This window comes from Doryrhamphus excisus, chromosome 15, assembly GCF_030265055.1.
Source record: "Doryrhamphus excisus isolate RoL2022-K1 chromosome 15, RoL_Dexc_1.0, whole genome shotgun sequence".
Taxonomy (NCBI): Eukaryota; Metazoa; Chordata; class Actinopteri; order Syngnathiformes; family Syngnathidae; genus Doryrhamphus; species Doryrhamphus excisus.
In genome coordinates, this window is record NC_080480.1 from 6,931,238 (window position 1) to 7,003,097 (window position 71,860).

General features: G+C 41.1%; 3 protein-coding genes across 9 annotated transcripts; 2 read left to right on the plus strand and 1 right to left on the minus strand.

Annotated features, from left to right (window-relative positions):
* Window positions 1–3,325: 3,325 nt before the first annotated feature.
* gcdhb (glutaryl-CoA dehydrogenase b) lies at window positions 3,326–8,171 on the minus strand. 2 transcript variants are annotated; one of them, XM_058048711.1, is made up of 12 exons: window positions 8,005–8,171; window positions 7,486–7,607; window positions 7,220–7,249; window positions 6,995–7,135; window positions 6,497–6,559; window positions 6,184–6,354; window positions 5,938–6,067; window positions 4,651–4,867; window positions 4,458–4,561; window positions 4,268–4,393; window positions 3,849–4,009; window positions 3,326–3,765 (listed from the first exon to the last, which is right to left on the minus strand). In XM_058048711.1, the coding sequence occupies exons 2-12, from the start codon at window positions 7,583–7,585 to the stop codon at window positions 3,692–3,694; spliced, it is 1,317 nt and encodes a 438-aa protein (XP_057904694.1). In that variant the 5' UTR covers window positions 7,586–7,607; window positions 8,005–8,171; the 3' UTR covers window positions 3,326–3,691. The 2 variants fall into 2 exon arrangements, 1 of the variants encoding a protein (XP_057904694.1); XR_009119524.1 differs by lacking the exon at window positions 3,326–3,765 and having other exon boundaries at window positions 3,874–4,009; window positions 4,145–4,393.
* Window positions 8,172–10,002: 1,831 nt separating this feature from the next.
* On the plus strand, window positions 10,003–31,863 carry LOC131102969 (choline transporter-like protein 2). Of its 4 annotated transcripts, none has more exons than XM_058048706.1 (22): window positions 10,003–10,193; window positions 18,631–18,679; window positions 18,752–18,825; window positions 18,910–18,988; window positions 21,578–21,662; window positions 21,785–21,898; window positions 21,978–22,041; window positions 22,368–22,491; window positions 22,766–22,849; window positions 22,936–23,048; window positions 24,348–24,479; window positions 24,714–24,813; window positions 25,036–25,128; window positions 25,249–25,333; window positions 25,423–25,685; window positions 25,755–25,849; window positions 26,822–26,925; window positions 27,013–27,086; window positions 27,166–27,236; window positions 27,354–27,442; window positions 28,634–28,718; window positions 29,109–31,274. In XM_058048706.1, the coding sequence occupies exons 1-22, from the start codon at window positions 10,166–10,168 to the stop codon at window positions 29,342–29,344; spliced, it is 2,241 nt and encodes a 746-aa protein (XP_057904689.1). In that variant the 5' UTR covers window positions 10,003–10,165; the 3' UTR covers window positions 29,345–31,274. The 4 variants fall into 4 exon arrangements, with proteins under 4 accessions (XP_057904689.1, XP_057904690.1, XP_057904687.1 ...); XM_058048707.1 differs by lacking the exon at window positions 29,109–31,274 and adding an exon at window positions 31,292–31,863 and having other exon boundaries at window positions 10,004–10,193; XM_058048704.1 differs by lacking the exon at window positions 10,003–10,193 and adding an exon at window positions 16,244–16,509.
* A 2,501-nt stretch (window positions 31,864–34,364) lies between these two features.
* LOC131102970 (ral guanine nucleotide dissociation stimulator-like 1) lies at window positions 34,365–47,533 on the plus strand. Of its 3 annotated transcripts, none has more exons than XM_058048708.1 (16): window positions 34,365–34,638; window positions 37,093–37,385; window positions 37,764–37,799; window positions 38,102–38,301; window positions 38,406–38,563; window positions 39,325–39,573; window positions 39,797–39,900; window positions 40,257–40,341; window positions 42,252–42,338; window positions 42,813–42,845; window positions 43,002–43,123; window positions 43,850–43,939; window positions 44,036–44,165; window positions 45,243–45,545; window positions 45,901–46,015; window positions 46,098–47,533. In XM_058048708.1, exons 1-16 carry the CDS (start codon window positions 34,615–34,617, stop codon window positions 46,235–46,237), a joined length of 2,169 nt encoding a protein of 722 aa, XP_057904691.1. In that variant the 5' UTR covers window positions 34,365–34,614; the 3' UTR covers window positions 46,238–47,533. The 3 variants fall into 3 exon arrangements, with proteins under 3 accessions (XP_057904691.1, XP_057904692.1, XP_057904693.1); XM_058048709.1 differs by lacking the exon at window positions 34,365–34,638 and adding an exon at window positions 35,407–35,649; XM_058048710.1 differs by lacking the exon at window positions 34,365–34,638 and adding an exon at window positions 36,056–36,169.
* The last annotated feature ends 24,327 nt before the right edge of the window (window positions 47,534–71,860 follow it).

Here is a 71,860-nt window from a genome sequence, read left to right on the forward strand (position 1 = left end):
TGTAACAGTAATATTTTAGCTTTTAAAATGAATATCAAATATTAGTCTTGTATAAGAGTATGTGATATAAATAGATGAACAAATATACATGACATTTATGTGCACGCTATCAGCATTTTCGTAGTGCCATCAAGTCATCTACATTAGCATTTTGACTTGACTAAAATGGCTAAAATGCTATCATGCTAACAGTTAGCAAGCTAAGTTGTCAAAGTATCACGGCAGTTGTAGTGTTTCTACATGATGTAATGTATTTGCATTTAGACACAAGTGAAGTAGCTAAAATGCTACGTTAGAATGCTAGCGCCTATCAAGATATACATTTTTGACATGAGTAAAATAGCAAACAGTTAAGTATTGAAAGTGTTAAGGTAGTTCTATAGTGTCCTTACATCATGCCATGTACGTATTTACATTCAGATGTGCATAAAATGGCTAAAATGCTAACTGTTGGCTAACTGTTTCTTCACCTCCTGTGTTTAAATGTTACCAAGGGAGAGAAAAGAACAGCAGCTTCACAACAAGCTGTCACTTCCTGTCCTCCACACTTGTGGAACACATTTAGTGCAACACACACATTTTATATATGCCTTAAATGGCTTTCAATCATTCATTCATTCATTTTCTACCGCTTATCCTCACAAAGGGTGCTGGAGCCTATCCCAGCTATCTTCGGGCAAGAGGCGGCGTACACTCTGGACTGGTCGCCAGCCAATCACAGGGCACATATAGACAAACAACCATTCACACTCACATTCATACCTATGGACAATTTGGAGTCGCCAATTAACCTAGCATGTTTTTGGAATGTGGGAGGAAACCGGAGTACCCGGAGAAAACCCATCCATACACGGGGAGAACATGCAAACTACACGCTGAGATGGCCGAGGGTGGAATCGAACTCGGGTCTCCTAGCTGTGTGGCCTGCGAACGAACCACTCATCCGCCTTCCAGCCCGTTTTTAACCGGAGTACCCGGAGAAACCCACACATGCAAAACTCCACACAGAGATGGCTGAGGGTGGAATCAAACTTGGTCTTTTAGCTGTGAGGCCTGTGCGCTAACCACTCCCGCGCCGTGCAGCCCACAACTATGTTTAAAAACGAAAACAAAGGAAATACTTAAAAGCACGCCACGGGGGTAACTAAAATTATACAATACATACACAGTGGAACCCGTGTTAGTGTCATGTTGCATGTTTTTGAAATGTGGCAGGAAGCCGGAGTCCCTGGAGGAAACCTACGCATGAACGGGGAGAACATGCAAACTCCACACAGAGATGGCAGAGGGTGGTCTTAAATGGCTTATTTTATCTTATTATATTTACTATATTAGGTAATATGAATGAAAAGGTGACTATAGGGGTGTTATTTTGTGTCAAGAGAGCTCTAATAATGTTAGAAACTGTCTTTAAAAGATTGTAAACTACAAACACTTGTTCAGTTACTTTGTGACTTATCACGGTTGGGTCCTGAACCAATTTACCGCCATAAACGAGGGATTACAGTGGAACAACTACAAATTAAACGGCATAAAAATTGTGGTTTAGCCTTAATGAGTAGATTGCCAACATCCGTTTTCTTTGGCGCTGATGATGATGTACGGTATGAAGTAAGTCCCAAATTAGGCTATCTGTCAGCATGATGAGGGGGATTTCCTCTTAGATTGGCAATTATGAATCCCATTGAGCTCATGATGCAGACTATCCCACTGAGCTTCTAATCCAGTATGATTCATTCTCTCATCCTAAGTATCCCAGTATTAATCTGCCACATCAGACCGGATGAGGAGAGAAAACGAGCACGGAGGCGAGAGATGACAGCTCTTTTTTTCTTTTCTTTTCCCCACTCACTTCACATGCTTTCACATCACAAGCGAGCCATCACGCCAACATCACCATCATCATCATCATCATCATCCCCATCTGAAAGGACACACGGTTGGGGCCACAATTAGTCACAGTGACTCGACTCACATCTACATACGCCCAAGAGATGAAAAGCCATAGGTCCAAAGGAGGGGGGGGGGGTGCAAAAGTAATTTCCTTATGTAAGAGCTGTGCAGGACATGCACAGCCAGGGATTTGCAGCTCTTTTAATTCCTTTCACTTGAAAGTTGCAAAGGCAGACATGCGATACAGATGGAGGGGATGGAGGTCTTTATGTGGAAGCCCCCCCCCCCCCCCCCCCCCCCCCCCACGGCCCTCACACCTTCATGTATTCACTGAACACATGTTGAAGGATTCACTACTGCCCAGTTACTTGTGTATGAACTTTGCTACTGAGATGAGGAATCATGCCTTATTATTCAAATCCATATAATCAGATTATTATAATCATGAGTACAGTATGGTGATCTATTTTTAGTACCTAAATACCCTAATGTAAAGGATTAGGTTGAGTACAGAAGACTTGAAATCATCAAATATTGGGAGGAAAAATGTCACTGTTAAAGCACGCTTTAATGTTACTAATAACACAACATTGTACATACATAAATCGGCTGCTCGGTGGAAGAGTGGTTAGCGCTGTGTTTGCGTTAATCCTGCGAATTTGAGGTCAACAGGTGTGGTGACTCTTCCCCCTCAGGATGCTCTGAACGTGGGCAACAACACTGGCGTGTGAGACCTCTGCACTTATGTAACCGCCATCTGCTGTCTGTATACATGTTACACATTCACCGCACCATGTGATCTCATGCTTTCCATGGGCTGCATTTTAATACCATTTGACACGTTTGGGCTGTGCGACTCGGTTACAATTTATTACACAATTCTCACATTTGTGCCAGTTGTGAGTGGAGACTCTAAATACATTGTCCATAGGTATGAATGTGAGTGTGAATGGTTGTTTGTCTATATGTGCCCTGTGATTGGCTGGCCACCAGTCCAGGGTGTACGCCGCCTCTCACCCGAAGACAGCTGGGGTAGGCTCCAGCATACCCTGGCATAGATGGATGGATCTCGTTAAATTACAACTATTTTCTCTTGAATATTTAGTTTTTACAGAATTCTTGTAAAAAAATGTTTCTTGTTTAATTTTATTAGTACTAAAAATGTTTCATCATAAGATTACATTATCCAAATATTACATTTTCTCGTTAGATTACAATTTTTTCTCTTAATAGTTTTGACTTGTGTCTTGTAAAATGACTGCAGATCTTTGCTTGGGTTTTTTGGGGTTCTTGTTAAATTATATTTTAAAAATGTGCTGTGGGCCAATTAAAAAAACCAAAAGCTGTGTTATGCAAATGGCCCACAGGTTGCACTTTGGACATCCTTGATCTAAACAGAACACAAACACCCCCAAAATACATTTGGAGTACATTAACTATTAAATGTTTTATTGAAAGCCCTGATGCAAAACGCTGACCTCTGGCAAACCATGCAAAATCATGATCATATTAGAGAAAGAACCAATAAAGTGCATGATGCATCATCCCAAACAGTTGAGACCATGTTATTATCTTTAGCTGAATTACCTTATCAGACATCAGTAACCGAATGTGATTGTTGACCTTGAGAGTTCTTCTTCAATATTTGTCTTGATACAAAATGAAACATCCAACACAAATCACTGCATTTTTGTGAAATTACAAAAATATCTCTAATTTTTTAAATAGGCATTACAAGCATATGTCGTATGAGATGGCAGACTCCAGCTTGATGGAAAACGGCACTAAGAATTTAGGTCTACTTGTCCACAGTGAAGGACTGCAGCCCGGTGATGGCTCTGCCCAGGATCAAAGCGTGGATATCATGGGTACCTGGGGGTGGGGGTAGATGGTACACATATGTAGAACATTTACGTGCATTAAATGAAATGCACCGATTTTGTGACGCTCCCCACCTTCATACGTGTTGACAGCCTCCAGGTTCATGACGTGTCGGATGATGTGGTACTCATCCGCGATGCCGTTTCCTCCCAGCATGTCCCGGGCCTGCCTGGCGATATCCAGGGCTTTACCGCAGCTGTTCCTCTTCAGCATGGAGATCATCTCCGGGGCCGCTCTGGTGACAAAACCGCAGTCAAACCAAACGCCTCCCTCGCTCAAAGTAGACTCAAAGCTGCACCACGTGGACTATATGTATTGAAATGCAAATGCTAATATACATGCAAAACAATATTTGATACTAATTAATAACCTGCAAGGATACTTTCTGTGGGGAAGTTTTGCGTGGACTTCCCAGCGTGCCTTGCGGGAAGCCTCTCTGACAGTATGATCATTATCAAAGGCATAATTGCTCATACAGTATGCGTGTTCTCACTTTTTCTCATCAATGAGTCTTCCCAGCTGCAGACAGGACTGCAGTCCGATTGTGATCTCCGTCAACATGTCGGCCATCTTTTTCTGCATCAGCTGATTCCTTGCAAGTGGCACTCCGAACTGGATCCTGGTTTCAAGAAGAAGAACTCGTAAGACTGCTTCAAATATACACATGCACAGACAGCTGTTACCTGTCCAGTGTGTACTGCCGAGCTGCATGGAAACAGAACTCTGCCGCACCTAGAGCGCCCCACGCTATGCCGTAACGAGCGTTGTTCAGGCAGCCAAATGGACCCTGGCAGTAAAGGCAGGAACTTCAAAAACATGCATACAAATGCAAGCGCACAAAAAGGACGCATGGTACCCTCCCAAACAACTCCTCACCCCAAGGCCGGACACATTAGGCAGCAGGTTCTCCTCTGGAACCTCCACCTCATCCATGAGGATCATGCCGGTGGCAGACGCTCTCAGGGAGAACTTTCCCTCAATCTTCGGAGTGGACAAACCTTTCATGCCACGCTCCAGAATGAAGCCGCGAATTTTCCCGTCGTCACACTTGGCCCATACCACCGCAATGTCCGCCAGCGGGGAGTTGGTGATCCTGCAAGGAGGAGGGGGGGCGCGCACTACAGCTTCAAGTATTCACTTAAGATAAATCTCCAGTATTTAAAATGTATTCATTATCATCACATATCGCTCAATCAGCAAACAAGATCAGGGTTCCATTTACCATTGTGTACATAGCTCCACCGTGTGGCTGTTTGACAACATTACACTACTATGCAATCCTTTCAAGACAAAAAAATATTTGACAAATATTTTTCTTTATTTTTCTCCAGCTGCTATGCCTCCTCTGGAAGACTTCTGGCCCACCTCATAGTTAAACATCTTTTTAGAAAACAGGTATGGTGTATTTTACCTTTTAATGTTGAATTTTGATTTGAAAGAGAGCTATTCATTTAACAATACATTTCTAATTGTGGTAGTTTTGGTATGTATCATACTGACAGGTATTTCTCATACTTAGGTTTTAAACACCTTTACAAAAGTCATTTTCTCCAGACAGAATGGAGATTTTCAAAAACAAAAGCTTGGTGTTTATGTTCGGACAGATACTAAGCTTTTTGTCTTGTGTCATGGGAAATGTGAGCTGTTATCTCATAGATTTAAACCTTTATTTATCAACGGAACATGAGGTATTGACTTGGATATTTAATTTCATGCAATAGCAGACGTGTATGGCAAATAATGAAGTATGGCCTGATTTTAAAAATAATTTACTCACTATTGTACAATGTTGTACTAATATCTCACTATATGGATGAACACACCAAGACAGTTGTGTGGTACGTGTGTTTGAGATGTGTTGTGATGCCATCTACTGTATGGAGTTGGAATAACAAGCTACAATGACAATATAATGCAAACAAGTAGCCCAAATCTATATGGTTATAAATGTATGAATGGGAAACAGTGCATTTAATTTTTATGGTTAAATGAATGCTTCTCTAACCGTGTCAATCACAACCAAGCATTATGCTCATAAAAGGCAGGATTGTCAACAATTGTACTGGATCTCACCTTATAAGATTAGTCATGTTGTGGGCATGTATTTGTCGATTATGGATGTATTTCAATGTCTACTTAGATCCACACACAGGTGGCACTCACCAGGTTTTGGAGCCTGTGAGGGAGTAGGTGCGACTGGACGGGTTGTACTTGGCTCTGGTCTCCATGCTGCTTGGGTCGCTGCCATGATTTGGCTCCGTCAGACCGAAACAACCCAGGATCTCGCCACGAGCTAAGGAAGTTGTATTCACCATAGAGGAGTTTAAAATAATGGCCACTAATGCAAAAGCGCATTCCCGAACATCAACAAGCAATACTTTATGGAGGAGCAGGGCTGTTTCTACTTACCCAGCTTGGGCAGGTACTTCTGTTTCTGCTCCTCGGTGCCGTAGGCATTGATGGGATGCATGACGAGTGACGACTGCACGCTCATGGCTGAACGATAGCCGCTGTCCACTCTTTCTACTTCCCTGGCAATCAAACCGTAGGCCACATAGCTCGTCCCGGCACAGCCGTACCCTTTCCAATAAACACAGGATGTTATTGTCAATGTTCAGCATAAGTAGTCAACCAATAGTGTTGATTTTATTTCAACAAAAAGGTAACGCCAGGCTAAATAAATGTGATGAAAAAGTAATGGTGGAGACATGATCACACTGACCTTTAATGGTTGGACCCAGGACCCCCATCTCCCCCATTTCCGACACAATTTCTCTGTGAAATACTGAAAAGCAAATAACACATGTTCTGTGACGCTTCAATAGCAAATGATTGCATTCTTGGTAGTTGATATAATATTCTATGCTAATGCCCACCACAAATAGATTTGGTGTGATGTGTTTGGCCTCAATCATGAACACATTATAATGGGACTGTCTGTGAATGGAGCTTGTCATTATAAAGGCATACTACATACATGAAGTGCAAGGAAAACATTCAAGCGGTGGGCCCCTGTATTGGCAAAATCAATATTTCCACATTAGGGACCTTTACTCTATTTTGATGCAATTAGTGGGAGTACCCTCCCACACTGATGTATCACACAGAAAAAGCATACTGTATGTATTGGGCAAAATTCCACATAAATGCAGTATTGATACCCATCCCTTGTAATATTTAATGAAATACACAACATTTAAGGACTAAGTGTGCCATTTACCTTCATTTCTGTTTGCTAAAACGATACGAGGCATCAGTTTGTCTTCGCAGTAGGTTCTGAAAGAGTCTCTGATCATGACCTCCTCCTCTGTTAGTAGGCCTTCCAGGTCTAGAGCATCACGCCAGTTGAACTGGACTTTAGCTGTTGGCATTTCAGATCAAAACATCACTCTTGAATTGTTAAAAAAAAACTTTTTCAATCTCAAAATCATGGTCAAAAACGTACGTGCTTTCGATTTCTCAGTCTTCTCTGCATCTGAGGAAATAAGAGAGAAACATATGACAAGCAAACCCTCTCTAGTTAAAACATATAAGCACATGATTCACATTTAATGCACAATTGTGGAGCCCTTCTGGCTCCCTCTCTGCAATTGCGTGGCTCTAAACCTGTTCTGCATAAAACTATAAGCGTGTGTTGTGAATTTCCACTGAAATTTAGCAGGGCATTTACTTGCATTTTATTGCGATTTATTCTTATCATTGATGTCTTACCCAATCTGGCAGCTGCTGCAGTGCCCTGAGCTCTACTTATTGAAAGGATGTTACATCTCTGAGGTTGAGCCAAGAGTCGACACATGTTCCTCAATGCCATGATGGAGATTCGTCTAGAAAGTCTGAACAAGAGGACAACATAAGTCAACTTGGTGACATAACCTTCACCGTGTGTTTACACCGGTAAGCTACTGTATACACAAACAATGGCTGTTAAAAGACAACATTTGCGTATAAACATTATATATAGTGTACATTTTATCATATCTTATCATATCTTTTATCAATCATACATGATTTTACACACTGGTATGCCGATTCTGAAATTATGTAACAAGACCATTCGACAACAAGCTAGGCTAACTCTGCTATGTCTAACTTATTAGCAAACAGCTAACAGCGTACAACCTGTATTATGGCTTTGTTAGAAAGACTGGGTGTATTTTGACACCCTTTTACTGCATTACATATGTTTAATTTATCTATTTCAGACAAAAGTTCTGGTTTTGTTTGAAGTACCTGTCTGTAGAAACGCTTGTCCTGGATCCCCTTCTCTGTTCTGGTTACGACAGCGAAGCCAGTGACGTCATTACGTACAGGACTGTCACAGCGTGCAGGCGTGGCGCGATAAAAACGCGTTTTACGCTTTGGTTTTACTTTTTACCTGGTATATAATACTTAACAGATAATTCAATATGTTTATTACATTCATTGCTGAGAAAAGTACATTTTATGGGTATCTCAGTGACTGCAGCTGATCGCGATTGGCTCATTAGCGGGGTGTGAACCTCGGCAGGAAGTGTACACCCACAAATGTACAGTATGTAAGCACAGTATGTGCTTCCTCAGTTATCACCACCCAATAACAGACTGTATTTATGTAGAATAAATGGTAACAGACAAATAGGCACATAATAATTATTACTTTGATTAGAAAATAAGGAATAATGAATAAACACAGCAGTAAAAAAAAGTGACCAAATTGCAATGCAACAGATCAAACTGACATGAACTTTGTAAATGAGTAATTAAATAAATACAGCATACGATATGTCGAAATTAGGAGATCAAATGCATAAATATGACATAGGTAAGTCATAATTTTGATATAAACTGCGCATGTGCTGCCTTTTCCACAAAGCCTTCTGCACATGCGCAGTCTGTCATTTTGACTTGGCTGCTTTCTCACATTTAGGGCTTTTTATCTTATAATTTCGACTTTTTATGATGTTTAAAATGTTTCTTTCAGTGGCAGGCTCTCTTAACAGACACAGTAGAATGCATTATTATTATTACTATTGTTATTATTATTATTATTATTAATCAAGCCGTTACTTAGTTTTACTCCATGTACTGACATGCAAAAACCTCTTAGTAGAGTGTTTTCTTTGTAGTGTGTGGGGTTTTTTTTGTTTTATGTTACAGAATGTACTCTTCAAACATCAAAGATGAGCACAGGGACAGACAACACCTTTAAGACCAAGGTTTCCGGGATTTGCTAAAATCTGCAGTGATGTAATGACCGGTGTGTGTGTGTGTGTGGCCTGCATCACAACATGCACCTTATACACAACACCTTTAGTACGCAAGGCTAATTGGCCCACTAAACTGTCAATAGGTATAAATGTGAGTGTGAATGGTTGTTTGAGCCTAAGGGAGACAGTGAACATGGCTGGATGTCTGGTGCAGTAGTTCATATTGGGATAACCATTATGTTACGAAACCATGTTAAGTATTAGGTCATAATACATCACAGTATCCAAGTAGCTACAAAGTGTGTTTCTCCATTTAGGTCAAGTAGGACAACTGAAGTCTGCCTCTGTGGGCTGGGAGTGCAGAAAAAGGCCCAACCAATGTTAGGCCTGCGGCTACATTACAAATGTATTATTTGTATTTATAATTAATGATGTTTGGGATTTCATTGTGGGACAAAAAAATGTATGCCATGTCATTACTTGATGGAGGCGGAAGTATATTATTATATATTATTTGGATTATTTGTTGATTTATCATATCTGATTCCAATAAAGTGTGTGTTTTTTGCGCAGCTCAATAGCTGTTAGACCATGTAATTTAATATGCTAATGACGGTGGGCGGGTCGCTCCAAATATTGATTGTATCAACACCAAGGGTAGTGTCAGACTGTCAGTATGGGATCGATACCAGCATGATTAGCATACATGCAACCCCTCCCTTTTCCTCACCGCAGTCGCTATCACGTCGGAAATTATTTTTTTTCTATATTTTCTTTAGCCATGCATTTACTGGATTACTAAATTATAAGTATTGCCATCTTTTGTAATTAAAAATGTTCGTGCCTGAGCATCAACTTTGTATTTTTGACGACTGCAATCTACAATACAGTAGCTCTTACCATTCGTGCTTCTGACACGTAACGGTACTCTTATGAAGAAGCAAAACATCATTTAGTCCCGCCTCTTGTCATTCATTCGTCGAACGTCGTATCAATCAGTGTCCGCCGCGTTTTTCATTCGTCAGCACTCTCAGCAGAGGAATGCCCCTTTAAACGGTAGTAGGGCTGTGAAGATTTTGGAGCGGACTTTTACCCCTGTGTTCACATGGACACAAGTCTTTCAAGATAAGACTTCTCAAGGCTGGAAATAGACTCAGTCGTCCCCCTGTTGAGCAGTTTTATGTTGGAAGAAACGGCCCGACATCATGGAGCCGGAGGAGAAACCAAAATACGGTAATGTACGAAGCTGTACATGTACTGATAGCCAAATACTGACCGACTACTACTGTATCTCAGCCACAATAAAAGACGCCGTTCTCCGCAAGAACGCGTTTCTAGCGGATTTTAATGTCCTGTGAAGGGCGTTGTATTAGCTAGCCGATACCACAACGAGTGGACCACTTTCACTTCTGCCACCCAGTGGATATGCATTGCTATATGGTTCATTAGCTTGGAAATTCAGCTGCCGTTTATTATATTGGCTATTGTTTACATGCAGTTCATAGACGCCATCTTTTTTCATATCGACACTTGAAATATTTTCATTGTTTACATTTTGTTATGTGAATATTCAGTATGTCGTTTGTGCATTGTGTCTAGTGTGATATTTCTTTGTTTACATTTTGCTATGTGAATATTCCAGTGTGTCCAGTATGACAATTCTTTGTTTACATTTTGTCATGTGAATATTCAGTATGTCGATTATGCAGTGTTCAGGACACAGGACACATTTTTGAATCCCAGAATTTCAAATTTAATAAGAAAAGTAATACATGTGTATATAAGGTAAGCAGTAAATTATTGAATTTGGTGTAATTTGGTGCTTCAAGGTCTTTTGAGTTGTCTTTTATTTCCTTGATGCTATATTTGTTCCTCCATGTCCTTGATAACAAGTACTTTCTTTGGTGCCACTCCCTAATGAATGTGTTTAAGTCCCTGCCTCACACTGAGCTGCAGGGACACAAAGTATGTCTGCATCGTGTACCCCTATGTCCCAATATATCCTGTGCTTGTCCAGTTGCCGCCACATTCCACACATGGGTATGGTAGGAGGCAATTGCATCTTTGGTCACGTTAAGCTTATTAGAAAATACCTTTTAAATTCATTTGTCAGCTATTCTTGTGTTCCAGGAGTGGGTGTTGTTTTATGTGTTTTAATTTCCCAACGTTGCAAACAAGACTACGACAGAAGAGCACGGTTTTTGGCTTGGAGAGAACATATCCCACAGGGGGTAGTTCATTGAGTACTATTCTTCCATGCAATGGTTTTATCGTTTGGTTTGTCAGGCGCTTCACCAGCACTTCAGCACACATTTCTATGACAAATAGGGACAGATTGACGTAATGACCAGTGGTGATTCATCTGCAAATTCCTGACACTGGTATGTTAAAATCCTTGAAAATCATGTGGTGTAACACCCTTTACAAGATAAGCCAGCTAAAAATGTGAATAGATACATTTTGTACATACTTATCACACCATTTGACATACAATACAATACAATGAGACTCCAATGAGAACGACTCCAGTGTTTCCAACAGGACCTCAATCTATCTATGGCACTGGGTTGACTAATACAAATATACAGTTGTCTTTATCGCCGTTAATTAGTGGTTCCAGACTCAAAACACTGCTTTTAAAATTATTAGAGCCCTCTTGACATGAAACAACATTTTACATTTGTATATCACAGTATAGGAGAGCTAATGAGAAAGTAAATTGCCATATTAGACTTTAAATGGCTTTACACTCATATGATCAAATAAAACTGTTGGTGTGTGTGTGTGTAAATGTTAACCTGAGTGGCAGCCGGACAGGAAGTGATGTCGGAGGTTCAGAGTTGAGTTTCAGCTTGGTATCTACAGTTGATATTATGATAATTACGTTGTTATTATGTGATGTGGTTATTATGTACGTATGTTATTACATGATGGTTGAGTGGTTAACATGTAGGCCACACAGTCAGGAGATTGGGTATGCCGGGTACTCCACTTTCCTCCCACATTCCAAAAACATGCATGTTAGGTTAATTCATCAACTCTAAATTGTCCATAGGTATGAATGTGAGTGTGAATGGTTGTCTATATGTGCCCTGTGATTGGCTGGCGACCAGTCCAGGGTGTAGCCTGCCTGTCGCCCGAAGACAGCTTACCCCCGCGACGCCAGTGAGGATAAGCGGCATAGAAAATGGATGGTTGGATGTTGTAATTTTTGTGCCTGTTGTGAGATAATGTTCATTTAGTCATTTATTTTCTATGAGGGTCGCAGGGGTGCTGGAGCCTATCCCAGCTGTCTTCAGGCGAGAGGCGGCGTACACCCCGGACTGGTGGCCAGCCAATCACAGGGCACATACAGACAAACAACCATTCACACTCACATTCATACCTATGGACAATTTGGAGTTGCCAATTAACCTAGCATGTTTTTGGAATGTGGGAGGAAAACGGAGTACCCGGAGAACATGCACGGTGAGACCATGCAAACTCCACACACAGATGGCCAAGGGTGGAATCGAACTCGGGTCTCCTAACTGTGTGGCCTGCGCGCTAACCACTTGTTCACCGTGTAGCCCCGTGAGATAATGTAAACACAATAAATGTCTTTTCTGGCAATCACCTCTCACCAAACACTGACACCTAGTGGCTAATGTAGAGTACTACATTGGCAATTAGAGTGCTTCTGTGGTGTATATGTATTTTTTCATGTTTTTTTTTTTACAACTGTAATTGAGTTATTCCAGTATTGACATTTAATGAAATTGATATATTTGACACTTGGAACATGATGTGGAATATCTCAATCCTTAAGAACATTTGCACAGGTCAGACTTGAAATAAAAACTCAGTTCTTGCATTGAAAAGTTACTCCTCAACACACTCCCTCCAATGTTGGAACAAAGCTGCAAGTTTCCATGGAAGAAAACTTGTCATTGCTTCCAAGCTGTGGGCTTCACACGATGGAGCAATTTCAGGCTGAGTTTTAACAACGCAGAGAAAAAAAGTACCTCCCTCATGACAGGATCTGAAGCAGCCATGCCCTGTCGCAGATGAGCTGTAATTAGAAGACATATTTAGAAGAGCGCTTTGAAACATGATTCACTCAAGTTTCTAGGTTTCTTCCTACTTCACATTCTGGCCCTTCTACATTGTTTTTTTTTTTACCCATAATTGTAGCCACCTGTTTTCCCTTTAATCCGTGGCAGTACGTACGTCTAATAACCCAGACACAATCACGTGAGTCTGCTAACTGAAACAAAGGGCTGACTCTGCAATGGTTATGTGCTATTGCTAGCTTGGTGATCAGGGTGGGAAATCATTAAAGTCATCACGGTGGTGAGTCTTTTGGGGGGAGGGATCTTAAACTTGGACTTAACTCTCCACACTTTGTAATAAGACACGTGGAACACTGGCATGGCATTCAACAGCTGCACCCTCAAGATGGTCAAAACCAAACGTGTCCAAACTTTTGTCCTCCAAGGGCCACACACTGAAAAATCAGGGGATTTTTTAAAGCAACTCATGATGATATGCTGAGACGTTATTCTCATCAAATTAGAACTGTTTTTCTTCAATTTGCTCACTAATAACCAGGGTCTATACATAGTCCTTTAGTTCTAACCAGGGTCTATACATAGTTCTTTAGTTCTAACCAGGATCTACACATATTCCTTTGGTTCTAACCAGGATCTATATACTTTTCTTTAGTTCTAACCAGGGTCTATACATATTTCTTTAGTTCTAACCAGGGTCTATATATACGTATTTATTTCTAACCAGGGTCTATACATATTTCTTTAGTTCTGACCAGGGTCTATACATACTTCTTTAGTTCTAACCAGGCTCTATAAATATTTCTTTAGTTCTAACCAGGGTCTACACATATTTCTTTGGTTCTAACCAGGATCTATATACATTTCCTTGGTTCTGACCAGGGTCTTTACATATTTATTTAGTTCTAACCAGGGTCTATATATATGTATTTAATTCTAACCAGGGTCTATACATATTTCTTTAGTTCTAACTAGGGTCTATACATCTTTCTTTAGTTCTAACCAGGGTCTATACATACTTCTTTAGTTCTAACCAGGGTCTATACATCTTTCTTTAGTTCTAACCAGGGTCTATACATACTTCTTTAGTTCTAACCAGGGTCTATACATTTTTTGTTTAGTTCTAACCAGGGTCTAAACTAATTTCTTTAGTTCTAACCAGGATCCACAGAACCTTAGCTTGCTGTCCAGCAGGACTCTAAAGGCATCAGGGAGTGGGCCACCTGGCATCTGCTACCCTGACCCCTTAAACCATGGCACCAATGTAACTCGCCTGGTCCAGGCCTCAAACTAGGGTCTGGTGAATGACAGTTGAGAGCATTAGCATCGAGCTACAAACCCACACTGTCAACTAGATATTGACGCCCCCCCTAAGGGGTGCCCAATGAAGACTGATTCACGGGTCCCTCAAGGGGGCACAGCAGAGCATCTTACTTGTGATGAGTCATTATAAGGGAATTGAGTTTGCCATCCCTACAGGCCGCACTGGCTTGTACAGGGATAGCATCTCCACATCTGGCTTTTGTCTTATCCTGATGCGTTGCGCCCTTCGCTGTCCAAGTCCCAATCTTTATGCTGCCCAGCAAACTGAAAGCTTTTTACAGATTAACCTCACTGGCGAGTACTTTTCTAAAACCTGTTCTAAGTAAGCATTATCTTAATAAGGTTGGAAATCTAATTCCACGCCCAGTGATCATATTATATAGTTGGAATTGGATTAGGTCCTGTGGGAGAGCTTTTACCAGATTAAAAAGCCACCACCCTGCATCACTGAAAACATCCTGTTATTTATTCTTATTAATTCATCACTCAAACCTTTCTTGGCATAGTGGATGGTCCCCTGTAATGATTGTTGTGCTTTTGGTGCAAAGCCAAATCCTGACCCGAACGTCTTTTTTCATGCGCAATACAAATGACGCGGATGGAAATGTGTCGCCACTGGTATAAATATTTGTTGCATTTCCTCTCCATTACAGCTTTGTTCATGCAGCGCATGTCTCTGACAGTAGACGCAACATCACACAGATTACTGTTTGCCTTTCATTTCACTTGTGCTAGCAGCCGTCAAGATGGAAATGTTGGCATAAAGCCATACCACCTTTGCATTTTGATTGCAGTTAGCACAGTTTATTCATGTTAGCTCGACGGTGTCCAAACTTTGCACTTAAATGAAAGGATGCTAGAATGCTTGTCATTTTTGCCGGGAGTTTTTTTCCCCCGATTTGTTTGTAAATATTTGTACTTTTTCTACTCTTAATATTATGACTTTTATTATGACTGTCATATTCTCACTTTCTCCTGACCTAATTATTTTTGTGGTTCACATAATATTATGACTTGAACTAACAAATAAAGATGAAATCAACCCAATGCTGCTAAAACTGTATTCCCCCCTCATATCATGTTTAATCTCATGAAATTGCGTGCATTTTTTCCAGTAAGAATTTGACATTCTCTTAAAATTACAGTTGTTTTTTTTTCCAAAATTAGAACATTTTTTGTCATATTGTGTCTTTAAAAACTATTTTTTATTTAATAGTCCAACTTTATTATTTTAACGTTATTGTAATATTTTAGTCAATCTTGTAAAATTTACTTTTTGGACTTTGGACTTTATTCTCATAAAATTACAGCTGTTTTTTTCAATTTTTTCAATTTTTTACAACTTTCATAACGTTGCTATGGTAAATCTTTTCATAATACTATGACTTTATTTCCATATTTTCACCCAATTATTATTATTATAACTTTATTTTCAACAAAATCTTTCAAAAAAATCTTTCTTGTTGTTACAACTATAGAATTATATATTTTTTTATATTATAATTATATTTTTCCACATTATACATTATTTTCATACAAGTACTTTTTATTAGATTTCATCTATTTATCATAATCTTGTGTAAAATGAGTACTGACTTTAGTCACGGGCCAACAAAAAAACAACTATGGGCTGCAAATGGCCCACAGGCCACACTTTGGACACCCTTGTTTGAGTTAAACCAATGGAAAGATGCAACGTCTTCTTTAGAAAACGCCAACAGAGGCCAGATATCCCCCCCTCTTGTTTTCAGAGAACACATGTTTCCAATAACAACAACATGACTTGACTTTATTTTCTTTTCACCCATTCTTTCACACAGCCACGCCTCTCGTGTGTCTCTATAGACAACAGGAAACCATTTTTTTTTCTGCAAGTGGGAGGAGACTGAGGGGGATACACAGGTGGAACACAGATTGGGAAGCGGCATTTGCTTCGGGATAAACAAGGTGGAGGCGGGGGGTGGAGCGTTGTTAGCAGGGACAGGTTAGACAGGTTTCTCCCCACATGATACCTACTTCTCGTCTGCTTTTGAAAAGCTACAGCAGCGCTAAGAGAGTGTCGAATACAGCGTTTTGTTTTTTTTTTGGAGGAAAAGGAAAAGAGTTCTCTGCACATTTCAGCATTAACCACAAAAATTCCAAGATGCCGGAGGAAGGCCAATATTATGGAAAGCATGGTAACTACCCTTCCTGTTTCACTTTTGTTGTGCCTCCAGACTAAATCTTACTGCCTTTTTTGGGGGAAATGTCTTGCCGGGGTTGAATTGTTTAGAGTGAAACTGGAGCAGTAGTGTTAGCTTTGTGGGAAAAGTTTGGGTGTGTGCTGCTGATTATGCAGGTGTGACCATGACGAGGAAACATTTGGCTGTTTTTATTTGAACGTGTGCCACTGAAAGAGCAAACTAGTGAAAAAGCAGCATTTTGAAACTGATTCAACCTGGCAAAATCTGCTGCCCATGAAGCGATACAATATGGCATCACAGCGTGGTATAACACACACAATGTTTCTAACAGGAAGCTATGATTTCTCTAAGAGGTACTTTGGTAAATGCTTGCTGGAGCATTATCTCCCTAAAAGCATCCATAATTGATATGCAAAGACGACACTGACTACTATATCACTTCCTGTAAAAACTGTAGAAAACAACTAAATCCAAATATGGACTATTTATATTCTCATGCCTAATCCTGTGCTAGTGAGACTCCTCAGTGTGCTATGAAAAGTTTTGGGTCAAATTAAGTTCAATTACTCCTTCATTTCATGAGATGAGGCTGAGAACCGAGCTTGTGACTTGTAATTTATACCACGTCACTAAGAGGGCTTTCCATCGTGATCAACAGCAGCGCTCATTGACTAGCTATTTAGTTTCCTGTGCAATAGTAGTGAACATCGGCGACTGAAGCGCCATCCGCGGTTAATATCCTTGTAAATGTTTCATGGAATAATTAGGGATGCACAAGGTTTTTTTTTTGTTCAAGCTGATACATCCTGCTTCTTAAGACTGATGCTGATACCGATAACCTTCTTCTTTCGCTTTTGGCTTTTCCCTTAAGGGGTCGCCACAGCAAATTGATCGCTTCCATCCAACCCTGTCTTCTTTCTCTGTCTCTCAGTCTGGCCTCTCTGACTTTATTTGCAAGGCCAAGGCTTGCAAATAAGAAGGCTAATATGTAATGTCCCTCTGATGTACTCGTTCCTGATCCTATCCATCCTGGTCACTCCCAATGTGAACCTCAGCATCCTCATCCCTGCTACCTCCAGTTCTGCTTCCTGTCTTTTCCTCAGTGGCACTGTCTATAGACCAAACATTATGACTGGTCTCACCACAGTTTTGTAGACATATACCAATAACCATTACTGTATTATTTTTATAACTGTACTTGAGTCAAATTGGCGACTTTAATTGTCAATAGGTATGAATGTGAGTGTGTTGTCTATATGTGCCCTGTGATTGGCCGGTGACCAGTCCAGGGTGTACCCCGCCTCTGGGATATAAGGATAAATGGATGGATGGTTGAGTCAAACAAATCTGTATTTGAGAAACCTTGTCATGACATCACTAATCTGCGTCTTTCTTTCCGCAATGAAATCCCAGTTCTATTGAGCCCTGGGGTTGTCCCTGTAAAAACGTTTGCACAGTTCATACAGCAAGGTGATGGGAACAGGCACCGGGTGTCGTAGACTGTTCCCTCCACAGAAACGGTGATAAGTCCCACAGGATCGAAGCCATGGTTGTTTACAAGTGAGCTCCCGAGTGGGGTGCCTTAACAAGCAAGCCTTACATCAGACAACAGACCTAGCGAACGCACCAGGGTTAGCTACTACAAGCCTTTTGCAGCACGCCACAGAAAAGGAGCGCTTGATTTTGATCAACTTACAGCCCAGAACGGGTCATCTTCGCCTCATTGCTTGGTTATCTGAGCTATTTTAATGTTACTAGAATAATCCACTACTAAATTAAACTACTACGCCTTCATGATGCCTTGTTGTCACCACTCGGCACCACTTTTACTTAACTTGCCTTCATCACATTGTGGAGTAATGCTATTGTCTGGGTGAATATAGCACAGGAAACGACAGCCGTGTAGCTTAAATGCACTCACTTTTTCCTCATGGTTTGGCTTGCATTGTACTGAGTCACCAGGGAGGAATTTGTTGGGTTGCCAGGCGTGTCGGCCTCTAGTGAGAATGGTAGGAAGGATGGTATATTTTCTTTTTGAAGAAGCCTTCTGTGTCCGTCATGTGGCTGAGACATAATAAAGATGTCTAAGATTAAATGAACCTTTTTGTTACACAGGCGAGCCCAGGAAGTATGATCCCACGTTCAAGGGCCCGATCCACAATAGGTGAGTGTTGATGGGACTTAGGAAGTATTATTGGGGACTGGAACTAAGTCTTGAAACATTTCATTTCTCCAGGGGCTGCACAGATATTGTGTGCTGCATCATCTTCGTTCTTGCCATACTGGCTTATATTGCAGTGGGAATACTTGGTAAGGTGACTTTTTTTTGTTTACATGTTAAAATGTTTTATATCTTCAATAACTTGATTTTTTTTTTTTTAATTCATGGTCCAGCTTGGTCGCAGGGTGACCCCAGAAAGGTGATCTATCCCACAGACAGCAAAGGCCAATTCTGTGGGCAAGGCGAACTTGAGTGAGTAATTGTTTTTTTCCCCCACTCTGCTGGTCTAAAGAACATTCATAGCAAGCCGACAACGGACAACATAATATAAACTATACAATACATTCATTCATTTTCTACCGCTTTTTCCTCATGAGGATCGCGGGGGCTGCTGGAGCCTATCCCAAATGTCTTTGGGCGAGAGGCGGGGTACACCCTGGACTGGTCGCCAGCCAATCACAGGGCACATATAGACAAACAACCATTCACACTCACATTCATACCTATGGACAATTTGGAGTCGCCAATTAACCTAGCATGTTTTTGGAATGTGGGAGGAAACCAGAGTACCCGGAGAAAACCCACGCAAACATGCAAACTCCACACAGGAGTGACCAAGGGTGGAATTGAACCCTGGTCTCCTAGCTGTGAGGTCTGCGCGCTAACCACTAGACTGCCGTGCCGCCCCTATACAATACATACAATACAATATTATATATTGAATACAATATATAGAAATTAGGGATGTCCGATACTGGCTTTTTTGATGAAAACCCATATGCCGATATTGTCCAACTAATTTCCGATACCAATATGTGTAAGATGACATATCTCCTGTGGTGGAATGAACACGCTTGTGTTGTTTACAGCATTTAACAAAAAAAAAATCTGATACCGATATCAACCGATATTGCATCCCTATGCTGATATCGGGCCAATAATGATCGGACATCCCTAATAGAAATACAATGAAAGTATGGTAAACCCTCATTGATTGTGATGAATTGACAATTGACCTGACAGACATAAGTGAATTTCAACCTAGCAAGATTCCACAGAAAAAAGTTTTTTTTAACATTTTAAGAGCCCTTTAGACATGAAATAAGACACGTTGTCATCTCTGCAACTGTATGGCTCAATATAGTAAATATAACAGAAAATTTTAAAGGAACTATTAATGCTTTTTTATGCTTTTCTGACCTATAAATGTAGTTATAATGTTGTATTCTCATGTTAAACGATGCCAACGTTTCCGATGATGGGGTCTGCGCATTTGGAAGTGAGCCCTGAAAGAAGTTTAGCTTGGTTTCGAGCCCCAACAGTAGCTCGTGTTAAGGATTATTGTCCCTGTTGTGAGATAATTCACAATATTCATAAAAGGCTGCTGTTCTCACCAACATTACAGTAACATCAGTCCATACCGAAGTGGTTTTGGTGTATACTTCCTGCTCTACTTTTCACCTGCAACAAGCAGCTGTGCTCAGAAAAGTCCCTGTGGCAACGGCAAAGTTTCATTTCCTCATTGCATCTTAAGACAAATCATCTTTCCACTACTCGATATGGTGCAAAAACAGAAGCAATGAATGTGGGTATCATTTATTTTTACATTCATTTGCATACACATTCATCTCAATTCACAATAGTTCTGCAGCTTTCCAATCACGTGGCTCAGGTGGAAGAGCGGTCGTTTCCCAACCTCAAGGCTACGGGTTCGATCCAATACATGTACACTGATGATAACTTATAACTAATAGTTGCAGTATCGACATTCTTATGCTAGTTCCATGAGCAACAGCATACACTTATAATGTTTGCTCTCCTTGGGATGGCTGTGTCTTCCAGCACAAAGACGTGTGCTCCAGTTTTCGGGTAAAACATTTTTGATGGCAAACGAACACACGAAATTGAAAGCGAGGTATCCGCTCTTCCGTCTGTGAATGACGTTGAGACTAGCAGTTAGCAAGGCGTCGTGTTAGTCCGCTAAATCAGTTTTTCATGCTAGCTGCTACAGTAATAATATCGCTGTAGCTTCATGTAAATGGGACACTGTTGCCGTTTTTTTTTGTGAGGGCTTTAGCGTCAAAATGTATTTCTCATGACGTCCGTTGTTAGCTAGCTCATATTAACTTGTTTTCTTGCACTAGAATGCACAGAAAAGGGAAAGAAATATGTGTTCATGTTTCACATAAGGATTGTGAATGATGGGCAAAATTTAAAAAAGTGCAGTTCCCTGTTTCTCATAATATTTCTCATATTATGACTTTTCGATCACATGGCATAGAGAAGAACATCACTATGATGTTTACCACTTGATTGATATACAGGGTAACCAGTCTTAACTAAATTAATTCTATTGTACATACTACATCCATGTACACACTGATGGTACTGCTGGCTTTGTTTACTCCACATTACGTACCGCTTCCGCACAGGCTATGGGATCTCTGAAGTGACACAAGACTGCCGTCATTGTAGCACTCGGAGCTAACTAGTTAGCCTTCACTTTATTGATTTTAAACCTAAGAATGTTTGAAACAGAGTGGAGAAGGGACAAAGCGAAAAAGTACCACTTCCACATGGATTGAGAGGGGAATTATTTGGACTCTTCATTCATGGTTGACTCTGTCTTTCAGTATTTTGACTAAAAGGCCTCTTGGCAGCACAATGGACACCCCTGATCTAGAGAGACGGTTATAGTAAATGTATGATTACAATTTATATTAAAAATGGCATGATTTAACAAGTAGCCATAATTTGATGAAACAAAGGATGGATTTTTTTTTTTTTGATTTTTTTCACTTTGTATTTGACTTCTGTGTGTGTTTTTTGTGCTTTCAAAAGGAGCAAGCCACTGCTGTTTTACTTCAACATCATGAAGTGCGCCAGCCCCATGGTTCTGCTGACGTTCCAGTGTCCAACCACCCAGGTGGAAGCATCACGCAACACATTTATCATCATAAACATGCTTCTGTTTCCTTTACAGTAAATCTGAGTTATTTCAGGCGCATAGACGCATTTCCTGTACTGATGCAACCCTCCCCCCCTTAGATATGTGTGGAGAAATGCCCCACGGAATTCAAGACGTTGACTCTTGTGACGGCTTCGGACTGGCCAATGTATAAACCCTTCTGCAAGGAAAGCGCGGATGTCCAAAATCTGCTGGTATTTGTCTTAATTTCTCTCAAACCCCACCACGTACATACGGCATATTAACTATTAAATGTATCTGTCTCATTTGAAGGCCAATAAGGTAGAGTTCCTCAAGTCAGGTGTGTGTCCTGGTGTTTTGATCCCCAGCACGCCTGGTGAGTTCAATCCCTCCATATTATCCAAGCTCTGTACTTTCTCTATGTGCAGTTTTGTATGTGTCGGAGGGGATAAAAATGGTTGTTATTCAAATTTGCCTTTTAAATCAGTAAGAAAAACAACTTTGGACTTTTTGGTTCTTGTGCTCCTGCCGGCCACCGTAGCCCCAGTCTAAGCCGACATGGGAGAAGAAGCAACCATCGGCACTTAATTTCATTATAACTTATATTCTTTCACATGTCACTTCCCCAAAAAGTTCCCATCTAAGACAATTCAGACCTTAAACATTGTACAAGAAAAGCCTCCTAATCATTTCTTTTTCTAGTCTTTCGTAGATGCCTCCCAGCTTTGAGCAAAAACAAAGGAGAGATAATGGTGGGGGAAGCAACTACTTTTCCCGATGAAAGCGGAAAACAGATAAATGCCAAAGAGCTTGTACCTGCAGTGAAGTAAGTACTGGTGGGGGCAATCCAGGAAATCACATTGCATGATAACATACATGTTATTGATTGTATCATTAACGTGTGTTGGCTTGAGCAAAGGGAGCAAGTCCTGTAATGAAATAGAGAAGCTTCTTAAGAACAGATCTGTACTGTAGGTGCCAAATACTTAGTGTATTTTACTCGATTTACAAAAAAAAATCCTATAATGTGAAGTGAATCTATGGTTAAAAATGACAGAAATTGAAATGAAGTGATGCCTCCATACTCTCCCCACAAACAGGAATGTGTCTCTAGCTCTTGAAGCTCGTCAGGTGGTCATGAAGATCTTCGAGGATTACACAAAGTCCTGGTACTGGATCCTGTTGTAAGCTGTCATTTTCCACACACTGATGGATTTCATAGAATAACTGGCTTTTGTCTTAATTGTTAACTGCCTTTTACTTTCTCCAGATGTTTAGTCATGGCGACGGTTCTCAGTCTGATCTTCATCATCATCCTACGCTTCCTCGCAGGGATCATGGTCTGGGTCATAATCGCCTTGGTGATACTTGTCCTTGGATACGGTAAGACTCGATCAATTTAAATGTCCTGGATTTACGCCGTAAATGGGAAATGAGACATTTGTATTCAGAACACCCATATAAGGAATAGTTTAACACACTAATACAATATTTAGAGGTCAGAAAAGTGGAAAAAAGTATAATAGGTCCCCTATAAATCAACCTACACTATGGAAGCCTGTTTCCGGCACTAGAAAAAAAATTATCCCAATGGTAAGTCGAAATTCTGAGATGGAAAGTCGAAATTCTGACATGGAAAGTCGAAATTATGAGATAAGAAAGTATAAATTATGAGATAAGAAAATGGAAATAATGACATAGCTTTGTAGAAGAGTCACAGCAGCAGCAAGAGTCACAGTTCTCCTCCTCCTGTTCAGGCATGGATTGTGAGTACATTGAGGAGTACTTTAAGTGTGGCTTTACAAGTGATGAAATACTTCATTTGCTGGTGAATTCACATGGAATTAAGCAAACGCACATTGGAAAGAATTTTGAGGCATCAAAATAATAAAAGGGATGTGGCTGTTCACAACTGTCTAGCCATTTTGCCAAGTGACGAAAGACGACTCTGAAAAAGACGGCAACTATGGCACATGTGCAGTTGGTATCTAGTAATTTCGGGCTGCACGGCAGTCTAGTGGTTAGCGCGCAGACCTCACAGCTCGGAGACCCGATTTCAATTCCCCCCTTGGCCATCTCTGTGTGGAGTTTGTTCGATTTCCTCCCACATTCCAAAAACATGCTAGGTTAATTGGTGACTCCAAATTGTCCCTAGGTATGAATGTGAGTGTGAATGGTTGTTTGTCTATATGTGCCCTGTGATTGGCTGGCGACCAGTCCAGGGTGTACCTCACCTCTCGCCCAAAGACAGCTGGGTTAGGCTCAAGCACCCTCGTGAGGACAAGCGGTAGAAAATGAATGAATGAAAGAATCTAGTAATTTCGACTTTCTATCTTGTAATTTGGACTTTCTTATCTCGTAATTTTGATTTACGATTGGGATAATTTTTTTACACTTGCGGAAACGGGCTTCCATACAAACACCTCATTTATCATAGTTAATTAGTTCCAGACCTAACCGCGACTAGTTAATTAGTCAGACCGCAAAGAAAGATTTAAATATCCTGGCCTAAAAGACTCAGTATGCACTTCAATCATGGTGAGCATTCACATAGATGCTAGGTGTTATGATGCTAGGTGCTATGGATCATTCCACACACCGCTTGTCACTCTGCAGTAGAATGTGAAATGATAATTGTGACTACCGCAATAGAAACATATGTGTTCATACATACATACATAGGTATCTTTCACTGCTACATGGAGTATGCAAGCCTGGAGGGAAAGGCCGGTGCTGATGTGACCCTTCAGGAGCTCGGCTTGCAGGCGGACTTCACCATATACCTTCAGCTCAGACAGACCTGGCTGGTCTTCAGTAAGTTGCACATGCAGCATACTGATGTTATGCACTGGTCCTCCAAGCAGTACAGTTTGGTTTGGTACCCTCTCATTTGGGTGTCAACTGCAGGTGTAGGGTACCCAAAGGCAAATTAGTGGATCCCCTCACTTACATCTTACATGTTACTGATGCTGAACTGAACTGTACTGTACTGCGAGGCATCAATATGTGCTTCAGATGTCCCCTCCTAATTCCACCTTCTCCTACTAGTGATCATCCTTGCCATCGTGGAGGTCATAATCATCCTACTGCTCATCTTCCTCAGGAAAAGGATCCTAATTGCCATAGCACTCATTAAAGAAGCCAGCAAGTTAGTAGCGTCCACATTTCAACTAATCAGTGTTTCCCACTCATGAATTTATTTGTGGGGCCCGCCACAAATACATTTGGACCACCACAGTCACATTTGGTGATACTTATTAAAAAAAAACATTGTTATAATACCACAGATAGATTGCAGTCCTGTGGGAAACACTGCTAATGCTACATTATATTTGACATGGGCTAAATATAAGTGTTGATGTGTTCCCAGGGCGATTGGACATGTGATGTGTTCGCTTTTCTACCCACTCTTCACTTTTCTGCTCCTGGCCGTGGTCATCGCCTACTGGGCAGTGACTGCCGTGTATCCTTTTCAAGAGAAGCGGTGACACAGTAGCGGAGTGGTCAGATCACCCACAGTCACTTTGGAATTTTTCAGACATGAACCACTGCCATCATTGTAGTCCTTGACATGGGTGTTCAGTTTCCTGTCTACCTCAAATGAGCCCGTCTACAAAGTATTCAACAAGACGGACTGCAAGCACTCAACAGAAACATGCAATCCAGATGTGAGTTGGAGATTCCACACGTTCATATTTTGGCTGTAAAATGTTGGAACATGTTTCACCTGACCTGACCTGACCTGTCGTGTCCACAGAACTACAGTACATCTGAGATGTTGAAGACCTGCCCTGACTCTGAGTGCCTTTTTGCCTACTACGGCGGAGACACTGTTTACCACAAATACCTGATCGGTCTGCAGTTCTACAACGTCTTCCTCTTCTTTTGGTGTGCCAACTTTGTCATAGCGCTGGGACAGATGACCTTGGCGGGGGCGTTTGCCTCCTACTACTGGGCTTTTGTCAAGCCGGACGACATGCCTTCCTTGCCGATCTTTTCGGCCCTCGGGAGATCTCTCAGGTGTGTATTTATTTTATTTTTTTCTATTTTTGCATTGTCCTAAACTACTTGTTTTTAATAACATTTTAGGTATCACACGGGAACTCTGGCTTTTGGCTCTCTGATCCTTTCAATTGTCCAGGTCATCAGGGTTCTGCTGGAGTATCTGGACCATAAACTCAAAGGTGGGTCACACTTGTTGGTTTATTGGCACACATAACAAAAGTACGTAAAAGTAAGTATTGAGGTCTTATTAAGCAGAGTCCAATACAGTAATCAATATCCACATCATTATACTACTGTACTACTATCAAATGTAACATTATTTTAATTGATTGAAAATAAGCTGGTTAGTGCACAGGCCACACAGCTAGGAAACTGGAGTTCGATTCCACCCGCGGCCATCTCTGTGTGGAGTTTGCATGTTCTCCCCGTGCATGCATGGGGTTTCTCTGGGTACTACGGTTTCCTCCCACATTCCAAAAACATGCTAGGTTAATTGGCGACTCCAAAATGTCCATAGGTATGAATGTGAGTGTGAATGGTTGTTTGTCTGTATGTGCCCTGTGATTGGCTGGCCATTTGTCCAGGGTGTAACCCGCCTCTCGCCTGAAGACAGCTGGGATAGGCTCCAGCACGCCTGAGACCCTTGTGAGGATAAGCGGTAGAACATTAATGAATGAATGAACAATAAGCTAGGGCTGCACGGCAGAGGAGTGGTTAGCGTGCAGGCCACACGGCTAGAAACCGGAGTTCGATTCCACCCTCGGCCATCTCTGTGTGGAGTTTGCATGTTCTCCCCGTGCATGCGTTGGTTTTCTCCGGGTACTCCGGGTTTCCTCCCACATACCAAAAACACGCTAGGTTAATTGGCGACTCCAAATTGTCCATAGGTATGAATGTGAGTGTGAATGGTTGTTTGTCTATATGTGCCCTGTGATTGGCTGGCGACCAGTCCAGGGTATACCCCGCCTCTCGCCCGAAGACAGCTGGGATAGGCTCCAGCACCCCCACGGCCCTCGTGAGGATAAGTGGTAGAAAATTAATGAATAAATGAATAAAAATAAGCTTGACCGGACCACAAAAAAAAGCTAATGTGATGTTTTGTATTTAAAATGATCTTACTGACATATCTCTGAAACATTGTCCCTCCCCAGGAGCCCATAATAAGTGTACCAAGTTCCTCTTGTGTTGTCTGAAGTGCTGCTTCTGGTGCCTGGAGAAGTTCATTAAGTTCCTCAATAGAAATGCGTACATTATGGTGAGTTGTGTGTGGCGTTTAACTTTGGTGTGAGCGCTCAGATGAGACGTTTGTGTGATTTTTCTACTTCTGACATTTGGCCCTTAGGTGGCAATATACGGCAAAAACTTCTGCACTTCTGCCAGGGATGCCTTCTTTCTTCTCATGAGGAATATTATCAGGTTAGTGTTTTTTTTTTTTACTACAGTAAATGCCTTGATGCAGGGTGTAATCCTGATGATTCTTTCTTTTCATTCATAGGGTGGCTGTGTTGAACAATGTGACAGATTTTCTCTTGTTTTTGGGAAAACTGCTCGTTGTCGGACTAGTGGGTGAGTCTTTGCTTTCTTGTCTGTGTGACAATGTCTCCCTGTTTTTTTTTTCTCTTAAACATACGGACATACGGTATTGACGGAAATAATATATACATACCTTTGTTTGTTTTTCAGGAATCTTTGCTTTTTTCTTCTTCTCTGGGAGAGTGAAGGCTTTTGAGGATACGGCACCCCATCTCCACTATTACTGGGTATCCATACTGGTGAGTGTTTGAAACTTAATCATTCATTCATTCCTTTTCTAACGCTTATCCTCACAAGCTAGAGCCTATCCCAGCTGTCTTTGGGCGAGAGGCGGGGTACACCCAGGACTGGTCGCCAGCCAATCACAGGGCACATATAGACAAACAACCATTCACACTCACAATCATACCTATGGACAATTTGGAGTCGCCAATTAACCTAGCATGTTTTTGGAATGTGGGAGGAAACCGGAGTACCCGGAGAACATGCAAACGCCACACAGAGATGGCCGAGGGTGGAATTGAACTTGGGGAGACCTAACTGTGAGGCCTGCATGCTAACCACTCGTATGCCGTATAGCCCGAAACTTGATCAAAATTGGATAATTAATGATCTGGAACATTTGTCATGAGAGTTAGTTTCCAGCGCCACTAGCAAAAACTGCAAGTAATATTTACCTTGCCGTGCACAACAATGGTGCATTCAAGGAACACCGAACAAAGTGTGAAATCAAACAAAGTGAGCTATCTAACAAGAGTACATTCACTGCTGAAATTAGTTGGATAGCACAACATACAGGGAAGCGTTCAATGTATGGGCGAAGCAGCCTGGTCTAACGATCACAATGTCTTTGCCATGTAAACATTCTCACGCTTGCCGAAGTTATCCCACCAGCTTGCGGTCCGATGGGGTCTTGTACCAAATTGCTCTCAGTGGTAGGAGCCGTTGTACTTTTAGCGAGCAAAATAACAGCATCATCCCCCGAAACTTGTAATGGCTCCTTCGTTTGTCAGCATGAAGTGAAAGTATGCATATGTACAACACACACAGTCATTCCAGTATGCTTAAAATTATGTTTTTAAGGACAAAATCCCATGTTTGTGTGTGGAAGAAAGTGCGTTTAAAAAACTACGCCATAGTCTTGATTGCTAGACAGGCTGCTATTGTAAGTTTGAATTGTCTCATAATAGGCACAACAACCCTTACGTAACTCTGCCTAAGCCAAACCAAGTAAAAACACCTCTGAACCCCTGACGTCACTTCCTGCCCCCCCACCTTGCTGCCCTAGCACTAGAACACATGACTGTAGGGGTGTTATTCTATGTTTAGAGGGCTCTAATGTCTATTCAAAGAGTCATACAGGTTTTCTCTGCCAACTATGAAAATATTGAATTTATAACCTAGTTGTTTATTGCTTGTGTCCTCACCAGACTGTGGTGGTTTGCTCCTACATCATTGCCCACGGATTCTTCAGCGTGTATTCCATGTGTGTGGACACACTTTTCCTCTGCTTCTGTAAGTAAAGCGTACTCAGTCGGTCATTTTCGTCGTGTTTTTGCGGACTGGATCGTTGAATAACTGCTTTGCGTTGGGTTGCCAGGAAGGTTCTACTGCATGACAATGAGTGTCTTAATGAAAGCTAACATTTGGTGTGGCTTACGGTGTCAAAATGCATTTTTCTGACCTGTGGGAACTTTTTTCCTTGCTTGCCTGCTGGTTGACTTTCTCTTTCTCTCTTTGTCTTTTTTCCTCCTTTTTCTCATTCCTTACAACGCACTCACCTTTGCTTTCCTTCTTTTTAACACCTTTATTTTCCTACCAATACTAAATGTCTCATGCATTGACACATACACACACACACACACACACACACACACACACACACACACACACACACGAATCAAGGTGAAGACCTGGAGCGCAATGACGGTTCAGCCTCGAGGCCTTATTACATGTCCCCTACTTTGGCTGAGATTCTGTTGAAGAACAAGATTGAGGATCCACCAGCTTCTCAGGATGAAGATGACGGCACTCAGCAGCAACAACAAGCTAAGGAGGAGGATGAGGAGGATAAGGAGGAAGAGGAGGACATAATCTTAATAGACGAGACTTCTGTTGACAAAAACACTTCCTCAAATTAGAAACGTCTCTCAACACGGGGACGTTTTCTTCTACTGTGATGTTTCATGACGGTCTTGGCATTCGGACACAATTGCATGGTCTCCCATTTTGTTGCATTGTCAAGTGTGTCAGAAAATACGTTGGAATTCGGTGTTGGGAAATGTGACTGTAATCTATTAGCCATGTCAAGTCACAATGTGCCTAATTTCCTCCCATGCCTCCTATGGAATGTAAACCAAATTTGATCTGTACCAATATGAATACAGTGGATCCCCTCACATTGGTGATTCAGGACTCACGCTCCAAAATGTTTTGATTTTGCAGTTTTTCTCAGGGGTGAAAAAAGGCATTTTTTTTCTCATCCACCGTTAAGTCGGAAATTATTTCCAAGTATGACTTTGCAAGATCGGATATTGAGATCGGTTTGCATCTAAAATCCATCCATCCGTCTGATGTGCTAATAAAGTAGCAAAGAGTGGGGCTGACGTCAACGCAGTTTCAAACATTTCTCATGATGGAACAGAACCGGGGAAGTTGAAAAAGACCAACCCCAAATTCAAAGCTTAAGCTTAAACTGATAGCGATTTAACGATTTAGGTAAGAACGCAGTGCGGATACCATGAAGTTTTTTTGGGTGGCTGCTCAGGGTTCAGTGGTAAAACTCTATGGGGATCTCCCACACCATCGACGCCATGTTGGTTTACAGGACATTCCGCTGCTCACACTACCCCTTGAATTAATTGGTACAACGTCCAATACCGGCCCCATAGTTGTTGTATACCCCAAATTTTTGCATGACCATGGATGCGATGAAAACCACCTTGGTTCCGTCAAACAACCAAAACATGCAAAGCATGAGAAATTCATACAGAAAAGAGGTGGTCCGTGACAGGGCTTAAATCGGGCTTAAATGCTTTATCGGGCACCTCAAGCCTCATGTGGATGAAAGTATACCACAGAAGTGAGTAGGTGTGTTTTCCTTGTTTACCCTGTTGCTGACTATTTGTGTAATATCACTTCATCTCGGTATCGGCTGCAATATCGGTATTGGTAGTGAAAAGGTTGTCGGAACACCCCTCTACTAGAGAGCCCACAATTTGTATATGTTTATGCTTTAATAGTTTTTTTTTTTTTTTTTTTGGACGGCAGTCCTTGAATGCACCATAGTTGTGCTGTGACACATGCAAACAATATATTCATTCATTCATTCATTTTCTACCGCTTATCCTCACGAGGGTCGCGGGGGGTGCTGGAGCCTATCCCAGCTGTCTTCGGGCAAGAGGCGGGGTACACCCTGGACTGGTGGCCAGCCAATCACAGGGCACATATAGACAAACAACCATTCACACTCACATTCATACCTATGGACAATTTGGAGTCACCAATTAACCTAGCATGTTTTTGGAATGTGGGAGGAAACCGGAGTACCCGGAGAAAACCCACGCATGCACGGGGAGAACATGCAAACTCCACACAGAGATAGCCGAGGGTGGAATTGAACCCTCGTCTCTTAGCTGTGAGGTCTGCGCGCTAACCACTTGCCCGCCGTGCCGCCCCCAAAAATATACATTTAAAATTTGCTTAAATCTGGATTGGGTTGCAGTGGAAAAGAGAAAGGGGGAGGGTTCTGGAGCTGAATAATAATTGTAGTAATTTTTTATTGCAAATGCTGATCAGAAAGCACTGGTCTTGAGTTGAAACCGCTGCGAAAATGGAGTGGGGGGGATCTACTGTATAAATAACCTTGTTGCACCTTCAATTGCCTTACAATGCTTGTTTTTACTGTAAATCAACCGTTTGATGGCAACACCTCCAACCTTTGAAGAACACATTTCTCAATGTACTTGCTCTAATAAAGCATCAGGAAAATGTATCTGTTAATTGCACCATGGTTTATTTTGATGATAGTCTGACATCTGCACATCTTCCAAACAATAATCAAGACATGTGTTTTTGAATCTTTCCAGTGGAGGATATGGAGAGAAACGACGGGAGTCCCGAGAGGCCATACCTCATGCCTGAGAGCCTCCGCCAAGTCCTGAACAAGAAGAACACCCGAGTTTCTTAGAGCATTTTTCCTCTGTGCTGCCAGTGGCAGCATTACCGTGGTAAGGGTTGGTCGCCTGAACTCACCGTGTGGAGAGAAGAGCACGGGAAACAGCCTAAATGATCGTCGCCATATCAAATGTTTTAATATGAAGCTTGTTGGATTTTAAAACATCGAAGCGGTTTTGTACATTTGCAGTGCAGTAAGGTTAAGAGCACAGTTTTCTATATTTTGTCATATTTAAGGTACATGACTATAAGCTTAAAAGTAATAGTTATCCTTGAAAATGTATAACATATATATATAATATAATGTATGTAAAGACATTTCTTTGCTTTGTTTGTGTACCAAAGCCATTGCACCGCCAATTTGAGGTGCACACTGCATGTTTTTTTTTTGTTGTTGTAATACTTTTCAGATCATTTTTTATGTCTATTTCATGTTCATGGAGGTCACTAATAATATTTTTGAAATAAAACAAATTGTTTTATACTTGTGTGTGTTCTTGACGCTAATTTAAATGCGTCTGTTAGGAGGTGTTGTGTAGCTTTGCGTCAGTTGGCCTCTTGGTGGCAATGTTTATGTACGTTTTCCTGCTCCCAAGTAGCTGTTAATGAAGGTTACAACTGAAATTACGTAATAGGTAATACAAAATATACACTATTGTTTCTAAATGCTGTGTAACTAATTGTGTAATACATTTTGATGTAATAATCCACAGCACAAAGCTCATTCAGGGTTCCAAGTGTCTCATGAGGTTTATTTGCTGCAGGATAAACAGTATGACTTCATTTGGGTTTCACTAACCATTCAGGAGTCACACCACAAAAGGTTTTCTCAGCATTTGTGCGTCATCGGTCTTGAGTGATTAACAAAGCCCGGCGGCCAGCAAGGGGTGGCTTTCATTCCAGTCTCCATGGAGAACACCTGAGCAGCCCGAGTGGAGCCCTTAACACTGGCTGGTATGCACTTGATACCGACCTCCGTGGCCTTGGTAACTACAAACATGATAAACAGCATGTGGGTAATATATGTGTGAGGATGTTTCCATGTCAAATATTTAAATATCAAAGGTCGACAAGGCAATGAGATTTTTTTTCCCTTCAAGTGGAACACCTGAGAGGAGTATCCACTGATCTGACAATGCCTGCTTCTGGATTTGTAACATGAGCTTGAATAAAAGCTACAATCAAAACTGTCCTGCTCTTTAAATGTGGATAGTATGGGACTATACTGAAAATGCTGCTATTGATCCAATACTAAGTAAATACAGGACTTTTGCCTGTAAAATCCACCATTGGGGTAAAATTAGACGAACTGACCTACAGCTGTTCTATCTAGTTACACCAGGGTTGGCCTAACTAGTTCTTGGCCATTAACTGATGAAGCCTTCTTAATGTAGTCGTTCAGCATTAATTGATGTAGCCTTATAGAGCTCTCCTATCTAGTCTGACTAGAGCTGTCCTATCTAGTCTTTTAGCATGGATTGACGTCACCTTCTAGAGCTGTCCTATCTAGTCTGGCTAGAGATGTACTACCATTTAATTTAGCATTAATTGATGTAGCCTTATAGAGCTCTCCTATCTGGTCTGACTAGAGCTGTCCTATCTAGTCTTTTAGCATGGATTGATGTCGCCTTCTAGAGCTGTCCTATCTAGTCTGGCTAGAGGTGTGCTACCATTTAATTTAGCATTAATTGATGTAGCCTTATAGAGCTCTCCTATCTGGTCTGACTAGAGCTGTCCTTTATAGTCTTTTAGCATGAATTGATGTAGCTTTCTAGAACTGTCCTATCTAGTCTGGCTAGAGATGTGCTACCATTTAATTTAGCATTAATTGATGTAGCCTTATAGAGCTCTCCTATCTGGTCTGACTAGAGCTGTCCTTTCTAGTCTTTTAGCATGAATTGATGTAGCTTTCTAGAGCTGTTCTATCTAGTATGGCTAGAGATCTGGTACCAAGTAATTTGGCATTGATTGATGTAGCCTATAGAGCTCTCCTATCTAGTCTGACTAGAGCTGTCCTATCTAGTCTTTTAACATGAATTGACGGAGCCTTCAAGAGCTGTCCTATCTAGTCTGACAAGAGATGTGCTACCTCGTCATTTAGCATTAATTTATGTAGCCTTATAGAGCTCTCCTATCTAGTCTGGCTAGAGCTGCCCTACCTAGTCTTTTAGCATGAATTGATTTAGCTTTCTAGAGCTGTCCTATCTAGTCTGACTAGAGCTGTCCTACCTCGTCTTTTGTCATGAATTGATGTAGCCTTCGAGAGCTAGCTGGTCGTTTAGCATGAATTTCTAGAGCTGTCCTATCTAGTCTGACTAGCAATGTGCTAAAACGTGCCAAAAATACATACAATTTGTTTAAATATGCATCTTTTTTAATCAATAATGGGCTGTACAGCAATGATTTACTAATTTGAAGATAACAAATGACTATACAATATGTTTACGCAACACAACATACAGCACATATGAAAAATATAGAAGTGAAAATAATGGCATCACACTAGTATCGATCCGATACCAGTACAAAACCATGGTATCCATATGTACTAACCATATACAATGTAATACATTGTTAATTACATATTGCTGGATCAAAACTGAACAGTATTCGGCAGCTTTCCTCTTTTCAAGTAAGGTAATCGGTGGTAAAAACGTACCCAAATGGTATCCAATGGCATTCGACTGTCCTGCAAGCATTATTCTTGCATTATTCGTCGTCTTACTGCTTTGAGTACGTAGTATACGTCCGACGTAACACACACGCACGTGCAGTTGTGGTCGCTGTCGACTTTTTTTTCAGTTTAATTCGTAATAGTGAAAAATACAACAATAAAAATCTCTTCTTTTCAGCCACTATTGGTAACATGTTCTTATATTATTTTGTTTTGGTTTGACAACATGTCATTTGCCGCGAGTTGCGTACAGTCCCTTTAACCCACGCGCGCACACACACACGCACAAAGACAGCCCCTCCCACTATAAAGGCTTGGAAGTATGACTCCAGCCGGTGTGTCCACACTGACACAGCCACTGGAGAACATTCTTGCTGGTATCGGTTGGTCCCTTCCACGCCTTCTATGCTAAGTATGCTAAATGTCACAAAATGTAGCAGGAAGTTTTTTTTGTTGTTTTGCTAACAAAGCTAGTTTTAACGTGAACAAACATGGAGCCCTAAAAGTGACTAAGTTGACTTAAAAGCCAGCCAACATGGATGCTCATTCTCCTTAAGAAAAATGGGAAAATGGGAGCTAACGATGGTAAGATATTTATTTATTCAATGTCTTTCTTGTCAAATTATAAATGAGACGCTGTGAGCTTTTTTATAAGCTAAAATGACTGCTGTGTGTGATAGCCAAATTCCTTTGACAAACTACAAACTTAACCTGGTGCATAAAGCTCAATTAAATCACCCCAAAGGCTTATTATTAACGTTTTTGATGGGATTTAGAAGTTACAAGTCGTATATTGCACATATATTACATGTATACAAATAAAAATACAGTACAGTGCAGGCACAAATTAGTGTTCACGTGTACAGTAATGTAAATTAGGGGTGGGCGAATCGATTCATTTGTTGATAATATTCGATGCCAGTTTCGGATCGATTATATCTGCTGGTGTTCTTATTGTTATGTTGCTGATATTGAAATATTTACATATGGTTCAGAAATAAAAATGAAAGTCGTCTGAGGGAATAAGTGTCATTTTTGATTGATTTTTTTAACCTCTAAAAAAAATAAAAAAATATGTAAAAAAAGTATTATATTATAATTTATATATAGTTATATATTATAAATTATTTATATATAAATATATACATTTATTTATATATAAATGGTTGTTTTTAGTTTTGGTTGAAATGGTGATGTCTAGGGGTATTAGCAAGAAAGCCATGAATGAAGCTGTATTTACATTTGACTGATAGTGGTGCTTTGTGCTAGCATGGGCGCAAGGAGCACACAATGTTTCCTGTCTGTACAGCAAACAGTGGTTTCTACCAGAGACAATGTGTGTGTGTGTGTGTGTGTGTGATACTGTTCGTGTGGACACAGTGTGGACCATCGTAGTAAATAACATTGCATGTCTACTTGTTTCTGTATAGATTTGTAAGGCTTTTGTGTGCACACCAAATGGATTAGTTTGGAGTCATGCAGGCATTGTTATTGATGCCAGAGTTATGTAACCCTTTTTAAAAGGACACGCCAACTTGTTATGCTTGTACCGAACTGCCAAAAAAATTTTGTGGATGAAAAAAAGGATTGGAGAGGGTAAGTTATTATACGTGTTTATTATGCTTACCTCTGTATCGCCTGTTAAAAACTGTTTATGCAGCCTCGGTTGGTTTGTTTTGACATTTTGCATTATCACAATGGGGCAAATATCACTCAGAAAAAAATTTGGTTTTTACAATGTACATGTACAAATTTAGCAATCAACAATGTTAAATGTGGAGAAATACGTTACCTTTAAAGTCGGGTGACGCCTCAGGCTCAGTTACTACTTGTTTGTACACAATAAATAATGTTTCCCATCCAAAAAATGTTTTTTTGTCCACCTCATTGCCACCTTAAGAAGGCTGAAAATAACATCCTTGATCATCCAGAGTAGAAAGTCAAGCCTTTGTTGTCCATACAAAGCTTTGATGTTCTGCAACTAAACGGCTGTTCATGCTTTGTTTGATTTTTTTCCTCGGGAAAGCCAATAGCTGCACAAAACCGATCAACTGATTTTTTGTTTGTGCACACCTGGACCTAAGAACAACTCAAACAAAATTGTATTTGACAAACGGTACGTGTAGATTTGTAAACCCTGGGTCGGACTGGTTTGCTGACAGGCGATGGAGGATGTCACAGTGATCGGACTGGGCCCTGGGCCTTGGGGGTGTAGCTTCTTCGGCAGAGCGGTTGTCTTTGGGGGCTTTCAGGGTGCCATTGTGGTAATGATGGCATTTTACAGGTCCTTAGCTAGAGCGCAAGAGGTGATGATGTAAATGCAGACGAAAAAAGTCACTTTTCGAGCAGTTTTATGCCATAAAAACAACCACAAGGAGGCAGAAGTACATATGATTAGAGTTTGGCCTAGTTCACTCGACAGCAGGGGGGAGTATGTCGAAAACAGAAGAAAATGTTTACGTACGCACATTAACACACAGTTTAGTTCCAAATGTGAAAATTTGTAAATAGTTATTTTGATGTAAAACAACACTTTTTTGTAGTTATGTTGTGGAGTAGTTGTATTTGTTTGAGCAAAAGCTAAAAGCTGTTTTTCTCCCTTTTTTTGTTGGGAACAGATATTTTCCTGAAACTTACCCATGTTATAATGCTAATTACTAAAGAACGGAAAAGGGTAGAAACAAACTTTTTTTTCTGATGAAGGATGAGTCTAATCTTTCTTTTGGGAGGTTCCATGTTTTTATAGACACGGAACACAATATTGTGTGCACCTTGAAAAATCAGTCAAAATTGTCTAAATTTGGCATTGAATGAGTTAATTATGGTAAATATTTTTAGGCAGTTTGAAGTCTGTTTTTGAAGGGACCATCATGCCACGCCTACATTTCATCACAAGGTTAAAAGACTCCTATGAGCTAAAGTGTTGCATCATATATATCGTAAAACATGGTCATCCTGGAGAAGGCACTCAGGAACGTAAACATTCAGCACATGTTGCTAAATCTGATATCCAATGCGTTTTCTCCTTCCAACCCACAGAACCCAGTGCAGGAGTGGGGTGAAGAATTTGAGGATGGTGCAGTTTACGGGATCACCCTGCATCGGGTGCCTGTCCCGTCCTCGCCTGACCCCAGCAATGCAAATCCGTCTTGCGCTTTCGTCCAGTACCGAACCATCAAAGTGCGGCGTCTGAAGGCAGCCAGCCTGCAAATGCTCGTGAGTCACCTCCTTGACCCCGCCTGTCTGGAGCAGCAGGACTACAGCAGGATCTTCCTCTCCACATATAGAACCTTCACCAGCACGGCAGAGCTTCTGGAGCTCATCTTTCATCGGTATTATTCCATATTTCTTTACATTACGCCTTAGTCACATCGGCGAGAGTGTCTCACGGCTGTGTAATAGTAATAATGCGACATGGAGTGGCAGCACAACACACCAAAAGTCAAAGTACACCTCAAGCTTCTTTTCTTGCACACACATCTTGATGCTTCTGAATCATTTTAGAAAGCTCGCGTTTAAGTAATAAGTAGCTTGTAGGTACTCATTAGCGAGATGTTCCCAACAACAACAACAATTATGTACAAAGAGGCTGAGCCCGACATGAGTCATGGTCTTAGTCTGGAGTAAGGGCAAATTATATTTCAAGTGATGTACAAAAATAGTGTATATTCAAGAAAAAAAATTATATTTCCATATTTGTCGTTCTGCAGAGATGATGCAGCATCAGAATTGGACAACAACTTAAGGTAGGTGGATGGTTTCTATAGTCGATTTTTGGGCAGTTTGTGTTTTATCATCCAGTCATTGTTTAGGATTACTGGCACACATATACAAGTCAGCTTTTCTGCCTACAATTCTTGTTGAAAATTAATAATTAATCATAAAGTAAATTTTTGCAGGTTTCTTGCATGTTACTGTATATAATAAAGTGTCTTTTCAACTTTTGATGTCAATTACATTGCTTTTTTTTAACTATAAATGGCACACTACACCACCATAAAGACCTTTCCATTGATAATATTAATTATGGTAAATCTTTTCCTACTAGTCCTCCATTGGCTTTTGTCCAGACATGGTTGGATGAGTACAGTGAGGACTTCAGGGATCCTCCACTGCACCCAGGGCTCCGTCTCCTTTTGGATCACCTCAGGATCAGCTCTGCTATTCATGACCGACTACACTGTCAGCCCAACTTGTGCTCGCTGGCTGAGCAAGCTGAAAACCTGCTGAAGAGGTTCAAGAAAGAAGGTATTCCACCGTAGTCTTTAGAACGCTTGCATGAAACGTGTCAAATTGCTGCTGCTTCTGTTTTGCACACTTAAGCTCATTTTATCTTCATGCTGCTTCTTCAGAAGCAGAGACTAATGTGAGAGCCGCTCAGGTAGATGTGGAACAACACAAGCGGCTTTCAAGCAATGAGGATTCAGGATATGAAAACGCTCAGGATCAAGGGGACATTTTGGAATTCCCGGCTGGAGCCATCGCAGAAGAATTCACTGGCATTGATTCTGTAAGTCAGAGAACCTTACAAACTAAGGCGGGTTCTTAGCATTGGTAGAAATGATTGAAAATGTGTGACTTTTCAAACCATGCTGTTATCATACTGAATTGAAAACCGCAACGGTGGTGTGCTGAAGGTGAATTAGATGTGTTTTCTGAAGAAACTTGCCTTAAAATAAAGTGGTACTTTGCTTTTTGTTATTTATTATTCCAAAAAAGGAAGCAGAAACCAAAATGTATGAAAACCAAAGCAATTTTCTCCATAAGAAATAATATAAATCCAAATGATACGATGCAAAATAAATATAAATGTTAAGTTAAATGGATACATTAACATTTAACAAAGCTTTTAGGGGCGAATGGAAGATTCGGATCATTGATGACTTCCTGTACATCCTCAGAACTTTCTTTGGCCCCATGGTGGGTTATTTAGCAGTAAAGCGCAATGTTTGACCATATGAAAACTGTCCAAAGATTCATTCATTCATACCGCTTATCCTCACGATGGCTGCGGGCATGCTGGAGCCTACCCAAGCTGTCTTCGAGAAGCGGGTTACACCCTGGACTGGTCGCCAGCCAATCATGGAGCACGTATACACAAACAACCATTCACACGAAACTCTCCAGTGGCAAACAATGCATTATTATTTTCTTACCAAGTACAATTTTTGTTCTGATACTTTATGTGGTCAAAATATTTGATTTATTGCTTCCCTTGTTATATTTGGTAACATTTATAATCTAATCAGGCTCATTGTTATTTCTTCTCAGGCTTTATTTGTCAAAGTGGCGCCTTACCAATGTTTGGGCTGCATCTGGTCACAAAGAGACAAGAAGGAGAACATGTCCCCCACCATCAGGGCCACCGTGGCCCAGTTTAATGCCATTACCAACCTGGTTATTGTGTCGCTGCTCTGCCGTTCTGCCTGTGGTACCTCCAGTCCAACTGCCTGCCGCTTGCCTCCCACCGGTCCACCGTATCGAGCTCGCATCATAGAGAAGTGGATCGGAGTAGCACAGGTGGGTGCTTGTTGATTGGCCATTGGTCTCTAGGTGACCATATGAAGCAATTTATTCATCTGCAAATCACTGGAGCACCAATGATGGTGATGTGTCGGTACCTCGGAAACGATACACACACGACTATTGTGAATAAATTCATAAGGTGTAAATGTAGGTCAGCACTTCTGATATGTGCCACATACACTAGTGTCACAAAATATTAACCTGTACTTCTCTGCAGGAATGTCGCAATTTGAAGAACTTCTCCTCACTCAGGGCAATCCTATCCGCCCTTCAGTCCAATGCGGTCTACAGACTGAGAAAGACCTGGGCTGCAGTCAGCAGGTAAACGCAGAAAACTCTTGTTCCAGCCACAGCTGGGTTTTATGTTGTGTATCGTAACTGACTTTTAATGAGGGCCTTGAACCTTCGTCAAGAGCAATTTCAGCAAATGACCTGCTCTAGGGCGACCCACATTATAGGGCCAGTCATGAATGTTGTGGTTGGATAGTAAAATGTCAAGGCTCATAAAGGCAAAACTTAATAGTGTTTCTCTGTGACATAACACCTGCTCATGGACAAAGTTGTCCCAACTATAATAAAGGACATAAGTTAATCATTATATCCAATATTGGTTATGGAGCTAAGTTACTCATGTATATAATATACTCACATATTTCTGTTGATGTTTTTTTTTTAAGGGACAACATGGCTACATTTGATAACCTATGTGAGACCTTCCCTGATGAAAACTGTCTTCTCACCAACCGAGAACTCCTGATGGAGGTGAGACCAATCACTAATGTGTAGGGATACATCATTGACATATTCCGTCAATGCCTTTTGCATCCTGACACATACACTATGAATAATTGAACATATTTTTTCAAGTTAATGTGTCTGTGAAAGTCAACCCCGAGTTGTTGTGCTTTCAAGGATCTGACCTGAGGGTGTTATAAAGGATTACACCAGATAGCATATATCTTTAACATATGATACAATGCAGCTCTAATCTTATATTATGTTAAGTCAAGCATGTAAAGAATTGAAGAAGACACCCTTCTACATTTTTCTATTTCAGTTATGAAAAGGATTGATGTTTTAGTTAATGTTTACACGCATATTTAATGGAAAACCGGAGGGTTCCAGTACAGTCTGTTCCCTTTTTTCGATGCAATCTCCTTCAAGCGATTTGGGACAGAGGTTTCATCTGTTTGCAGATCACCACTTCTTGTACTCGTACTCAATGTTCCTATTGAATAGAATTGCTGGGGAATTATGAAAATTCATTTCGACTGAAGTCATAACGAGACAGCACAATGGTTCCTCACAACCAGATGCTTCCGGGTTTGAATCGTTTGGCCTTCTCTGAATGGAGTCGCCATGTTCGGATTTCCTCCCATAGGCTAAAAACATGGCTTCAGTGAAGACTCTACAGGTGTGAATGTTTGACCTGGGTTTGATTCTCCGATTCTCCGCTTGCCGTCTAGGGTGTACCCCGCCTCTCACCCCAAGACCCTAGTGAGAAAAAGCGGTATAGAAAATGAATGGATTTAGGTAGGACTCATTCACTACTAACCCGACCACACAAAGAGGTGATGATGCCACTCCACAATAGAAGAGAGCATGTTTGGTGCAATTACAAGCCTGCATCTTTTCCATTGATATACATGCTCCGCAGCGACCAGAAAGTGTTGCATTAAGGATGTTACGCATTGAAGGGAAATTTTAACACGTGCACATACACAGTTCCGTTTTTTTGGATGAAAGAAGAAAATCTTTTGGAATATTCTATGTCTATATAGCCCAAGAACACAATATTCTGTGTGCCTTCATAAATAGCCAATATGGAGAGGGATGACTTTTGAAAAATGGCTGAGATTGACTGCTTCCACCAAAAGTGGTAACTCCGCAGGACCGTCTTGTGTGTGCCCTGTGCTTGACTTGACAACCAGTCCAGGGTGTACTCCGCCTCTGTCCTCATAATCTGGGGTAGAATTCACCAGTAGAAAATGAATGAATAACCTGAGTTCACAGCCTGGTGTTGCATTCAAAGAAAAGCTGTAACGTGGCCTTGTGATTGTTGATGTGTACATTTTACAAACACTTATTAACTTACATTTCAAAAGCATACACCGTTAGCTACTTCTGACCTTCTTTTAAATGGGACGCCACTCAAACGTGTGCGGATATTTTGGGAGAAATATTATCCAAGCAGTGTTTAATTTTTAGCTATGCCTCAGGGGGAGAGATTCTCCAAGTAACGCTCCAAGTAAAACATTATGGGATGTGTTGTAATGTCGTTTTTAAAGCAGGCACAATTAGTTTTCAAGATGACACAAAAAAAAAAACATTATACAGTTCCACGAGTGAGAGAGACATGATTCCACTCCCACTGACATATATATAGTGGAGCGTCTTGAACGTGGCAGAGACCCGACCTATCTTTGGCCTGGCTCAGTACTAAACAGGTTTCAAGTGGCCTCAGACCACTAGGATTATAGGCCAGTAATAATAGACGACAGCAGAGTGCTTTATGACTCATCTGTAAAGTCTCCTGGGCTGAAACAGGACCCAGCAATGCTGCTAACCCAGACCTACCTTGCATGAAAGTAGGACACTTTCAATGCCGTGAAAGAATGGTTCATATTAAACTGTTCCAAAACACTAATTGGTAATGCCTTGTTTCTCTGCAGAGTACCTCCAGTGGAGTGGTGCCCTACCTGGGTACCTATTTAACTGTCCTCACCATGCTGGACACAGCCCTGCCAGACACAGTGGAGGTATGTTTGGCATCCTGAGAAACTAATACATGGAGGGCTTTTAAAGGAACAGTATATGTAATAAATGACTACTGTTATCATATGATTTATTTGTAATCCCAATACACAGAGGGAGGAAATGATTTAAGGATATTATTGCCATGTTGGCAGTTTCTGACACAGTTGGGGATGACTAAACAAAACAGAAAAATAGGTTTCCCATTTTGCTTTATATATTTAGTCAAAATGCATGCTGGTCTAGGATTTCTTGGCGCATACCATTGCTCTGAAGCATGTCATAATGGTCATAATGGTAGCCTCTTGTAGTTTGTTGGTCCACCATCTTAACTTTGCTTTTTAACATACCTCATACACACCACTTAAAAATACATTCCCCGGTTGTCATGCTTGTTTTTGCATTTGTACTGCCGCTTAAGTTGTATAGTGATTTATGAATTTAATACATACCCTTGTAACAATTCACTCCTTTGACAGGGTGGACTCATAAACTTTGAGAAGAGAAGGAGGGTGAGTCGTTCCCCTTGGTACCATATCACTCTGTTTTCCTTTATCTTTCTCCCTTTTCATCTTGTTGCTGCTAAATACAAAGTTGTCCACATGTAGTCATTTTCTTAATATCTAGCATTTTTATTCAGTTTTACATGTTCATTTGTCTTCTGGCAGGAGTTTGAGGTTCTGTCGCAAATCTGTGTGCTGCAGTCATCCTGTTCCCAGTTCAGCCTGCCTCACCATCCCAGAATTGCTGATTGGATGCAAGGACATAAACTATTAACTGACCAGGAAAGGTATGCTGAATATTAAATAACATAACTGTGGTTTTGACCACTGTCAGTGACAAACCACCTCCAATCATTTAAAATGAGAAAAATAATTGTTCTGGAGGAATTCAATACAGTAGCCTTCCCGCAAGTAACTGAGATGCATAAACTAGTGTCTGTTTTGCTGCATGTAGGTACTAGCATTACAATCGACAAGACAAGCTGGGTAAAAGTACACCAAAAAAGTATTTTTTCCACAAAAACAAAAAAATACCGTAATTTCCGATGTAAAAGTCACAACTTTTTTGTTAAACTTTGAACCCTGTGGCTTATGCAGTGGTTTGGCTAATTTATGGCCACGTTCTAATCTCTTGACATCTCCTATATTTCAGAAGTACTACTAAGCAGTGCCCCTGGCAGCCATGAACAATGAAATACAGGATGGGAAGCTGTTAAAATAGTTGCTTTCTTATTTTAAACTCTTAATTTATACCTACCTTTTGGGTGTTAAGTTGCTGTGTGATGATTTTAGCATTCTTACTAAAATAACACCATGAGTCAGACTGCTATCTTAAGTAATGACTGCCTGTGATTTCCGGTGGATTGATTAGCTTGTTATTAGTTTTCTCATAGCTCATGATTGGTTCCTTTGAAATAAAGAGCTAATCCAGATGTCATAAATTTGCTGATGAATTAACAAGATGCTACAAAAACATCCTTAGCGAAGGTAGTAAAAGTACTTTTTTTGTCCAGCTATGAACTGTCAAGACAGTTGGAGCCTCCCGTGGACGTGTGTTCACCAACTCCCTGGAGCCATCGAACGCTCACCAAGAAACTGTCCTCGTGAGTATCATGCACACAAGAGTATCCATGGTAACTTGTATACTCACATACAAAATACATTATATGTGTATGGCTTTTGATCATCCGAAATTTTAGCATTTTGACAATGAGTGAAGGATCCAAAAAGCCCCCGGCGGACCAGATTAGTGTTTCATCTTCCGGATCCAGTGGATCAGAGTTGGAAGATCTGTCCTCCCCAAACGCTGCCTGTTCCATCCGACTACAGGTAAACAAACATGTGCATGTATGCGTCACATTTTTTGTACAGTCTGCCCTTTTCCCGAGTTTGCATCCTCATCAGTGATGTCTTTGTTGTAGGCTGCCATGACGTCGATTAATGGCTCTTTGTCCTCTGGACAAAGCCATCTTTTGTACTCGGCAAACAAACACTTCCACTGACAATTACATTAAACCAAGTGACCCCTTAGTCACTGTCCCGATTCAACTTCTGATGTTTTAGTACAATATTTCTACAATATGAACAGGTATTAAACATACACAATTTTTTTACTATTAAAAGCCGTCCCCCTCGGTACCGGCCATGAATTTGACTGATTAAAAAAAAAATCCTGTATCCAGACAGTGATCCGGACCACCCCCCCCCCCCCCCCCCAAAAAAAAAAAAAAAATTCTATCAGTTTTTCCACATCCCATTTCCGACAATTCCTGAAAGATTAATCCAAATTAATTCATAACTTCTCAAGTTATTTTGAACACAAACAAACAAAACAAAACTCATGCACTGTGCTTGCAGTTGGCACTTTGTGGAGGTAATTACTGGCACAATAACGCAAGCTACTGTTGCGGCCATCACTCATGTCAAGCTAAAACTCTCTGAACTCCTCAACATCACTTCCTGTGCCCTAGCACCTGAACACAATTACACGAACAAGCACAAGCACAAGCTTATTTATGTCTTACATTACTTATTTTCGCTTATTGTGTCTACCATAACAGGTAATTTGAGTGTAAAGTTGACTATAGGGGTGTTATTTCATGCCTAGAGGGCTCTAATAATGTAGAAAACGACAATTAAAAGGTCGTAAATACATTTTCTACTTACAAAAATATTTGTAAAACTACTTTGCAGGTATAGACGGTCAGGTCTGTACCACGATGAAGCAAATTTGTCGATTTTTTATCAAATTTAGAATTATAATGTCCATAATTAGGCCATGTATTGGAGGAAAACCTGTCTAATTCCTGTCTAATTTGCCCTACATTGGTAAAACATTACATAATTACCATTTTCTCAGCAAATGAGGTAACATTTTACTCTTCTTTCTAATTTGCCATCTTACAGTCGTTCCACAGCTCTTGCAACAACGTATCAGAGGTCTTTTCTTCTCCGTCCTCCTCCTCGTCTCCCTGCTCTTCGGCAGCCTCCTCTCCGGACTCCCCAACTCCTTCAGGCTCCTCCTCGGATTCCCTTTGCTCCTCAACCACATCCTGCGCCACTGCTTCGGCTACGTCCACCCCGCACCACAAACGCTCTGTGTCCATGACGTCCCTGCCCATCTACAACCGCCAGGGCGCCGACTCCTGCGTTGTGAGGGTCAGTGTGGACCTGGGCCGCAACAACGGCAACATGTACAAGAGCATCCTGGTGAGTTGAGTGTGTGGTGTTTTTTAGACGGTCTTTTATGAAGCAAAAGATAAGCTCACAAAGAGTGTAAAGTAGCAAAATAATGAAGGAAGGCTAGGACGCACAGCTGCTGTACATGTCATGTAAAACTCACCACGGGAAGTGGTAAACACACTTGTACAAAAGATACAGGAAACAGGAAAAATGTGCAAGCAATTGCCAGTTTCGATTATGTCGACAACCGCTTATGTCTATGTCTGAGGGGCGTCTGCATAAACGTATTCACTGTATTTACATGTGTTATGCATATTGAATGGTTGGAGGTGCACCAAACGGGTGCTTGACAATTGTAACTGTTGTTCTTTGCATGTCTCAGTTGACCAGCCAGGACAAAACTGCACACGTGATTCAGCGGGCATTGGACAAGCATCACCTGGAGCACATGAACTGGCAGGAATTTACTCTGACACAAGTCATCTCACAAGAGAGAGGTCAGAACCCATGTTTCTGATCATTCTAATCACCGTTTGGGTTCTTTTTTGATCAATTAATCTCTTTTTTTTCTGTTTTCAGAGCTGCACATACCAGACAAAGCAAACGTCTTCTATGCCATGTGCACCACTGCCAACTTTGATTTTGTCCTGCGTTGGTTCCACAAAGGCCAGAAGAAACCACTGAGAGCCACGTCAAGTCTTGGGCGGTACTCTAAATAGCACCACTTAACCGTAAAGAAGCCTTTTATTGTAATACTACAACCAAACCTCAGCTTTTTTTTACACTCCATTTGCCATAGGATTCAGTTTTCATCAACATTTTTTGCCCAAATTTACATACAGTATTGCACGTGCCAAACCACTGCATTTTTTTATTGAGTGCGACTGCAAAATAACCCGCCATGGGGCCAAAGAAGGTGAGAAACACTATAGAATGATCTTACCAGCGTGTTCCATCCATTCATCATTTATATGTACTATATTGTATTTTTTTTTGTTAATATTTTGGGGTTTCTGGAACAGATTAATTGAATTTGCATGATTTCCTATGGGAAAACTTGTCTCGGTTTTTGGTGTTGAAACTTTTGGAACAAAAACCGAGGTACCACTGTGTATTATATTATGTTCCACCTCATTTGTAGCGGAAATGAGATGTGGTGAAGCTCTTATGGTAGCAGAAAAGCACTTTATAGCGGATGCTGTCATATTCTGGTAGGAATCCCCTTACCTCTAATGTGATCTAATACAAGAATTATCCAACATTTTGCTTTTTTTGTATACCTAATCCGTGATTTTGAACCCAGGGACTGTTGTTAGCAGTTAGTGATTGGAATTTAAATATATATGTGACCTACAAACTGCGTGGAACCATTAACACCCTGTGGAAAAAAAGGGAAAGGAGGTCAAAGAGCATGAAGAGCTTAAAAAGAACTCCAGGGAAGTGACACTGTGTTCTAAGCCTTTCGAGGCGCGCCGTGCCAGCTGACAAGTGGGCGGTGGTGTTCTTACCAGGGAGCACCGTGTTCCTTTCACCGCACCTCCTGTTGCTGTGTAACTGGCTCCCAGCCATGACAGGAAGGTTGGCATTCCCCAGCCTGGTACCATGGCAGCAGCAGACACTTCAGTGCACATAATGTCACTTATTGTTATATGTATATGAATTGTATGGCTTTATTCCCTCCGTGCTTCATTTGGATCATGCTATTGATCGCACATTGTGACAACTTCCTGCTTATTCTTAAAACTGAAATAGGGTGCCTAATTTGAGTGATGTTTTCTGATATTACTGAGATTATTTAATAATGTAAAAAATGCTTAACAAATGTATTTAAACAAGTGGTTCAGATAGTTTTAGATGTTATAATTTCAGTGACGTCAGGGTGATGCTGACGGTATTTATCTTGAAAGACGTGGAAGGAAATGTACTTGCTGCTTGTACAAGACATATTGGTACAAAGAGCAAACTAAGAATTAAATGTGTAAACAAAATGCTCTATTGAAAGAAATAAACAAAAAAATGTCAAAACACTTGTATATTACTATTGTCCCCACGTTATAATGATTGATAATGTGTTTTCCTGCTCTGCAGTACAGTATTTGTCACTTCCTGTTTTGAGCTTTTAATTTGTAAGTATTTCCTGCCGACTGTCACGTGCTGTCGCTTTACAAGCTGTAGTGTGTAACAGCTGGCTTCAATTAGCAATCAGGTGGGTTCAAAAGCACAGCGTCGTCATTTGGAGGATATTCGCGAAAATGGCTCTGTCAACTCAGAATTTGTCCTCAAGATGGAGCCCAACAAGACCGAAATTCCCAAAACAGAAGGAAAGATACTGCAGCTAACTTCTCCGGTGCGTGTTCACGTTTAAGGGGCCATTTGATGTCATTCTGCTTACGCTGAAATTATAGGCACTGCGGCTAGTGTATTTTACATAAAATAGTCATTATGAGTTCCCAGAAGTGTTTCTTTAAATTTATTAACAGTCAACATTGCACAACTTTGACATTTTAGCACTTATCCGATAAAAAATACATTGGAGCAACTGTAATATCAGAAATCATTCGTCGTTTTACCACGAGATGGCAGTATTGACATACCAAGTGTTTTCTTCCAGTTGATTGATGCCTCCTAGTGCTAGTCCTTCTCAAGCAAATATTGAAATATAAGAAGACTAATGGGCTAAATGACTGTTGTGACATTTCCATCTGATAACAGTGGCCTAAGTATATATTATTTCGTATTGCATTTTATTGCTAGTGCTCGTGTGAGCATATCTATCGGTTCTACGGACGTTTATACTAATAATACATGTTTTCTTGTTTTTCACAATTCTTGTTTTCTTGAAATATAGATAATTGCCATTGGTGGAAAATGTTTGGACAGCCCGACTAGAGACTACAGCTACCTCAGGTATGTTGTGACACACAACAGCGACAGAACAACGTTCATTTGTATTTCAAAACACCGTGTGGGGGCCTTTTTAACGCATCTTTCCACATAAGTGAAGCTGAATTGCTGTTATGTCATGTCATTGACCACTAGAGGGCAGTACAAAACTGCTGAAAAAAAGCGAACATATAATGTACTGACAGCTTGTGGCCGTTAGGGGGCAACAGCAACTGCTCAGCCTTGAACTCGGTCACATAATAACCATGACATGTGACATTAGTGATGCCCTACTTTTTCCAAGGAGCGTGATCTTGGGCATCTAAACTCAATGCAAGGGTAATTATAACTGAAGGTCATTTAAATAGAATGGGATCTGTTTATTTTCCGCTCAGAAGCATGGCGGGCATTTAGATACAGTAGGTGAGGTTATTTAGAGGGGATGCACAGGTCAGCAGTTCTGGAGGAGAAACAGGACACTCCCCTCATCTCATACTTTCTCATGTATTATACATGTGTGTGATGTTCAAGTGCTGTGCTGGCATGTGTACTGCATGTGTTTTATTTTTTATTTTTTGGAGTAGCGAGCCCTGCAGAACCTGTAAGACCTTCAAGGATTTGTCCGGGAAATATTTCTTACACGTTTCTGAGGATTGATGTGACGTATGGAGTTGAGTCACCAGTAAAATCAATAATACGCCAAGAGGAAGTCAGAGATATGTTAGTTTACAAAATGTTCCCTACTTCATTTTTTGTTCTGTGCATATCATTATGGTGTTTGTGTTCCTTCTGCTGTTATTTTTGCACATAACCTTCATTCATTAATTTTAAATGAATGGGGGTGCTGGAGCCTATCCCAGCTGTCTTCACGCGAGAGGCAGGGTACACCCTGTATTGGTGGCCAGCCAATCACAGGGCACATATAGACAAACAACCATTCACACTCACATTCATACCTATGGACAATTTGGAGTTGCCAATTAACCTAGCATGTTTTTGGAATGTGGGAGGAAACCGGAGTACCCGGAGAAAGGATGCACGGGGAGAACATGCAAACTCCACACAGAGATGCCCGAGGGTGGAATCGAACTCAGGACTCCTAGGTGTGGCCTGCACGCCAACCACTCGTCTGCCGTGTTTGCACATAACATCAAAACATAATTAGATCAATCGAGATCTATCAGTCTGGAAAAGCTTTAGGACTCCAGCAAACCACAGTGAGAGCCATTATCCACAAATGTCAGGAGTTCACTATTGTCATGAGAAAGTGTCACAAACTGGTTTTGAGTCATTGCCCATGTGAGCACCGACACCTCCAAGCAGAACAACGCCATCCCCGGCAGAAGCACAGTGAGGCCCCGTCCTTTTACCCAAAGGCAGAGTGAGGCTCCCCCCTGGAACCCTAATGTTAGTCCACACTCTGGTCTTGTAAAACTTAAGATGGACAGCTGCCCTCTGTCTCACCCTCCCCAGAATGACCTTCAGCTGCTGTTTGTGAGAGTCGGATGTGTTTTTTTTTTTTTTCTAGATGTTTTTCACTTGTTTGTAAAATTAGCCTTAAAAGCATGTCAAAGCTTTGTTTTGATCAACACGGCTTTCTTCCCCATTCTTAGAAGAGGATGCGGACTGTCACACTTGTTTTCACAAACACACAACCTCCTTTATTTCTCTTTGCCCTGAAAGCCCTCCTCTTGTCCAAAAACAAGGTTGTAATCAATATAACATGCAGTATAATTCAACAACACTACAATAAACACTCAGATATTTGTGAACATAAAACCAAACTCAAATCAATCCAAAATCAATACTTGCCTGATATTGGTAATAATGCTATTTGGTTCATTGGTTCCAGACCCAGCAATTTCCACTTATTTAGAAATTGGAATATTTTAATAGTTATAGCATGGAAAAACATGTTTACAAGCTTGTAAATGGGGGTTTTAACATTATTGGAGCCCTCGAGACATGAAATAACACACCTATAATCACTTTTACACTCCTATTAGCCAACACAGTAAATATAATGAAGAAAATTCTACATAATGTAGACTCGCATGCATGTGGTTTTTTAAATTTTTTTTTTTTTAAACTTCCAATTTCTGGGCAGTTCTTCCTGCGGTGGCTATTGTTTCATCAATGCAACGCAACACAAAGTGACCAGTGTAGAATACTACACATCACAACATGGATTCACTTCATTAGCCATAAACACTAACACATTTACTCTACAGTTTTTGACTAACGCAGCAGTTCAAGTATAAATAAATCTTTTAATAAACATAACGCTAATACATTTCCTAGCCAGCCTTTATCTATGATCTAAAAAATACTCTTAAGTGGAAGTGGCATTGGCGCATCCCTACTACAGGGTCAGGCAAAATGATCTGACACATTTGTAGGTTAAATAAAAGGCAAATAAAGTAAAACAAAAAAAAGTCTATTTTTGAAAAGAACATATAATACTGTTCTGTTTCATTTTGTTTTAAAACTTATATCAGGTTTGGCGATGCGAGGTTGGCCGCTTGATTTTGGTTTCAATGCAGATCCAGTAGCTCTGAAGTTGGTAACCAATAACAAGATGGTGTTTCCATTTGGTATGGGATCATGTCTACCAAGATTGAAGTGCAAACGGAACGCTCGTTATGTTGCAGTTACAGATTGGTTTGTTTTTGTTTTAATAAATGTTTCCACAAACGGAAAAAGAAACCAAAAACAATGGCATTATAGAGAAACAAAGCAAAATAATAACACTTTTTTGTTTCTTTACTGGGCGGCACGGCGGTCTAGTGGTTAGCGCGCAGACCACACAGCTAGGAGACCAGGGTTCAATTCCAACCTTGGGCATCTCTGTGTGGAGTTTGCATGTTCTCCCCGTGCATGCGTGAGTTTTCTCCGGGTACTCCGGTTTCCTCCCACATTCCAAAAACATGCTAGGTTAATTGGCGACTCCAAATTGTCCATAGGTATGAATGTGAGTGTGAATGGTTGTTTGTCTATATGTGCCCTGTGATTGGCTGGCGACCAGTACCCCGCCTCTCGCCCGAAGACAGCTGGGATAGGCTCCAGCACCCCCGCGACCCTCGTGAGGAAAAAGCGGTAGAAAATGAATGAATGAATGAATATTTCTTTACTTTATTTGCCTTTTATTTAACCTATGCAGAAACTGAAAAAGAAACCAAAAATAAATGGCATTATAAAGAAACAAAGCAAAATAACAACACTTTTTTTCTTTCTTTACTTTATTTGCCTTTTATTTAACCTACAAATGTCAGATCATTTTTGCCTGACCCTGTATAAACATGGGCTTTATTTTACTATGTGAATCGGGGAAAAAAACAACCTATTTCCGTAGACTTCATGTTGCTGCTGTACTGTTTTCAGTCCCAGATCTTTGTTCAGCAATCCTTTGTGTTTGAAGCATTGTAATAATGCTAACTTTATTGCACCAGTCTGTGTGCTGTGCTCTAGAATGGCTGACCTTTTTAAATGTGTGTTTCTGTTCTTTTGTCTGTTTTGAAGTTCACTCTGCTAATTTTAGCCAAGTAGGCAGTCCTTGGTCGCATTATCTTTTATCTTTATGGTTGGATTTCTGTCGTGTGTTTGGGTCTGTGGGAGGGAGCCTTCCCCCTGGAGTGAGTCATGGCGTGACGTGGACCGCCTGTGTCACTCGCACGCCTGGCCCCAGCACATGGCTCTTAGACAACACACTCCCTGCCTTCACGTGCTGAGCTTCCTCCTTCCTCCTAACCCGCCCCCCCCAACCCCTCCTTCTCTTTCACGCATTCCTATTTCATTTTTCCAAGAACCCACCCATCACCTCAGCCCTGCCTACAGCTGCACAAACCATGTTGCCATTAATCAAAGTGCTCCTTGATAACCGTTTTAACCCACTTAACGTGCATTGCTTTCGGAGCATGTATTATTGGCTCTGTTGCAGCCCCGTGCATTAACTCATTCCATCCCAGACACTTTTTTGAGATCATTTTTGGCTGATAAACATGGGACTTACCAAAAGGAAGCTTCATTAGTAATCAGCAGTAGAACATAAATCAAATCAACATTATTTGTATAGCACTTTTCCTGCAAAGACATGCAACACAAAGTGCTTTACAGAGTTAAAAACAATTACTACAATTAAAAGGAAAACAAATACTAAGAAAGCCCCTCCCTCCCACCCTCCATACTAGACGCGCACACACACACACAGTAGTAAGACATGGCATGGCACTGAGGATCAAGGAAACGCCACCTTTGGGGCCGTCCACACTGGGAGGAGCCGCAGGCCGTGCCATCGGGGAACCAGCACCCGGGCCCCCGACTCCGACAGACGGACGGACGCCCACATTAAAGGGAGGAACCCCCAGCCGTCCGGGTCGAAGGGACCCAAAGATGGCACCCCCTCAGCAGACCCGACACAGCCCCCAGTGTGGAGGACCCCCCCCCTGAGGAAACACTGGAGTTAAAAGCTAAAGACTAAAAGCATAAAATAGGACTAAAAAGATAAAAACATAAGAAAAGTTTAAAAAAAATTAGTTAAAAAGGTGTGTCTTTAATCTTTTTTTCAAAATATCAACAGTCTCCGCAGTCCTGAGGCTCTCCGGCAGGCTGTTCCACAGGTCGGGGCCATAGTGGCTAAATGCTGCCTCACCGTGTTTTTTTGTTCTGGTTTTAGTATTGTTAAAAGGCCAGTGCCGGAGGACCGCAGGGTCCGCGGGGGTTGATATGGTAAAAGCAGATCAGATAAATAAGAAGGTGCAAGGCCGTTAAGACATTTAAAAACCAGTAAGAGAATCTTAAAATTGATCCTGAAGCGGACGGGGAGCCAATGTAGCTTTTTTTGGGAAGACCAGAGAGCAGGGTATTACCGTAATCTAAACGACAGGATATAAAAGCATGCATTAGCACCTCCGTACTGGCCTGAGAGAGAAATGGGTGATAAAAACCTATTTTTGTTATATTTTTGATATGTGGGATAAAATTTAGCTCAGAGTAGGTAAGTTTCAGGAAAATCTCGGTTCCTAACTAGAAAAGGGAGAACCAGCTTTTTGTGGAAATATCCAATGCTTTAAATAGCCGCGTCAGGACCAGTGTGAAGGTCACATTTAGACACATCATATCACTAACAACCCCCTCTCCATTTTCAACACATTTATTACAAATGGCATTTGATTTGCTCCTGCAGAGTGAACAATTACAATATAGACTCCAAATCTTGGCAACTCCCTACGCATGCCTGTCGTGACTTACTTCAAGCAGCTGTAAGAACTAATTGCTTTCCTTTATTACGGCTCCAAGGTTCATTGTATAGTTGACGTACCTTTCACCCTACTCTGAAGTATAATTGCCTTTGTTGACAGTCTGACATGTTACATATTGGATGTACGTATGACAGATGCGCACAATAAAAGGCCACTTATTTTCTGTCATGTGTAAAGACACACGGAGGGCTGCGCGCCTTTTTATGTCGTGCTCATTTGTTGTACACTTCATGCCAAATGTTTGCTGACTAGCTAATGTTTAACTTCTCGACAAAGAAAGTGGAACTAAACATGCGACAAACAGTAAAAAAACCTTGGCTGTTTCTCAATTTGCGCACTTCCTTAGGCACGCTTTAGTGCATAAGTGCGTATATACTGAAGTACCACCAGCGAGCTTGATGTTGATGTTCTCCGATTTGATCAAATTGACTGCAATTATTAGTTTTGATTCAGCTCCACCCCCCCAACCACCCCTCTCTCTCTTCAATTGCCATTGTTTACACAATCCAAGTTTAGGCCCTAAATATGCCTCACATGCTTATTAAAGGCATTTTAACGCTTTGGAACCTCGATTAGTGTGTTTGTTGTTTAATTTTACACGGTCAGGTCTAACCAATTAACCACGATAAACAAGTGCCAACTATACTACTGATATCAAAAATGGATCGGGACATCCCTAGTGTTATAATTTTACATGCAGAAAACAATTTGCAAATTAATTGAAGACCCCTGACAAAGACGGTGATGACAGTTGGCGAGTTTGCTACGAGTTAGTTCTTAAATTCTCACCTTCATCAAAATGCTGGCGATGGCAACTCACTTTTGTAGCCGTGATCGATAACAAAGCTGAGACTTGTGACGTAAGTGTGTGATGCTGTGAGACAATGACTTCAGCTTCCGGTTTCCATGCCAACATGCTACATTTTTAGTTGGTCTATATGTGTGTATATATATAGAGATATATCTATATCTCTATCCATCCTCACTGGCAATGTTGTGTGTCCGAAAGTGCATAAAATCGTCGTTTAGGAGGTTGTTGTATAAATGTACCCTCTATTAGAATGTTCCTGGTCGCCATGACAATCCCAGCCTATTCAGCACAACCCTTTTAAAGCACCGGGATATTTTTATGTTCTATGAACAATGCATGAGCTTTTAGTGGCAAACACAAACAACAGGTGGTATTATAAATACCCCGTTGCTATACTGCCGGCTTGGTGCGGCGTGTTTGCACAAATGTTGTGCTTTATGTAACCGGCCATTCAGGAACTAGGGAGTGAAGGTGTTACAGTAACACGTTGTGCACCGACGGCATGTGAGCAACGACTCACATGGGGCCTGCGGCTCACCCGCCTTCCTCCCCCTTCAGGTGTTTGGATTAGAGGAGGAAGGATTGAGTGGAGGGGGGCGGGGCATCAGGTACTGTGAACTTCCTTAGCTGCCGACTCCAGCTTTTTATTTTCACTTCTGTTTATTGCAGGGCTGTTTTTTTATTTATTTATTATATTATTATTTAATAATAATAAATTTATTATTATTTAATAATAATAATAATAAAATATTATTTAATAATAATAATGATGATGTTGTTTTATTTAATAACAATAATAAATGTATTATTATTCATTAATAATCATCATAATACATTTATTATTCATTAATAATCATAATAATAGATAAATTGTTTATTAATAATACAAATATTTTTTATTATTTTTAAGGGCCTGTGGCACATTCTAAAAATACAATCTAACAAGAAAACCAACAGCAAATATCAGCAATTTTACAAGAATAAAGTCAATTACTAAGAGGGGGAAAAAAGACAATGAAAATAAATAGTAATAACGTCAAAGTTATACAGTTAAGATGTATTTTTTTAAGTCCATAATATGAGAAATACAACAATATATAATTGTAATTTTTGGATAATTAGTTTGTGAATAAAGTGACAACAAAATAACATCAAACTACTATTATGGGAATAAAATTGTAATTACAAGATGAAAAATCAACAAATTGGAAAAAATACAAGAATATAGTCAACATATTCAGAGGAAAAAAAGTCGTACTTGGATGAGAAAAAAGATGGCAGTTTTATTGGCCCATGCCACATTCTAAAAATGTCATTTAACAAGAAAACTAAAAAAAAATCAGAATGCTCGTAGTAATTTTACCAGGAAAAAGTAGTAACATTGTAACATGAGGGAAAATAATAGAGCACAGACTTGTAATACAATGTAACCCAAAGATACAGGAAGTGCACCTTGTACTACAGTACATTATATCAATACTTAGGACTGTGTGTAGTCTTACAGGCCTGACTGTACCGTACGCACACCGTGTCCACGTCCATGAGTATCTCTCACAAGGTTCTGTGTGATTCAACTTGACGGGCCACTAGATGAACCAGAACACAAGCTGCTCCCCTTACAGTCACTCGAACCAGGCCAGCTCCAGACAGATGGATGGGCCTGTTGACACTAATCCACGGTATGAGGTAATGGAGTTAGCTTGTGTTTGTGCACTCCTTCCCTGCCACTCCTGACTTACTGACTGACCTACTTAACCAGCAACTCACGTGGCACCAAAGCAAGCGCACACACATTCCGTGTTTCTTTCCCAGAAGCTTAGGGGATCATAACATTGTGTGTGTGTGTGTGTGTTCTGGTCAAACTGCAACTGCTGCAGTTTGTGTACCTGTTGCTTTGTGAGATGTGTTTTTATGTACAGAAATGTTTTTGCCCCCTTTCTGATTTTTTTGCATGTTTGTCACACATAAATGTTTCAGCTCATCATAGATGACAACACAACTGAACACTAAATGCAGTTTTTAAATGACATTTTTTTATTAATTTATTAATTAATTTCGCTTATCCTCACAAAAGTAGAGGGGGTGCTGGAAGCCTATCCCAGCTGTCTTCGTGCGAGAGGCGGGGTACACCCTGGACTGGTCGCCAGCCAATCACAAGGCACATATAGACAAACAACCATTCACACTCACATTCATACCTATGGACAATTTGGAGTCGCCAATTAAACTAGCATGTTTTTGGAATGTGGGAGGAAACCGGAGTACCCGGAGAAAACCCACGCATGCACGGGGAGAACATGCAAACTCCATACAGAGATGAGCGAGCAGGAATCAGACCCAGGTCACCTAGCTGTGTGGCCTCCTATGGCTAACCACTCGATCACCATGCAGCCCACCGTCCAATAAATATGTCATCTTTCACTCTGTAAAAGTGAGGAATTGCCATTTGTGACATTTGCCGGCGGTGGAATTGAACTCGGGTCTCCTAGCTGTGAGGCCTGCGTGCTAACCACTCATCCACTTTGCAGTTGACATTTTTTTATTAAGAGAAAAAAAATCTTCAACCCCCTCAACCTTATACCTGGTTGGGCCACCCTGATTCTTGTGTGGGTTTCCTCCCACATTCCAAAAACATGCTAGGTTAATTGGCGACTCCAAATTGTCCATAGGTATGAATGTGAGTGTGAATGGTTGTTTGTCTATATGTGCCCTGTGATTGGCTGGCGACCAGTCCAGGGTGTACCTCTCCTCTCGCCCGAAGACGGCTAGGATAGGCTCCAGCATACCCCCACAACCCTAATGAGGTTAGGTGGCATAGAAAATTGATGGATATATTCATTCATTTTTTTATCGCTTATTCTCACAGGGCACATGTATTATTGGCAACAATAACAAACTTACAGGCGCCATGATCCAGTGCACTCATTAAGTGCACTCAGACAGTAGGCAGGGCTTGCACGCTAAGCCACATCGAGACGCCCACGGCAACCTCATCTCAGGTATGGAAATATGCAAATTCTGCACTTAAATGTTAAATGATTGGATTCCTACATAAAGTATAACCCACCTTTTAGTGACTTGCATTCATCTTATGGGACTGCAAACATTGTAGAGTCTAAATGAGGCGTAAAGAAGGCTTAGCTAAGAACACACACTAAATCAAACTATGTAAGAGTACCAGTGGTTGGAAACCTAAAGCCAGAACCGATCTTACACAACCCGGACTGGGATGTCAACATCCTCTCAGGTCGAATTCATTTGCTATGTGACAAACTGGCTAGAACTGGATAAGAAAGTAGGTCCGTGTGGCTTTATGAGGAAGCATCGGTTACATGGCGACACCCTGGTGGGCGTGTTTGAGTTTGAACAACGTGAGGCACGGACAGGGAGACAAACGTGAGCTGATGATAGACAGTGTGTCAACAATGCTATACAATGTATGTCAATGCATGGAATACAACACTCCAGCAGCTGGCCTGCTGGACAAGACGTCTAACCTGCATTGACAACCTTTCACACACAATCCAAACAACCTTGGAGTTTTGGAATTCTTGACTGACTTTTTTTTTTTTGTGGATCCAACTCAAAATGTTCTTTTTCTACCGTGTTGCACAACAAACCTCTGAATGCGGTTAAGCTTCTCATATTTCTTATCACCTTTTGGTTCCCCTCTCTCAATCGCTTAGCTTTATCTTATGTCAACCTTGGCTCCTGCCTTGTGTGTGTGTGTGCTCTGGCTTGGAGGTGGTGCACACCCTTATGATGCAAATCAGGTATAAAAAAAATGAGGAATGGAGTCTCGGTGCTTTCCAGTGATTCTAATTTGTGGTCATGTTCTGGTCTTACGACATCTGTTGTGCTTAGGAGCAGCCGTTTTGCACTTTTGTGCACGCAAAATCATTAGTGATGTGCGATATCACTGATTTGTTTTCAGAGTAAAAAAAAAAAAAAAAAAGGGATACTTGCAGCGTGCGTAGCGAGGGAATAGTGGGGATGTTGTTGTGTTTGACATCATGAAGGGAAAACCTTTGTTCCTCATGCACATGAGACGGAGAACACGAGAAGAGGTGCATATGATGTGGCTTTCAGGTTGTAGGCCATCGACCTCGCTGCTTTTGCCCGGGTCTGCCATTGAAGCATGGCAGCATGGAGCGGTGTCAGTAAAAAATATCGACATTTTAACCCTCTTTTTTTCCCCCCAAATGAAGCATTTTGAAGTACAAAAATGTTTGTCTAAATGAACCAAAATAAAGTGTTCTCTCATTTATCGCGTGGTTTTGCCTTTATACCATTTTCTCAGACTTTTCTCTATTGTTTAAACACTTACAGTTCGAGTTGAATTTCAATGTTAATGATCAGCCTACTACGTGGGATGCAACAAATGTTTCATTGATGTTTCCCTCCTCTGGCTGTGATGCTTTGCTGTTCATCTGTGGTGTTTTTGTATCCTTGTTGAAGTGTTTCTCCTGAAGATTAATTTGTTGCATGGTGGCTTTGGCGGGTCCGGGGGTCCGGCTTTGTGTGTGGTGGCTGGCGTCCTTTGCCATTTGGGTGAAGAGTGTTTAATGGGTTTTGTCGGAGGGAGGGAGGGGGGGGGCTTGCGGCTGTGGAGTGTTTGGAGTCTTCTGTTCCTTTTTATTGTGTACAGTCTTGGCCTGACATCACTTCCTGTCCTCCACAAGTCCAGAAAACATTTATATCAACACATACAAGCACAAGTCTTATTTATGTCCATCCATCCATCTTATGGTATCTACTGTAAAGATGGCTATAGGGGTGTAGTCTGTGGTGTTTTTGTATCCTTGTTGAAGTGTTTCTCCTGAAGATTAATTTGTTGCATAGTGGGTTTGGCGGGTCCGGGGGTCCGGCTTTTGGTCTGGTGGCTGGCGTCCTTTGCCATTTGGGTGAAGAGTGTTAAGTGGGTTTTGTCGGGGGGAGGGCTTGCCGGCTGTGGAGTGTTTGGAGTCTTCTGTTCCTTTCTATTGTGTACAGTATTGGCCTGACATCACTTCCTGTCCTCCACAAGTCCAGAAAACATTTATATCAACACAAGTCTTATTTATGTCCATACATACATCTTATGGTATCTACTGTAAAGATGACTATAGGGGTGTTATTTCCTGTCTAAAGGGCTTTAATAATATTCAATTTTATTTAGCAGGTCAGAAACAGGTTTTCTATGCTCTATGAAAATTTGGAAGATATTGCCATTTTGAAAATAACTTGTAAAAATGTTGGCCTATGACTTATTCTACTTTATGGACAAAAGAACACTCTTGTTAGTGTCCCATATATCATGATGTAATCCACACTTGGTGCACTGTGTGTATTATATACAGTATGTCTTTATGGTTTTGTGGTAACTGCTGAAACTGCAAACAAGGTTGTCAGATGTGAAAGGAATAATTTGACGGCCTTTAGAGCACCAAATCCATTTTTTTAAACCATAAAAACACCCAAACCCAGCCCTGACTACCCTGCCGTGACCTCACCACCAATGGGCGCACACTCAGCTGCTGTTCGGGGGGCCCCCCCAAAGATCAACCCCTGCTTACATTCCAGTCTGGGTAGAAAATAAAACCCATGCCATCATCCTTTCCTCCCTGAGTAGCTCATTTCATTTCTCTGCCGTGTCCCAGACCCCCAAATCCAAACCCCCAGCGTTTGTTTGCACCGCCTTAAAAGGCGACCTTGTTTCTGTAATGGCGCTGCACAACACTGGGGAAAACACAACCTGTTGATTGATAACGGCTGCTCTGTAAGAGAGGTCACCGCAACGACATGACATTCCTGCTGTCGGAATCAAAGCCGAGCGGGGACACGTGACGGCAGTCAAGTCTGCTGCTTTGTGATCCTGCTGGCGGCTGTACTGTATATGGTCAGGATTCTTGGAGCTGAGAGCAGATTTCCTCTCAAGTCCATCACGGTGGAAAAAAAAAAGAAAAAAAAATAGTGAGGGGAGGAGGACATGAGGACACGTATCCATGTTTAGGAGGGCCATATTTGAACATTGGGCCTTCGTTGCCCCAGATGATCTACACCCACTGCACCTCTTTTCCCTGTTACCCCAAAGCAGCTGCTTTGCTGTGGGTGGGTTCACTCAAGGCTTTCGGAGCGTTAAAAGTTATTTTATGGAACAGTGACACAAAAGGCGGGACCTTTTATTGAAGAAACTGGGTGGAGCTGACCTACATTTTTTGCCTGCTGCTTCCTGCGTGCAGGATTTGGTGCAACGTGGAAAGCCACAAAGCGCTCATTGAGTATTACAGATTTTGATTTGAAACAAAACAGCATGCAACTGGGTCATTTGTACAGTCAATATGTCTCATGTGTTCACCTGTTTCATGCTTTTTGTAGAACCTTGGAATTGCCCAAAAAAGGCTAGCGCCTAGCGAACCGCCACTGTATGTATACACAAGGGAGTGGAATTACCGTTGAGCTTGAATAACTGGAATATTTCAGTGTCAGACTAGAATTCTGACACCATAAACCGGTTATGCGCCAATAAAACATACAAATTTATCTTGTCCCTTTGGCAAAAAACGTGCCCAGAGAGAAATCACTGTTGGCAAGATGATTCAAAACTGGAAAAAATCGCCATTGCTCTGGAACTCCATGGAAGATTTTTCCCCGTGGGGTACAAATGATTCTGAGAACTTTGAGGGATCAGCCCAGAATTGCTGGGGAGGAACTATGGAATCTTGATGACAACCTCCTGGCCTCAGCCAGAACAGGTCCTCCTGCATGACAATCACCCATGACCACAAAGGAGTGGCTTAAGAAGCACGTTAAAACCATAGACCAGCGAGTCCTGGACCTTAATTCCATTGCAAATTTCAAGTGACAGTGGATCAAAATCCCTCCTGGTGACCAACAATACGACTTTATTAGATTATTCCACCCACAAAACATTGATTTTGATATCCTGCCTGTGTCTGCTAAAATAAATCCACCATGACAATTATGTGGATGGTTCATTACTAATGATAATCACCCAAGGAAACACATTACTACCGTGGACCAGACATTCCTGGTGGTGGGGGCGCAGCTATAGAGATGCCAAGTGACTGCCTCAGAAACGAGTCTCCGCATAGAGGAGCGGACCAAAATCCCCAATGGTTACCGACAAGAACTGTTTGCTTGAGACTCAATTACTTCATTTCTTCAACCAAACACCTAATTTATAATTCATTATAATTAAGTACTCTAATTATAATTATAAAACATGTCATGTTTTAGGCATGGTTCTTCCGGCATGGCAATCCGTCAAAACGACAAAGGACGACTGGCACATTAAGATCCTGGAGCGGAAATTCACAGATTGTAATCTCATAGAAACTCTGTTTTTTTTGTTTTTTTTCCAAAAACATTTTTGAGAGGATTGACCCCAAAAACCTTCCTGGTGACCACCACCAACCACAAACGTTTGCTTGAGTATCAATTCCTTATCTGTATGAGTATCAATTATTAATTTCGAGTTATGAGTTTAGTGGGAGCACTTGTCTCCTGTCTGTTATGGAAAGTTGCTGATATTGTTGGATGCCGCCTGCGCAGTTGTCAGAACCATAAACAAAAAGATTGTAGGTTCCCTCCAGGATACATTGTGCTAGCATGTATTTGGACAATGGCCGGTTGTATTTGGAAACCTGACAAGGAACATTCACCCAGATAGCTGACCTTTTTGACTTCCTGTCAAGCTAACTGTGTTGTCTGGTGACGGCGGTCTCAGAATGTTTTGAAGAATATCGGTTTGGAACTTTGGTGACGTGTAGAGCACTGACAGCCCACTCGTATGGATCCAGATCTTATGTAGTCCTGTCAGTTCACGGTCCGTGCAACGAGACAACTGTCATAGCTGACTACATGAAGCCTGACTTCGGAAAACCTCATAGTTAGTCCTTACATTCATATACGGCTTACACCAGGGGTGCTCATTAAGTCGATCGCGAGCTACCGGTCGATCGCGGAGGTGGTACTGGTCGATCGCTGGTCGATCGCGGCGTGACATTAAAAAAAATATCATCCCAGCATCAATGCCGTCACTTGATTGATATACAGGGCAGCCATTCAGATGACAACAGAATGTTGCCCTTCGGGCGACCAATCAAATAAAACAACGTCTCTAAGTGCAGCAGAACTTACGATGCCAGCCTATCATCCATCCCCGTTACTTGATTGACATACAGGACAACCAATCAGATGACAACTGAATTTTGACCTTTAGGTCACCGCTCATGCGTAAACAACGATGCAAAGTGCTAAGCTAGTCGGCGAATTGCGAGATTTTAAAGCCCTCGCTAAAGTTTATGGTCACTAAAATGAGTGAAGGAGGTGGACCAAGTAAAAAGGCAAAAACTGGACCAAGTAAAAAGGCAAAAAACATATCACTTCCATACGGATATGGAATATTATATGGATATTATGATACGGATATTATCCATGACTGATAAACATTTGGAAGTGTGCTTGAGGCTGGCTATCAGCAGCTACTGTCCGGACTATGCATCCCTGGCTGGTTCAATTCAGTGCAAGTCATCAAAGTAAACTCAGGTAATTACAAAAAATGTTAATAGTTAATTATGTGTGTTTTGCAATATTGGCTCGTTTGGTTATGTAAGGTACATCAACATACATTGTACGTACAAATAATCCTCAGTACATTTGAAAATAAATAGATGTTTTGCATTTTTGTAGTGGGTAGATCATTTTGACTCGGTCATTTTAAAAGTAGCTCGCATGCTGAAAAAGTGTGAGCACCCCTGGCTTACACCATACACTGACGTTTATGACGAGCTATTTTATTTATTTTACAGTTGTAGGTACAACATTCGGCCAAAACGACAAATCAGTGGCTAAAGAAGCACCTGAATGTGACATGGTTGGATCAGACCAACATTAAGAACCAATTTGTCCAGCTATATTTTGAGGCAAGCAGACTCTGGTGGTATAAAAATCCTGCTTTGGGGCTGTTTCTCGGAAGATTTTGCCACATTGATAAACAAGGATTATGATTATGAGAATCTTGGATGTGGACCACTTGGCCTCGGCTAGGTGTGTCGTGACACTATAACAATGACCAACAAGACGAATGGGCGGAGAGAGCTGAACCTTGCAGTTGCCAAGGGACAGCCTCAAAAACAGATTTGGATCTCATTGTTGACATTGTTGGATTGCAAATAACTTCAAATAATCTACTAATGCTGGCCTCGTTTGGACATTGTTTGCCTCCCATTCCTTTGTTTAAAAAACGGAATCATTTGAACGTGCTTGAACATAAACAGCATGAATGCATTTCAGGCATTCAGCTGGATGCTTTATCATCATATCACAATATTTGCTCTTTAATGCCTATTGCGACCACTCCTGCTGATCCCTAAGAACATAATAGCGTATACACATACACACTCTATGCACCAATAACACTTATGACTGTGACTTTCCACAAGGTCACTGAAACTGGCGTTCTTCCAAAGTCAACAGTCAGTGCAGCGCGTGGACAACTGCCATTTCCATGGAGCTGGGGGCAACAAAAGCACATTTTCTATTGGGTCATATTTATTTGCCTTCCAAAAGTCCACTGACTTGACCGATAAAGGTTTTTTTTTTCCATTAAGTTATTTAATGAATTATGGCCGACAATAAAAATGTCTTTAAAAATATGTTTTTTTTCTGATGCTGCTCTGGCTGAAACACACAACATGTGACTGCTGACCTCATTTTCAGCCATGGTTGAGGAATAGAAAACAAAAACACGGGCCAGTAAGGCTAATTTGCCATGAGTGAAACGTCCCCACATGCATACACAGCCCCCATGCGCGCGCACACACACATATATGTGTATATATATATATATATATATACATATACATATACATTACACCTTCCTGGGCCCCTTGTGGAATCAAAACAAACCTTCTACCCTCAGCCAGCTCCGATTCAGAGCAACATATGCAGCTATGTTACTCAACTTTTACCAGCAGGCAGGTTATTGTGTAATACCTGCAACAGGCTTTCCAACTTACACCACAAACCCTTTACCACTTAAAGCCTGCACACCACATGCAAGACAAATCACACAAAACCAAACCATACTAAGATTTCAACACAGACCCGCATGAGAGGGAGCCTATATGAGCCTATGTTTCTTTTAACTGGGAACAAACCATTAGTATCTGTTTATCCTGTGTATTTCCGTGCTATCATAACATTGATTGCTCATTGTCAGGATATAGTTTATTACGGCATGTCATAAAACCTTTTATGCCTCTTTTTTTATTATTTTTACACCTGCTTTCCTGTCACAGTAGTTGCATTAAATTACTAATCATCATAAAATTGTATTGGTTGCTTTTTTATTCAATACTGGTGGGATTATATTTACATAGTTTTTTTTAAAATATATTATTTTTTTGTTTTTGTATGTTAAGGCCTGATTTCTAATATTAAAAACAGTATTATTATTATTATTATTCCCATTCAGTGCTCGGGTGCTAATTATAATTTTTTTTTTTTTACTTTGTAGTGTTGCAGCAATCACAGATGTTATGCCCTAATAAGACAACAATAATGAGAAAGCTATTAAAATAATAGTAATAATTAATAATAGGGTTTACTTGATGATTAACGCAACAATAGCAAGCATTACGCTTCACTGAGACTTGTTTTGGCTGCATCATTATTATGTTATGCAATGGCAGTTGTGTCATACGGTGAATCAGTGTTGCTGGCAAGGTTTTTGGCGTTTTCAGCTTCATGTTGCATTTGTGGACTTTTTTTTAATGAATGGCTTTGATTAGCAGAATATGACTACTATGAAGTCATGCTTTGTATAATTGGGTTGTAGGTGTGCACAGCGTACAATAATGCATCACTTTTCTGTAAGTTCGGACATCATTTGTTTGGGGAAGTCAGGTGTAGGCGGGTATGTGTGTTGGGGTGGAGCTGCACGCTTGGCAAATTCTTCCTTTTTTTTTGCAGGCTGCTGTTAGCCAATGGCTTTGTGTCTCAACAGGAAGGAAGGCCACTGGGCCAACCAAACAGTTGTCTCTTTGTTTTCCCACTCAGTCTTTGTGCTCTCTGGGTTTTCCGTCATTGCTCATTCTCTCTCAGACTTCTCTCCCTTTTGCAGATTCATGCACATGCACCTGTCTGTAGTGTTTCACCAGTACCAGTCTGTTGGCTTATAATAATAATAATAATAATAATAATAATAATAATAATATCACATCAGGGTTCTGGACTGCCAATGTTGGACTTTTGTCATGATTACTTTTTAGTTGGAGTTTTGACCCGGTCAAGGGCCAGTTAGGCCCAATTCCATGGTTTTGGGGGGTGGGGGGGTACCCGCTGAACAGATGACCTGTCAGTCACAGACTACATTTTTATGTTAGGTTCATGTTTTGGAGATACTAAAGGTGGTAGTAGTGGACAATTCCAGAAACCTGAGGTCAAATTTGGTAAGTTTTGGAAGGTACCAGTCGAAAATAATATGTTTATTTGTTTAGTTAGTTTTGACTTTCGACTTTGGATATATATTTTTGAGGAAAATGTGCCTTCTAAAGGCGAGTGGTGGGCGCGCAGGCCTCTCAGTTAGGACACCCATGTTCGATTCCACCCTCAGCCATCTCTGTGTGGAGTTTGCATGTTCTCCCCGTGCATGCGTGGGTTTTCTCCTGGTACTCCGGTTTCCTCCCACATTCCAAAAACATGCTAGGTTAATTGGCGACTCCAAATTGTCCATAGGTATGAATGTGAGTGTGAATGGTTGTTTGTCTATATGTGCCCTGTGATTGGCTGGTGACCAGTCCAGGGTGTACCCCGCCTCTCGCCCGAAGACAGCTGGGATAGGCTCCAGCACCCCCGCGACCCTCGTGAGGAAAAAGCGGTAGAAAATGAATGAATGAATGAATGAATATAAGGAACATCAGGGTTCAATTCCACCCTTGGCCATCTCTATGTGGAGTTTGCATGTTCTCCCCGTGCATGCGTGGGTTTTCTCCGGGTACTCCGGTTTCCTCCCACATTCTAAAAACATGCTAGGTTAATTGGCGACTCCAAATTATCCATAAGTATGAATGTGAGTGTGAATGGTTGTTTGTCTATATGTGCCCTGTGATTGGCTGGTGACCAGTCCTGGGTGTACCCCGCCTCTCGCCCAAAGACAGCTGGGATAGGCTCTAGCTTGTGAGGATAAGCGTTAGAAAAGGAATGAATGAATGATTAAGTTTCAAACACTCACCAGTATGGATACCCAGCTGGGATAGGCTCCAGCACCCCCGTGACCCTCGTGAGGAAAAGCGGTAGAAAATGAATGAATTAAGGAAGGAACATGATTAACTTTAGAGGCTGAACTGGGGATTGTTACATGTTAGCTCATCCGTAGCATAACTTCAGAAGGAATTGCAAATTTCCACAAAGAAACATGAATACTGGTGAATTTTGCCCTGACTGCTGCTCTTACACATATGTTTATTTAATGGCAAAAAATAGAAAAAGCAAAAAAAAAACCTCTTTCATAAGACATGCCTGGACCTCTTACATCACTATGAGAAGCATGCTCCAAGCCGCAGGTCAACAAGGACTTCTGTGCTCATACGTGTTTATGTGAGTGTACGTGCATGCCTGACCCAGGAGAGGCTGAGTGAATGAGTGTGAGATTGGTGGAGGTAAGGGGGGAGGGGGGGTGAGTATGTGGTTATATGTGACCTAGACCACTCCCTGTTCCGGCGGTATTCACACTGCTGGCCGCTTCAGACCAGTTTGTGGCTGATGTGCGGGGAGGAGAGAGCATGTGTAAATGTGTCATCCTCCTCCACATCAGATTCCCGTTTCAAGCTGTTTATTTGACAAACTGCTAACTAACTTACTGTTTTGATACCTCACTATAAACAACGCCCTTGGGATTTTATTGCATTAGTATAAACGTGGTATATATTACTATGTTTTGCACATGCTAAATATGCTATGCTAAACTATCTGAACTTTACACAACATTTACACTTTAGCTTTGTATATAATACAATAATATACGTAGCTAGTCCAAGACTAGATAGGATACGACTAAAGCTGTCCTATGTAGTCTAGGGCAAGGCTGTAGTTTATTTTTAGACTGTAGAAAATGAGCTGCAGTCCAAAAATGGCAGCACTTTGGACACCTCTGGTGTACTGAGTTTGAATACCATCTGTTGTAATTAATTTCATAATAATGCACGGTCGAGTGGTTAGCACGCAGACCTCACGACTAGGAGATCGGGGTTCAATTCCACCCTCGGCCATGTGGAGTTTGCATGTTCTCCCCGTGCATGCATGGGTTGACTCCGGTTTCCTCCCACATTCCAAAAACATGCTAGGTTAATTGGCGACTCCAAATTGTCCATAGGTATGAATGTGAGTGTGAATGGTTGTTTGTCTATATGTGCCCTGTGATTGGCTGGCGACCAGTCCAGGGTGTACCCCGCCTCTCGCCTCAAGACAGCTGGGATAGGCTCCAGCATGCCCGCGAGCCTCGTAACCCTCCTTATTGTCACTAGAGACCGGGAGATGCATTCATGAACACTCTGAAAATCACAATAATATGTTTATTATGCATATGTGTGGTCAATATATGTGAAATTGTATGAAATGTATATGGAATGAAATTAACTGTATGGAATTGATATATTCAATTACATATGAAATTGTGTTGTGACATTTGTGTTGTGTGAATGGTTGTTTGTCTATATGTGCCCTGTGATTGGCTGGCGACCAGTCCAGGGTGTACCCCGCCTTTCGCACGAAGACAGCTGGGATAGGCTCCAGCACCCCCTCTACTTTTGTGAGGATAAGCGGTAGGAAATTAATTAAAAATGTCATTTAAAAACTGCATTTAGTTGTGTTGTCATCTATGATGAGCTGAGTGTGAATGGTTGTTTGTTTATATGTGCTCTGTAATTGGCTCTCTTGCCCGAAGACAGCTGGGATAGGCTCCAGCACCCCTGCAACCCTCATGAGGATAAGCAGTAGAAAATGAATTAATAATAATAATAATAATAATGATAGTCTCACATTGTTCAAGTGTTAGCATGTTGGCCACACAGTCAGGAAGCTCTGGATTGGATTTTTCCTATACCACTTATCCTCATTAAGGTTGTGTGTGGGGGGGGGGATGAGAATTCTTCAGTCTAGCTTTACAGGAATTCTACAACCACCCAAGCATTGTCCTACATAATGCAATTCGGGCTTCCTATGTAAGTCTTGATCATATTATAGCACCCCCCCTCCCCACGCCTTCTCTTCAGGCTGCAAAGGGGAGCCAGGTAACGTGAGAGCCACGTTTCTCACTCGTGTTTGCCAAGAGCATCTTTGCCGCAAGAGACAAACAAGAATGTCACGGATGGAGTCAACCTCCATCGATCCGTCCATCAGCACACTCCCCTTCTCTCTCTCTCTTTTAGCTCTCCTTTACCTCTCGTCTGCCTGACCTACTTTCCTCCTGACCTGTTTACGCTGGCTCCTGTATAGTTCAAGTCAGGAAAAACTAGAGATTGCTGTGTGATATGAGTTAGTTGATCGAGTCGCCAAAAAAGCTACAGTCCCGCACTTTGCTTTTGGACACACGAAGGATTTGTATGTTTTGTTGCATGTGACTGAGAGCATTACGAAGGGCATTGATGCGTCAGCCTCAAAGAGGTGCTTTGTTTGCAGGCTTAGATGGAGGTCGTGGTCACTTCCCTCCTCTCCTGTATCCTGCCCTCCCTCCATTTGCCCTTTATGCCCTTCTTAACATGACCTCCTTTTGGTGCATAGTGTGGCATGGGTGCTTTCTGCTACTTGTGTGAGCGATAAGTATTTCAGCTAGTCCAGGGGTCTCAAACACGCGGCCCGCGGGCCAAATGTGGCCCGCAGGACACTAGTTTGAGGCCCCCGCCTTGATATGAAAGTTTAATGTTAGTGCGGCCCGCGCAAGTTTGATATGGATGCTGTATGGTATCATGTACCCAGAAAAAATTATTACGTTTGATTAATGTTCATGTTAAAGGTTAAATAACTTAATAATTATCCTCCCTATCCGTGTGGAAGTGGTAAGTTTTTGGCTATTTAAGTTTAAAGGAAATAACTTGAAGGCTACCGTTTAGGTCGCTAGCTCTCTAGTTTGCGAATTACCATGTGTCTCAAGACCCTGCAGTTGCGCAATATGTTATATATGTTATATTATATATATTCATATGTAATAAAAAGAGTATAAATGTGACTATAGTCATGTTTTGTCATGTCTACAGGGCTCTAATAATGCTTTGTTCATTTTAATCTGAAAAAAATAATTTGTCCACCAACTATATGTGGTTTCTTAAGTTTTTATTATTTGCCGTTTTATTATTATTATTATATTTATTTATTACTGATTGATTTTCTTTATTCTTGATTTGTTTATTTTTCATCTTATTTTGTGCAGAAAAATAAAAAGTAACATATTTGAGAACAGTGGAATGTTTTATCAGAGCTTTTCTTGTAGAAAATTGAAACCAAAGCAAACTTTATTCATTTTTCTATTTTTAATAAATGTGTGGTTTTTTGTTTTTTTTTGGAAAACCTGATGCGGCCCAGTCTCGCCCAGACCCTAACTCCAGTGGCCCCCAAGTAAATTGAGTTTGAGACCCCTGATCTAGTCATTATGCAAACGACAGCATCCGCTAGAGATCATTATAACAATACTAAAAAGCGTGGGCCCTTTTTTTTTTATGTGTTAACACAAAGGCCTGGAGGTTGGCAACAGCAGCCAGGATCTCAGTCTGGCGCTGGCCCGGCTTTGCACACACCCCACAGTGATGACTCACCCCCTTCAGTTATAGGGTGTTTTACTTGAAACCCGCGCTGGTTATGTTATGTCTGCTCTAAACATGTTTTGAGAGGAGCACCTGTTGGACTTTGTGCACGGCTGTCTTTTGGTGTGTGCGCACACACGAGACCCACAATGACAAGATCAATATTTTGAAAGCGTGATTACATATTTGACTTATGTTAATTCGGAAGAAGTGGGCTAGCGTGTTTCATCAGACATGCCAGCTTGCTGGGGCTGTCAGGGAAAAGTGTGTCAGTGTGTCACTGTATTTATTAAATAATTATGAGGCTATTCATCTGCAATGAGAACGGTTGGGGAGTCTTGTTACATGTGGACACCTTTTACAGTTTGCATGTTACAAAACCATGTAAAACAATATCATGGTAATATGGTCATGGTTTTATTTCATTTGAACATGCATCAGATTACAATTGAATGCATCACATAATCAATTCACAGTTCCACATGTCCAAAAGGAGTAGGAAGAAGCAAAGCTTATTAAATCCTACCCCTCCATCTGGCACTGTTATAATCAGTAACTGTTACATTTGTTCACTTCCTGTTTTCTTCTTCTTATTTTTTTTTTAAACCGAAGTACAAGGTGATATGACCATCCAATGACATAATGGGTACCATAGTAAGTGTCAATATAGTGATATATATAGCACATCATGACTGGTTCAAGACTCTTCATCCTTGTATTTAGCAAACATCAACTGCTTGTATTGTTTCTTGAATTGGCTCATCGTTGTGCATTGTTTGAGTTCCTTACTCAATCCATTCCATAGTTTGATTCCACATACTGAAATGCTGTGGCTTTTTAACGTAGTCCTAGCATACAAGTGTTTCAAATTTAGTTCTTCCATGAGATCATATTTCTCCTCTTTTAGAGAAGTATTGGATGACATTTTTAGGAAATAGATTTCATAGATAATAGATTTCAATAACTGTTGAAAAAGGAATTTATACTAACAGATATATTATAATTTATCCAGGAAAAAAGGGCAAAATACGGGGGTTTCTGGTGAAAATGTGAGCGATGACTGCTATGGCTGGGTTCATCCTGACCAAAAGTACTACTAGCAGTTATGATGCTCTATTGCCTTGATGTGCTCCATTTTCCCCTTTTTTTTAATGATGAGTCATTGTTAGAAATGGCTGCGAGCGATATGTTATCCAACCAGAGGTAGAGGTTTCTAGATCATGATGACGAGCTAGGCTGTCATCGCTGTGTTGACAGTCGCTACTGTCTGACGCCAAGGGGCCTTGAATAGATCCAACAAGCTGCTCACTTCTATTCAAGGCGTGTTTTGTTTGCCGGGTCTGGGAACAATATACATGTGAGGCAGGTAGGTTTATCTTAAGAGTCACAGCAACTAAATTTGTAGTTGACAGAGTTAAATAGTTTAGTTATCTACTGTGTGTAGTATTAGATACAAGCAAGATCTGGCTCAGTAGGTCAGGCATTTGCTATTAGTCACCATCTCAGGAGGCTCCTCTTTACAGATACTCTCAACGATTCAATGTTTTGAGGCTGTTGCTTGGCGACTCAGTCTCAGATCCCACTACTATG

Bases quoted from the DNA above. Each gene is read 5' to 3' on its own strand.
- gcdhb (XM_058048711.1), bottom strand. From the start codon at position 7,585: ATGGCATTGAGGAACATGTGTCGACTCTTGGCTCAACCTCAGAGATGT. The intron at 6,560-6,994 runs GTAAATGGCACA...TTTGCTTTTCAG, and splicing joins TTTAGCAAACAGAAATGAAG to TATTTCACAGAGAAATTGTG. The intron at 6,355-6,496 runs GTCAGTGTGATC...TTTATTGGAAAG, and splicing joins CCTGGGTCCAACCATTAAAG to GGTACGGCTGTGCCGGGACG.
- LOC131102969 (XM_058048704.1), top strand. From the start codon at position 16,338: ATGATACCTACTTCTCGTCTGCTTTTGAAAAGCTACAGCAGCGCTAAG. The intron at 18,680-18,751 runs GTGAGTGTTGAT...TCATTTCTCCAG, and splicing joins AAGGGCCCGATCCACAATAG to GGGCTGCACAGATATTGTGT. The intron at 18,989-21,577 runs GTGAGTAATTGT...TGCTTTCAAAAG, and splicing joins TGTGGGCAAGGCGAACTTGA to GAGCAAGCCACTGCTGTTTT.
- LOC131102970 (XM_058048708.1), top strand. From the start codon at position 34,615: ATGGGAAAATGGGAGCTAACGATG. The intron at 38,302-38,405 runs GTATTCCACCGT...CTGCTTCTTCAG, and splicing joins GAAGAGGTTCAAGAAAGAAG to AAGCAGAGACTAATGTGAGA. The intron at 42,339-42,812 runs GTATGTTTGGCA...CTCCTTTGACAG, and splicing joins CCCTGCCAGACACAGTGGAG to GGTGGACTCATAAACTTTGA.